General features: G+C 36.1%; 5 protein-coding genes and 1 pseudogene across 15 annotated transcripts; 2 read left to right on the top strand and 4 right to left on the bottom strand.

Annotated features, from left to right (window-relative positions):
* Positions 1-13737: 13737 nt before the first annotated feature.
* LOC107827358 (U-box domain-containing protein 4) lies at positions 13738-23923 on the bottom strand. Of its 10 annotated transcripts, XM_016654470.2 has the most exons (8): positions 23667-23870; positions 23416-23508; positions 20923-21141; positions 20309-20383; positions 16520-16800; positions 16199-16333; positions 14038-16050; positions 13738-13958 (listed from the first exon to the last, which is right to left on the bottom strand). In XM_016654470.2, exons 5-8 carry the CDS (start codon positions 16793-16795, stop codon positions 13899-13901), a joined length of 2484 nt encoding a protein of 827 aa, XP_016509956.2. In that variant the 5' UTR covers positions 16796-16800; positions 20309-20383; positions 20923-21141; positions 23416-23508; positions 23667-23870; the 3' UTR covers positions 13738-13898. The 10 variants fall into 10 exon arrangements, with proteins under 10 accessions (XP_016509956.2, XP_075097248.1, XP_016509955.2 ...); XM_075241147.1 differs by lacking the exon at positions 20309-20383 and having other exon boundaries at positions 20923-21177; XM_016654469.2 differs by lacking the exon at positions 20309-20383 and having other exon boundaries at positions 20919-21141.
* Positions 23924-31898: 7975 nt separating this feature from the next.
* Positions 31899-37662, top strand: LOC107827357 (uncharacterized; annotated as a pseudogene).
* A 1727-nt stretch (positions 37663-39389) lies between these two features.
* On the top strand, positions 39390-42662 carry LOC107827355 (calmodulin-7). Its single transcript, XM_016654465.2, has 2 exons — positions 39390-39561; positions 41954-42662. The coding sequence occupies exons 1-2, from the start codon at positions 39486-39488 to the stop codon at positions 42325-42327; spliced, it is 450 nt and encodes a 149-aa protein (XP_016509951.1). The 5' UTR covers positions 39390-39485; the 3' UTR covers positions 42328-42662.
* Positions 42663-47657: 4995 nt separating this feature from the next.
* On the bottom strand, positions 47658-53380 carry LOC107762020 (SNF1-related protein kinase regulatory subunit beta-1-like). Its single transcript, XM_075241150.1, has 4 exons — positions 53079-53380; positions 49299-49477; positions 49021-49183; positions 47658-48140 (listed from the first exon to the last, which is right to left on the bottom strand). The coding sequence occupies exons 1-4, from the start codon at positions 53292-53294 to the stop codon at positions 47820-47822; spliced, it is 879 nt and encodes a 292-aa protein (XP_075097251.1). The 5' UTR covers positions 53295-53380; the 3' UTR covers positions 47658-47819.
* A 1573-nt stretch (positions 53381-54953) lies between these two features.
* LOC107827353 (uncharacterized) lies at positions 54954-55943 on the bottom strand. Its single transcript, XM_075240481.1, has 3 exons — positions 55474-55943; positions 55105-55125; positions 54954-55014 (listed from the first exon to the last, which is right to left on the bottom strand). The coding sequence occupies exons 1-3, from the start codon at positions 55941-55943 to the stop codon at positions 54954-54956; spliced, it is 552 nt and encodes a 183-aa protein (XP_075096582.1).
* A 4944-nt stretch (positions 55944-60887) lies between these two features.
* Positions 60888-67921, bottom strand: LOC107827352 (GCN5-related N-acetyltransferase 6, chloroplastic-like). 2 transcript variants are annotated; one of them, XM_016654458.2, is made up of 9 exons: positions 67664-67921; positions 65989-66211; positions 65822-65874; positions 65666-65702; positions 64670-64741; positions 63496-63600; positions 62998-63154; positions 62798-62874; positions 60888-61319 (listed from the first exon to the last, which is right to left on the bottom strand). In XM_016654458.2, the coding sequence occupies exons 1-9, from the start codon at positions 67777-67779 to the stop codon at positions 61254-61256; spliced, it is 906 nt and encodes a 301-aa protein (XP_016509944.1). In that variant the 5' UTR covers positions 67780-67921; the 3' UTR covers positions 60888-61253. The 2 variants fall into 2 exon arrangements, with proteins under 2 accessions (XP_016509944.1, XP_016509945.1); XM_016654459.2 differs by lacking the exon at positions 60888-61319 and adding an exon at positions 62004-62212.
* Between the last annotated feature and the right edge of the window lie 3607 nt (positions 67922-71528).

Here is a 71528-nt window from a genome sequence, read left to right as displayed (position 1 = left end):
ATGGATCAAATCTCGGGAGTAGCACCGGTATTAAAGGGGTTGTATTCAAAAACTATATGCAGTAGCCGTGCAAACCACGTGCGGCCCTGGAATTAATCCCGAAGATATTCAAGATGCCCAATATTTCAAAGTATGATGGAACTTCGAACTACAAGAGCATTTAACATCTTACACTATGACTATTAAGGGGAATGATTTAGCACCGCATCAGATCAAATCTGTCCTGCTAAAGAAATTCAGTGAAACCCTAACGAAGGGTACTCTAATACGGTACTCACTTTTACCTAAGCAGTCAATTGATTCTTTTAAAATGCTTGTAGATTACTTTATTAAAGCTCATGATGAGATGAGGAAAGTCCAAGCTAGGAAAGTTCACATATTTAGAATCGCTCAAGGAATCTGAACTGTTGCAAGAATTCATCATCCATTTTCAAAAGGAGAGGATATTGCTACCGAAAGTACCAGATGAGTAGGCAGTTGAAGCGTACACCAAAGGTCCTAATCCTTTATGTTTTGATGCCTCTAGGAAATTGGAAAGTTTATTAGAGTTTCAGGCAACTACATGGGCAGACGTCCATAATCGTTATGAATAAAAAATTAGAATCGAAGATGATCAATTGAGTTCCTCGGTTTCTTCCAAAGGGCACAATCATGATCGAAATCAGGAAAAATTGAAAACTTATGTAGATGCATATCGGAGGTCTTCCAAGAGTTGTTTTCCACCTTACAAAAGGACTGATGGGCATGAAAATAAAACAATTCAGTCATCAGACAGGTTTGTATCGGATACAAGAGCGAATTATGGTTAGACTAGAAGAGCACTACAAGAGAAGGAATTGTCCGGGTCCCGGGATTTAGTATACCCCCCGTTATTCGATTATAACCTAAATATCACCTTGGTAAATTTGGTTTCGGCTATGAGAAACATCAAAGAGGCAAGATTTCTGAAACCAATTCGGTCATATTCTAGTCAATGGGATCCTAATCTATGATGTGAATTCCACGGAACGCATGGACACATGATTAGGGACTGCCAGCATCTTCGTGAAGAGGTTGTACCACTGTTAAAGAATGGTCATCTTAGAGAATTTTTGAGTGATTGGGCACAAGTCAATTATGGGAGGAATCGAGATGTTGTGGAACCAAACAATTTGGCTGCAAGGTCGTTGTGACGACCCAAAGGGGTCATCACCTGTTTTCTTATCCATTCTGTGCTTCCGAGGACTTAAAAACCTCATTTAGAGTCATCTAGATTTGCGTGAGCAGTCCGGGCGCGTAGCCGAAAAGCTTAAATATGAAAATCTGTGAAAAAATGATGAGTTTTGAGTATAATATGAGTAAATTTGACTTCGGTCAACATTTCGAGTAAACGGACCCAGACCCGTGATTCGACGGTCTTGGAGGGTCCGTAGGAAAATATGGGACTTGGGCGTATGCCCGGAATCGAATTCCGAGGTCCCAAGCACGAGAAATGAATTTTTAAGTAAAAATCATTTTCTCAAATTGTTTAAAGAAATTCGAAATAAAATCTGATTAGAACCTGATGGTATCGGGCCCGTATTTTGGTTCCGGTGCCCGGTACAGGTCTTATATATTATTTAAGTCATTTCTGTAAAATTTGGTAAAAAACGGACGTCGTTTGACGTGATTCGGACCTAAATTGCTAAAGTTGATGTCTTATGAAGTTTGAGAAAAATCCTTTGATTTTGAGGTTTAATTCGTTAATTATGATGTTATTTTGGCGATTTGATCGCACGGATAAGTTCGCATGATGTTGTTCAGTTAGTACGTGTGTTTGGTTAGGAGCCCGAGGGCTCGGGAGTGTTTCGGATGTGTTTCGAAATGGTTTTTGGCTTTAGAAGTGTTGCAGATTTTCTGTTGTTGTGCCCAGGGATTTTGTTTTTCGCGTTCGCATGGTCTCACTCGTGAACGCGTAACGCAAAGATCCTAGGTGCACAGTTTCTTCTTCGCGAACGCGGAGGTTGAGACGCGAACGCGAAGCCCAGGAGGGAGACCCTTCGCGAATGCGTCCTTCCACTCGCGAACGTGTATGGTTCAGGGGAGGGGCCACCAGTTTGTTCAACGCAAACGCGGCTCATGTCACGCGAATGCGAGGGCTCGAGGTGCTAAAGCATTGCGAACGCGAGACTAGTGTCGCGAACGCGAAGGTCTTTAGACCTGACTCATCGCGCACGCGAAGGGCAATTTTGCCCAGTTATTTTAAAATTCCAAAACAGAACCCATTACGGGATTTCATAAAATTTCATAAACCCTTTCTTCTCCAAAGCTCCTAGGCGATTTTTGAAGCACTTCTTCACCAAAGTTTCTTGGGTAAGTAATATTTAACTTGTTTCCTTCATTTTCTATTAACACCCACTAGAATTCTAGGCCTAAATCATGTCATTAAAGGTAGAAATTAGGGAATTTGGTAGAGTTAGAGCTTTTTGATTTTTTCTTGATTTAGACCTCGTTTTGGGGTCAAATTTGAAAACAAATTATGTATTCGGGCTCGTGGGTGAATGGGTGGTTTGATTTTGGTCCGAACCTCGTGTTTTGACCAAGCGGGACCGGGGTCGATTTTTGGGATTTTGGGAAGAATGCTTGGAAAGCTATAATTAGACATTGGGTTCGCATTGTTTAGCATTTATTGATGTATTGAAGTCATTATTGTATAGATATAATCAATTTAGAGCCAAATTCGAGAGGAAAAGCGGTAATTGAGGATTGATTTGGCCGTGGAAGTTTGAGGTAAGTGTTTGGTCTAACCTTAGCTTGAGGGATTAGGAGTTGAGTCATATTTGCTACTTGCTTCTTGTTGAGTACGACATATAGGCATGGTGACGAGTATCTATATGTTGGTGTCGAGTATGACCGTGAGTCTTAGATTGACAGTTGTTGTATCCTTAAATGACATTTCGAATGTTTTAATTAATGATCTTCAATATTGAGCAGAGATTTGTCTTATCCTCGTAGAACTTATTAATGATTGAGCATGGCCATTAATTGAGCTAAGTACTAGCTAAGTTAAGATTGATTATAGCTGCTTCCCCCTTGCCGGGATGATTGTTTCGATATTTTGTTCTCTTGCCAGGAAATTATTATACGGCCTTTGTTCCCTGGCCGGGAAGTCATTCTATTACTTATGTTCCCTTGCCGGGATTTCTTGTAATTTGTGATGAACTGTAAAAGGGAGCGGGTGGTACGCTTACCACAAGATAAAAAGTGAAATGAGAGCGGGTGATACGCCTACCACGAGATATGAGAAATGGGATCGGGTTGCACGTCTGCAACAAGATGAAACTGAAAAATTTAAAGTTGACTTTATTTCTTTATTTTGTGTTAGAAGTTAAATTGTAGTTTTCCCCTATTATTCCTGATTTTCTGTTTTTATCTGCTACCCCCGAAGCATGTTCCCTCCCCCAGCTTTAATTGTTTATTCCTGCTATTTTTTTCCGTCGTATTTGCATATATATATCTGCACAGGTTTATCTGGAGTCTGGTCCTAGCCTCGTCACTACCTCGCCGGGGTTAGGCCAGACACTTGCCAACACATGGGGACGGTTGTGCTGATGATACACTCTGTGCTTTTTTGCACAGATCCAGGTACCGGACAGCAGCAGTAGCTCGGGAGCCAGCCTTCAGTCCATCGAGACACAGAGGTAGTCTTGCAGGCGTCCGCAGGCCCGGCGTCTCCTCTATCCTATATTTCTTTCTGTTATCTCATATATTCGAGACAAACAGTGTTATATTTCTTTCAAACGGTTGTATTTAGTACTCTTAGTAGTTCGTGAGTGAGGTGACACCGGGTGCTGGGTAGAGACTTATATTGGTTTTCTAGACGTTGTTTTTATATTTAGTTCAGACTTCCGCTAAATTTCATTTTCCGTTGTCTTTTAATTGCTTATCCATTAATAATTTAAATGTTTAATCCTGTATAAAAATGAGATGGGTTAATAATTGCAAGGGTTCTTGGCTTGCCTAGCTTCTACGAGTAGGCACCATCACGACTCCCGAGGGTGGGAATTTCGGGTCGTGACAGTCGTCTTGCCTATCAATAAACATGATCTTTGATGGTGTTGAAGTAAATGAGGTGACATTTTCAATAGCAAAGAAGTCAAAGATCTCGATAACTCATGGTAAGAAGATCTGAGAAGCATAAAAACGACCTTATGAACAATAGTCACCGCCTCGCCATGACCGTTACTCTTTTTTTGGCGTTTTAGGGCAATAAAACTGGAATTCCGTTTGATTCCTAGATTTTCGTGTGATATAGCCCACGCTTCTGCATGGGCTCGGGTGCCCGGACCCGTGTCGCCTAAAATTTTACGGGACCATAAAAAATGACCTAAGGAACAATAGTCACTGCCTCGCCATGATCGTTACTAGTGTTTTGGTGTTTTAGGACAATAAAACTAGAATTTTGCCGAATTTCTGGATTTTCATGTGCTAAAGTCCATGCCTTATACATGGACCCAGGCGCCCAGACCCGGATAGTCTAAAATTTTATTGTACCATAAAAAATGACCTAAGGAACAATAGTCACTGCCTCGCCATGACCATTACTCATTTTTTGGCATTTTGGGACCATAAAACTCGAATTCCACCAGATTTCCAGATTTTGGTGTACTATAACCCGCACCTTCTACATGGGTCCGGGTGCCCAAACTCGAATAGCCTAAAATTTTGTTAGACCATCAAAAATGACCTAAGGAACAATCATCACCGCCTCGTAATGACCATTACTCATGTTTTGACGTTTTAGGGCCATAAAATTGAAATTCCATCCGATTCCAAGATTTTCGTGTGTTATAGCCCACCCCTTCCACATGGGTCTAGGCGCCCCGACACGGATTGCCTAAAACTTTGTCAAACCATAAAAATATTTTACCATTACTCGTTTTTTGGCGTTTTAGGGTCGTAAAAGAGGAACCGCCTGATTCCTAGATTTTCATGTGCTATATAGCCCACGCCTTTTGCATGGGCCAGGGCGCGCAGACCCGAATTGCCTAAAGTTTTATCGGACTATCAAAAACGACCTAAGGAACAATAGTCACTGCCTCGACATGACCATTACTTATTTTTTGGCGTTTTAGGACCATAAAACTAGAAATTCCGCCCGATTCCTTGATTTTTGTGTGCTATAGCCCACGCCTTCTGCATGGGCCCGAGTGCCCGCACCCGGATCACCTAAAAAAATTTTGGGCCATGAAATCGAACAAAGGATCAATAATCATCGCCTCTTAATGAACGTTCCTCGATTTTAGGCGTTTTAGGGCCATAAAACTGAATTTCGCCTGATTTCCATATTTTGGTGTACTATAGCCCACGCCTTTTGCATGGGCCGGAAGTCCGTACCCGAATCGCCTAAGGTTTTGCTGGACCCTCAAAAATAACCTAAGGAACAATAGTCACCGCCTCACCATGACCGTTACTCATTTTTTGGCGTTTTAGGGCCACAAAACTAGAATTCCGTCCCATATTCTTAAATTTTTGTGTGCTACAGACCACGCCTTCTGGGGGTCGTACCCGTAACGCCTAAAATTTGGCCGTACATCAAAAACGATCTAAGGAACAATAGTCACTGTCTCGCCATGTCTGTTACTCAATGTTTGGCATTTTAGGGTGATATAAATATAATTTCACCCGATTCCTAGATTTTTGAGCGCTATAGCCAATGCCTTCTGCATTCGTGCAGGCGCACGGACTCGGATTATCTAAACAAAATTCAGACCATCAAAGACGGCCTAAGGAACAATAGTCACCGCGTCGCCATGATCGTTACTCGTTTTTTGAAATATTAGGGCCATAAATTTAGAATTCCGCCTTATTCCCAGATTTTTGTAAGCTATAGCCTATGCCTTCTGCATAGGCCTGGGCGCCCGAACCTGGATCACCTAAAATTTTACCGGACCATCAAAAATGAGCTAAGGAACAATAGTCGCCGCCTCTCTAAGACTGTTATTCCGGTTTAGGCATTTTTGGGCCATAAAACTAGAATTCTGCTTGATTGCTAAATTTTTGTGCGCGCCCATGCCTTCTACATGGGCCCGGACGCTCGGAATCGGATCACCTAAAATTTTGCTAGACCATCAAACAAGACCAATGGAATAATAGTCACCGCCTCGCCCTGATTGTTACTCGTCTTTGTCTTTTTAGAGCCATAAAACTGGAATTTCGCTCATTTTGTTCATCGTTTCTCCATAATCGTTCCTCGAGTTTTGGTATTTTAGGACCATAAAACAGGAATTCAGGACGATTCCCAGATTTTCTTATGCTATAGTCCACGCCATCTGCATGATTTTGGACGACCGGCCCCGAATCTCCTAAAATTTTATGTGACTATCAAAAACGACCTAATGAAGAATAGTCAATGTTTTGCCGCGGCGATTCTTCTTTTTTGGCATTTTAGGGCCATAAAACAGGAATTCATGACGATTCACAGATTTTCGTGTGCAGTAGTCCACGCCATCTGCGTGAATTCAGGTGACGGCCCCAAATCATCTATAATTGTATGGTCCCATGTAAAATGACTTAATGAACAATAATCATCACTTTGCCATAACCGTTCTTCATTTTTTGACATTTTAGGGCCATAAAAGAGAAATTTAGGAAGATTCAAAGATTTTTATGTGTAATAGTCTACGCCATCTGCATGAATTCGGGTAACCGGCCCCGAATCTCCTAAACTTTTATGGGCCCATGTAAAATGACTTATTGAACAATAGTCATCTCTTTACCATGACCTTTCCTCATTTTTGGGGTTTTAGGGCAATAAAACAAGAATTCAAGGCGCTTCGCAAATTTTCGTGTGCTATACTCTACGCCATTTGCATGAATTTAGCCGACTAGCCCAGAATCTCCTAAATATTGTAGGCCCATCAAAAACAACCTAATGAATAATAGTCACGCTTCTCAGTGACCATTACTCTTAATTGGCATTTTAAGGCTATAAAATAAGAATTCGGGACGATTCCTAGATTTTCAGGTGCTATTTCCAAACTATTTGCATAAATTCGAGCGACCGACGCCGAATCTCCTAAAATTTTATGGGCCAAACATAAACGACCTAATGAAAATAGTCAACACTTCACCATGATCGTTCCTCATTTTTTTGGTGTTTTAGGGCCATAAAATAGGAAGTCATGACGATTCCCAGATTCCATGCCAACTGCATGAATTCGGGTGATCGGCCTCGAATCTCATAAAATTTTGCGAGCCCGTCAAAAACGACCTAAATAACAATACGCTTCGCATGACTGTTCCTCGTTTTAAAGCTTTTTAGTTCTATAAAATAGAAATTTAGGACAATTCCGAGATTTTTTGTGTGTTATAGTCCACGTCATCTGCATTAATTTAGGCGACCAGCCACGAATCTCGTTAAATTATGCTGGCCCATAAAAACGACCTAATGAACAATAAACATCGCTTCGCCATGAACTTTCCATTTTTTTGGCGTATTAGGCCATAAAATAGGAATTCAGGACCATTCCCAAATAGAAAGTCCACGTCATATGCATGAATTCGGGCGACCGACTCCGTATCTCTAAAATTTTGTGGGCCCATTAAACACGGCCTAATGAACAGTATGCATCGCTTCGCCGTGACCGTCCCTCATTTTTTAGAATTTTAGGGCAATAAAATAGGAATTCATGTTGATTCCCAAATTTCGTGTGCTATAATCCACATCATTTGCATGAATTTGGATGACTAGCCCAGAATCCCTTAAAATTTTGCCGGCCCAACATAAACGACCTAATGAATAATAGTCATCGCTTCGCCATAATTATTTTTTGTTTTTTGACGTTTTAGGGCGATAAAACAGGAATTCAGGACGATTTCTAGATTTCTGTGTGCTATACAATGCCATCTTAATGAATTCAGGGAACCGAACCCGAATCTTCTAAAATTTTGCTGGCCCGTCAAAAACGACCTAATGAACAATATTCATTATTCTGCCATGAACGTGCTTTATCCTTTTGGCGTTTTAGGACCATAAAACAGGAATTCAGGACGATTCCAAGATTTTTGTGTGCTATAGTCAATGTCATCTTAATGAATTCAGGAAATCAAACCTGAATCTCCTAAAATTTTGGCGTCCTATCAAAAATGACCTAATGAATAATAGTCATCGCTTTGTCATGACTGTTCTTCAATTTTTGGAGTTTTAGGGCCATAAAACAGGAATTTAGAACAATTCCTAGATTTTTGTGTGCTATAGTCAATGCCATCCTCATGAATTTGTGCAACCGGTCCCGAATCTCCTAAAATTTTGCGAGCCCGATAAAATACGACCTAATGAACAATATTCATCGTTTCACCATGTTCGTTCATCATTTGCTGGCATTTTAAGGCCATAAAATAAGAATTCATGACAATTCCAAAATTCGAGTGCTACAGTACACGTCATCTTCATGAATTTTTAGCCCGGACCCAAATCTCCTAAAGTTTTGCAAGCCCATCAAAAATGACTTAATGAACAATAGTCATTGTTTCTCCATAGTCGTTCCTCATTTTTTGGCATTTTAGGATCATAAAATAGGAATTTGGATGATTCCTAGATTTTTGTGAGCTATAGTCCACGCTATCTGCATGAATTAGCGCGACCAACGGCAAATCTACTAGATTTTACAGGCCCGCCATGACCGTTCCTCTTTTTTTTGCGTTTTAGGGCCATAAAATAGGAATTCCTAACGATTCCCAAATTTACGTGTAGTCCACGCCATCTATAAGAATTCAGGCGACCGATCCCAAAACTCCTAAAATTTTGTGAGCCTATCAAAAATGGCTGAGTGAACAATAAACATCGCTTCGCCATGACTGTTCCTCATTTTTAGGGTTATAGGGCCATAATATAGGAATTTAGAGACGATTCCTAAATTTTTGTATAGTATAGTCCACATCATTTGCATAAGTTCGGCAACCTGTTCGAATCTCCTAAAATTTTGCGGGCCTATCAAAAAGGATATAATGAACAATAGTCATCGCTTCGCATTGACCATTTCTCATTTTTTTGCGTTTTAGGGTGATAAAACAAAAAATAAGATGATTCCCAGATTTTCTTGTACTAATCTACGCCATCTAACAAAAATTCGGACGACCAGCCCCAAATCTTCTAAAATTTTGCAGGCCTATCAAAAATGACCTAATGAAAAATATTCATCGCTTCGCCATGATCGTTACACATTTTTGGCGTTTTAGGGCCACAAAACTTGAATTTGGGACGATTTCCAGATTTTTGTATGTGTCCACGCCCTCTACATGAATTTACGTGACCAACCCCAACAACAACAACAACGGCCCAGTATAATCCCATAAGTGGGGTCTGGGGAGGGTAATATGTAAGCTGACCTTACCCCTACCCCGAGGGGCAGAGAGGCTATTTCCAGGAGACCCTCGGCTCAATAAAGCAACAAGAGATGATATATTAGTACTCATAATAAAATAACATAAAATAACATAACATAACATAAAATAACAAAATAACAGCAATATAAGAAATATAGAAAATACGAAAAAGATGGAAGGTATAATAATATCCAGCAGATAAAGCCCTGCATCAGTAGCTGACCAGTAGTATCCTAAGACTAACTCCTAACTGGCTAGTCTCACTCTAGTGCGCTGTAGAAATATTCACAACTTCCCCTAACCTACAACCTTAATGCTCGACCTCCACAATTCCCTGTCAAGGGCCATGTCCTCAGTAATCCTAAGTCGCGTCATGTCCTGCCTGATCACCTCTCCTCAATACTTCTCAGGTCTCCCTCTACCTCTCCTCGTGCCCACCACAGTCAGTCGCTCACACCTCCTCACCGGTGCATCAGTGCTCCTCCTCTAAATGTGCCCGAACCATCTGAGTCTTGCTTCCCGCATCTTGTCCCCCATGGGGGCCACGCCCACCTTCTCTCGAATATCTTCATTCCTTATCTTATCCATCCTTGTATGCCCGCACATCCACCTCAACATCCTCATCTCAGCAACTTTCATCTTCTGGATGTGTGAGTTCTTAACCGGCCAACACTCGGTCTCATACAACATGGCAGGTCTAACCACTACTCTATAAAACTTACCTTTTAGTAACAGTGGCACTTTCTTGTCACACAGGACTCCCGACGCTAACCTCCACTTCATCCACCCCACCCATATAATTTACGCGAGCAACCCTGAATCTCATAAATTATTGCGGGGCTATCAAAAACGATCTAATGAACAATAGACATCGTTTTGCCATGATCGTTACTCGTTTTTAGCATTTTAGGGCCATAAAATAGGAATTCATGACGATTCCCTGATTTTCGTATGCTATAGTGCACGCCATCTGCATAACTTTGGGCGATTGATTCCGAATCTCCTAAAATTTTGCGAGCCCATCATAAACGACCTAATGTAAATAGTCATCATTTCGCCATGATTGTTCCTCATTTCTGACATTTTAGGGCCATAAACAGAAATTCAAGATGATTCCCAGATTTTCGGGTGTTATAGTCCATGTCATCTGCATGAATTTGAGTGACCGGCCGCGAATCTCTTAAAAATGATCGTTCCTCATTTTTTGGCGTTTTAGGGCAATAAAATAGGAATTCAGAGCAATTCCCAAAATTTCATGTGCTATAATCCACGTCATCTACATGAATTCAGACGACCAACCCCGAATCTCATAAAAATGCCGTTCAAAAACGACCTAATGGACAATAATCATCGTTTCACCATGACTGCTCCTCATTTTTTGGCTTTTTAGGGCACTAAAATAGGAATTCAGGACGATTTCCAAATTTTAATGTACTATAATCCACGCCATCTACATGAATTCGGACGACCGGCCCTGAATCTCCTAAAATTTATGGGGCCCATAAAAATGACCTAATGAACAATAGTCATTGCTTCGCCATGACCGTTCCTCTTTTTTGGTGTTTTAGGGTAATAAAACAGAAATTTAAGATGATTCTTATAGTCCACGCCATCTACATAAATGCGACCAGCCCGAATCTCATAAACTTTTGCGAGCCCATAAAAATGACCTAATGAACAATAGTCATCATTTCGCCATGACCATTCCTCGTTTTTTAAATGACCTAATGAATAATAGTCATCGCATCACCACGATCTTTCCTCTTTTTTTAACGTTTTAGGACCATAAAACAGGAACAAGATGATTTCTAATTTTTCGCGTGCTAATGTCCACGTCATCTTTATGAATTCAGCCGACCGACTCCGAGTCGACTAAAATTTTGCGGGCCTATTAAAAACGACCCAAAGAACAATAATCATTGGTTCGCCATGAACGTTCCTTGTTTTTTGGTATTTAAGTGTCATAAAATAGGAATTCAGGATGATTCAAATTTGTGTGCTAATATCCATGTCATCTTCATGAATTCGGACAACTAGGTCTGATTCGTCTATAATTTTGGGGGCCCATAAAAAATGACCTAATGAACAATAGTCATCGTTTCGCCATGAACATTCATCGTTTTTTGGCCTTTTAGTATTATAGAACGGAAATTCAGGACGATTTTTAATTTTTATGTGTGCTATTTAAAAAAAGACAATCAAAGTGAAGAAATTAGGAAAAGACTGATTCCTTCACATCAATCAATTTCAAGTTTAGAAGATGGTGCCATTCTCAAGTCAATGCACAAGTCTTGCCAGGGAAATGTCAGTTGGGTCTATTTTCGAAGTCCTTGCATAGTCTTGCTATAGAAACATTACTTGAATGTGTTCTTTACTTTAATTGCCAAAGAACAATAAAGTGGGTAAAAATCACCCAAGATCGTTGACATAAATCCCATTAGAGACAAAAGTGATTTCTTTTCATCTACTTAAGCTTTGGTGGCCAGATTTACTTGATACATGTGCTTAGTAAGAGGTAATTAGTATCAATGAAATAAGGAAATTTTACCTCCTATAACAAAGCTTTATACCTTATCTATTATAAATAAATATCCTTTTAAAATATTATTTTCTATAGCTACCTTTTAGATTTTATAGCAGAATATGTATTTATGATCACTTCCTACTGTTTAGCCATTAAATACGTTGGGTAATATTTTTCTCTCTCCTACTTTCCGTATACAACTTAACCACAATCTCCCCCCCCCCCCCCTCTCTCAACGTCAGTCTCTTCTCCATGAATACAACCACGATTCTCCATTGATTCATCTCCATTGTCTCGCGAAATTTTCTAATTTTTTTGCTCCAAAAGGTTGTGGTAAGTGTTAAAGTTGATAGATTTTCGCTGGTATCGGAATTGAATGGAATAGACAAGACAAAACGAATCAGAAAAAGATAAAGGAGAAACAAAAATCAGGAGAAATACAAGTGCAGATCTCAAAATTTTCAAAGCAGAAATGAGAGATTCACTAACTGGACGACCCAAAGGGCGCCGGTACCGGCGGCGACGCCCCACATGGCGTCGGCTTAGATATCGGTGGATTGGGGACGGAGTTTGGGGCTGAGGAACTTGAAGAGTCCGTTACCTTTATTTTCATTGTATTCAATGTATCTCGTTGTATTCTATGTATTTCATTGTATTCACTGTCTTTAGTTTTTTTTTATTTTTTCAATATATTCACTATATTTAAATGTATTCAATGTATTGTATATATGTATTCAAATGTATCTATAGTATGTATTCATATGTTTTTACACTATAGATGACCTGCTATACTTCATGTATTCATTATATTTTTATGTATTTAACTGTGTTCAATGTAATTATATAATTCTATTTGTAAAGATACCACTAAAAAATATTTTAGTAAAGATACCACTAAAAAAGAAAGGATGGATTGAATCTCTGGAGATTGCTATATTTTTGGGGTGTTTTTCGGCTGAGAATCTTTTTTATAACTGGAAATACAAATTTTGCGCATTATAATTGAGTTTGTTGAGTTATATTATGAGTCTATCGCATTAATTGATTCACTTACCGTTTTTAAACAACTGAAGACCTTTTTTTCGCAGATTTATGTTAATGTATTCACGAATACAGCTCGTGAATACATATGAATATAATCTATGTTTAGCTAGACTTCCTTATTTTCCGCAGAGTTTTGCTACTGTATTCATGAATACAGTAGCTTGAATACATCGAATATACTCTATAACAAGTGAAAACATAGCTATCAGAAGTAATAAAGTAAATGGTAGCTATAGCAAGTTATTAGCCACTAAACAATATTCATTTCTGAAAATTCCTCATGAAATAATTGAGTTGCACACAAGCTAGCCCAAACACCATCATTGTAAACAAAATACAGTCAAAGCAGAGAAACTAGCGAAAGAATTATCTCCATATGCATCTTTATTTTAGGGACATGGATTTGAATTTTCTTCTATGAAATAAATTAGTACAAACTTTATTCTCAATTATTTGGGAATCTGTATGAGGTAATCTGTATAATCAAATGGACTATACAGATTACCAAGCCAACACTCCCCCAAAAACACTATATCTCTAATATCTGGAACATAATCTCAAAAGAACTGCAGAAACAACTTACTCGAATAGGTGAAAGAGACAACCAACTCATCACACGTACGTATATTTAGAAAAAGTTATGGTCTTTAGAATTGTTCCATTATTTTTCAAGGAAAGCCAATTTAATCTGCAAAATATATCGCAACCAACTACTTGCATTTCCAAATAAAAAAGGAACAGTTCATTATCGATCTCGCCAATGTAACATTATAACTGATGCAATCTGAAACTTTTTACAAGTATAAAGTAAGTTCTTAATGGGATGGACTCATAAGAACCTCCATATATCATTTTTCTTTCTCATATCACAAATTTTAGCAATAAGCAGAATCTCTACATGAATAACTTTCAATATAAAATTTACACACATCATTTAATCAGTTAATTAATTACCTCAAGAAAAGTATTATGTTCAATGTATAAATCAGCCCCTCCCTGCATTACCATGCCGTTGGTTTCTGAAGTAGCTAAGAAGTGCCTGAGCCTGCATATATCGGCATGTACATCTTAGAATACTTGATAAAGGATAGAAAAGGAAGTGTGCGGTTTCTGTAAAATTGTACCTTTTCTCTGGCTCTAGGAGTTCCAGACTGTGACAATGCCACTAATGGAGGTACAGCTCCTTCCTGGAGAACCATGTTGCAGAATCTGCTACTGTTAGTGCATAATTGCAACAGAGCTGCTGCTGCATTCTCCTTACCTCTTGCGGAACCCAACTCAACAACCTCAACCAGAACAGCAATCCCTCCTTCCTGACCAATTGCTGCTCTTCCCTCGTGAATGGTTGCAAGATTTGACAAAACAGCAACAGCCTTGTCGACCATCCCAGCAGCGGGGTCCATCAACTCTACGAGAAACTTTACAGCACCAGCCTGCACAATGCGAGCCTTGTTTTCATGAAGTATTGACAAGTTAAACAAAGCTGTTGCTGCATCCTTCTTTCCCCTAGGAGTTCCATTACCCAACAAATCCACAAGAGGTTTTATAGCCCCAGACCTCCCAATCTTCATCTTGTTATCCTCAATCACAGAAAGGCTAAAAAGTGTAGCAGCGGAGTTTTCTTTAGCCTCAGCAGTCCCTGTTTGAAGGACATGAATCAGAGGTTCAATTGCATCGGCATTTGCAATCAAACACTTGTTGTTGTCATTAATTGATAAGTTGAGAAGTGCAGTAACAGCATTTTCCTGTACATTCATGTCTTCCGAATGAAGTAAGTTGACCAACAAGTTGATAGCACCACAGCTTGCAATTACAATACGATTATCCATATTGTGCTTGGCAAGTAATCGGAGTTCAGCTGTGGCATCTCTTTGCACATCAATGGAATCGCTATTCAAGTCCTGAACTAGCTTCCTCACTTGCTCCTCAACTTCCAAAAGATCAGCCCTTCTTTCGACCGTAGCAGAAGAAACTATTCTAGGAAACCTCTCAGAAGGTCTACGCCAGATGGATTGATTTCGAGCTCTTGTCTCCAACATGGATGGGAATTCCGGCTCCCTTCGTAGGACAGACAATGGAGCAGCAGGACGGGATTCTGACACATCCCCTGAAGCATCAGTCGCAGCCGCTGCTGACCTTGAAGACACTTCATTTCCATCACCAGAAATTGCAGGTGAAAAGTTTGAATTAGATAGTGTGCTGGGTGCCGAGGTAGTTCGATTATGACCTACAAGGGAGTGTTCATCGGCTGCTAACATACTATTACCAGTTGATTTTATCTCTCCAGAGTGGGCCATACGTTCTTCAGAACTCTTAATAGATATCCTTTCAACATCCAGAGCAAGCATATTACTAGCAACTCCAGGTAAAGAATCATCTGAAGAGGAATGGGGATGGGATGGAGATGATCCTTCTCTTTGGTTTATACTTGATGAAATCAAACTCTTCCTAGGAGAACTTAAAGAGCGAGCAGAATCTGGTGACGAAGAGTGATTGCCCCTCGGAAGGGGAAAACCCTGGGTATCCCTGGGCACACCAGAATCTGCATGTGCTAGAAGTGAACACGGCTGATTCAAGCTCAGAGATTTCATCGGATCAGGCAGCTTTACATTGTTTGATTCACACCAATTTGCAATAAGTGCCTTAACAGTGTAATTAGGAATGAGATTTGTGTGCCCCAGCATTTGCCTTGTCTTAGGACAAACAGTAAGACCGAGATCAATCCATTTCCTTATAAAAGCTCGCTCATAAGTTTGTCCGGAAGCAACAATTACAGGGTCAGTCATCAACTCAAGTGAGAGGGGGCAACAAAAATCAGGAGGTATCGGCACAGGCGTGCAGGTCTGAGACTGCTTCATTGTGACAAAGCGGTCATGCATATTGGAAACAAGCGCTATAATTTGCTCAATATATTCAACTTCCTCACTCTTTTCAGCTTGTTCAGCGTTCTCCTTCAATTGTTCAAGGGCCACAAGCTCAATCAAAAGCTCTTTGTTTGAGTTCAATCTAAGGCAATCGGCAATTTTTGCAAAGCTGTCTGAGCTTGCTCCCAACCCTTCCATTTGAGCCTTAATAGCCTTTGTGATAGTCATGGACATCAGTTCATAATCCACATACTTAATTTTTAGTATAGAGTGCTGCAATCCAAATACAAGACATCCCCTCAGGAAGTTAAATCACCATAAGTAAGGATGAAAAATTCTATCGGACAAAAAGAGCAGAGAGGAACATTACAGCTGGCGTAGGAATACGGCAAATAGAAAGGAGAAGAAGATCAGGAATGACCTGTTTTTGGCTCCCTACCTCAAGAGATGTCAAAGTTGTATCAGCAGGAAGGCATTGATGATAAGTTTTAAGTAGCTCGAGAATTTCAAGACTACATGTTCGGATTTTTACAATCAGTGATTCAGCTTGCAGAACCTATAGATCATCAACACATCAACAATATAAATATATTTGCTCAAAGTATTAAAATGCCTTAAACGTAAACCATAAATTCATTAATTGCACTACATCCCATTCTCATTCAGTATGCTGATTATGAATAAGAACAAATGGATCATCTGTCTTATTCAATAAATAAAGAGCATAAATATTGGACCATACAAAATAAACTTTACTGCCCAATGGTTGCCAGGTTTCATACAGCTCCCTCAGTCCATCAATAAATTGAGCTACTCTGCCAAATGCTTTCTGAAGCAGCTCATTGGAAGCTGCTTCAACATCAACAATGGCCTCAAGAATCGGCTTTAAAATATTCAGCAGATCCTCATTCTTGCAATAATACCTCTGAACCAGTACATCACTTATGCTTTCACTTGATGATAAATGGAAAAATTGGGAGATGTTGTTGAGAAGAACTTTCAACAATGACATCTCCATTGCACCTGGTCAACCAAAAGTAGTAATCCTCAGTTACCTGAACCGAGCACAAAACCCGTCCTATAAGACACATAAATGACAAAAGATAATCACATAAAATATATGGTCAATTTATTGCAGTGATAATAATGCTGAAACTTCAGAGAAATAACGTCAGCAACATGTGTTTGTGTATGCGCGCACGCACGCACGCACACACACATGTGACGTGACTGCAGCTAAACATAAGAGCAGTTTAATATTTGAAGCCCCTCTTAGTTTCTATCACCTCAGCTTAGTATTGTCAATCAACATCATATAGGACATAACCACACAGTTTTCAAGGGATCTATGATCATGGCATCACATCTAAACTTCCACTGCTGAATTGCTCTTTGTTATCTGTAATACATTTACAGTAACAGAAACAAGAACGGAGTCATTATGCCTTAAAACTCATTCAGATGTTGATCCCCAGTCTCATAGAACGGACTTGCTTGAAGCTTGTCGACCATGTTTCTTTCAAGGATGTCAATATTTGTTTCTTTATGAACTCAACAGACTCCAAATACTTCGGAAGATGCCTAGATGTCAGGAAAATAACTGAGCAAGAATTTCTAATATCTTATACTTCCATCTTTCTACTTATGCCAATCTCAGATAATATTCTATTAAACACCTAATTTTAGAACAATGTTCTACTAGCCATACAACAACAACAAACTACTAATTACCACGGTCAATCCATGGCTAGTTGGGATCAGTTATATGAATCCTAACAGCTTGTTTGGATGGTTGTTATGTACTTCCTCAGTTCCAATTTATGTGAACTTGTTTGACTGGGCACGGAGTTTAAGAAAAAAAGAATACTTTTGGAATTTGTGGTCCTAAACAAGTCAAAAAGGAGTCTAGAATATTTGTGTGGTTATAAAAGCTTCTTATTAAGTGTAGCATTGGAAATTTAAGCTAAAATATGTCCAAATTTAAAAAGGGGTCATTCTTTTTGGAACGGACCAAAAAGAAAATAGATTCACATAAACTGGAATAGAGGAAGTATCGTTTAATAACATATCGTATAGTATTGTATTGTATTCTACTGTATCGTTTTGGTGTATACAATGTTTGGCTATATTGTATTATTTGTCGTCGTTTCATGATATCATGCACCAACAATATGAAGAATAAACTTGCAATATTATTTTAACAAAGTAGGATACGAGATAGAATTATTATAAAAATAGGCAGGGCAAAGGATAAAACAGAATTAATTGATAATAAGGAAGGGCAAGATGAGAGGGGGAAAAAAAGGTAAAGACGCGACCATACCAAATCGGTTGTTCCATAAAGTGATACTTTTCATCGTTACGTAACGACGGATTTAACGATACGATACAATAAAATTTAAGTAACAATCAAAACAAACATTGTATTAAAGTAACAATACGATACAATACAACAGGTAACAACCATCCAAACAAGCTGTAAGTAAACATGTCGCTCCATTTAGACATGCATCTATCAAATATTTAAGCATTTGCATTATCTAGTACTAGAAGTTCTACGTTTTCTACTGGCTTACAAATCTCTAGAAAGGCTAAAAGACTCTTACCAGACATAGCATAATGTAAATATACCAACATGACTAAACATTGATCCCAAAAAATTGATATCGTCAATATGGATCTTTTTCTTTCATTCTGCCTTGTTTTGCAATAAGTTTACATGGATTCCAAGAGATTGCTAGTCCTTCGAGACAACTTCCTTACATGACATTTTAGGTTTACATTGTCCTTTTTAAAACTTTCAATCACCAGATTTCAAATCTACCAACCGATGCATCTGGATATCGACGTACGCAACATGATCAAACAATGTGGTTATTTCTAACCTTGTATGCCTCCATATCCACAAAAACATAAATTCACATAGTTAGGTTACACTGCTTGTAATGTACTCTTATATTTAAAAGAAAACCTACAGGCATTTTTCACTTCGTTATCTTCCGCACACCAAAACAGTAAACATCACAAGATGACGTATTAAATTTATGGACCAAAAGAGAATGGTTGTCAAACCATCAGAAACAAAAAGAAAGTATGTCTCTATGGATGTTACTTGATTTTCAAATCAACCCGATTTTCATGACCCAACCAAGAAAACCTTGAGTCATCAACAAGAAGAACCTGAGTCAAGTGATCAGCCGTGTTTTATAATCCCTATGTCATCTGCCCATAGAGAAAACAATGCTACTACTCCTCCAGGGGAAGATGCGGTCAAGACCAATTAGTGGAAGACATACTGACCTGACGAGGTAAGAGAGGACTAGTTGTCCCTTATGTTCCTCTTGTTAACAGCGAGGATCTTTCCCTTGAATTGGGAAATGTTAATATGCCTCAAGATGAAGAGAGTGAAACTAACCCTGAAACTTCTGATCTTGATCTTACGATTGCAGTCAGGAAAGGGGTGGGGGACCCCTCTACCGCCTGTGTCTATCTCCTGTCAAGTATGCTCCCCAGACATAGACTACGTACAGGGTAGTACTCTTGGAAAGATAGAATATCACCGCGTGAACATAACATTACATTAAGTTACGAATGTAACTCCCGAAGGATCGACCACTATTCTAAATATAGTAAGGCGGAGAACTGTTGTTCAGTGGAGCGCCGGAGTGCGGAGGTTGTTCCCATCATTGAAGTCAGGGTGTGGGACTGAGATGTACCTTGTGGGGGGGGCGGCGGTCCCCTGGACATAGTCCTTTCAGGCAGTGGCCGTTTAGTCCATGGTCCATTGGATGGTCGGTGCAAGGCCAGAAATTGGAACACATTGATTCCGCTCGTTCCCGTCCTTCGCTTCAGGGCCTGTCCCTCGGTGTGGTCAGTACTCCATACTGTCGGGCAGCGAAGCTTACACTTGTTCACTAATTATGACGGTTCACCAGGGCCTCTTTTATATCCCCAGCTACTACCAATTCCAGCTTGCTTTTGTTCCTGCTTACACTCCTAAGCCAATACTCCGAAACCTCTTATTCTGGCTTTCCCAAAGTGGCGAGGGGGATGAGCAGAAAAAGAATTCTGCTCTTTTGCTTAGCCTTCGGTATACTATTCCCTGACCAGTATCATCATCTTTCACAGAGCTGAAAGCATAAGTACTTATCTACCTATCATAGGAAGCGAAACTACTCCTGATGATGCTTGCCTCATGGCAACTTATGGAAAGGAGAGTACGAGACAACAAGAGGGTCTGTCAGAGAGCAAAAAGATCGGGAGTCTTCCTTGGAAGATCTCAAAAGGATGCTTGCTGCTTTAAATGAAGAGGGGTTGGCAATAAAGTTCTTTTATTTTTGTTGGTAAGTGACGATGGGCAAGTAAAGAAATTGTGAATAAAAGGAAGAAAGAATTCAAAGAAATAGATGATATAGCTCAACGTATTATGATTTATAGGTTTGATTGTGCACAATAAGGAATAGAGAAGTTAGATCTCACGTCATCTGGAACACATGGAAGAAATGGCTACAATGAATAAGAAAGTACAAACCTTATTAGCAAAAGCTTCAGCTACAATAAGCTGTATAACTTTCTCATATTGTGTATCCAAATAAATCAAGTTAACCTACATCCAAGAGAAATATTCTTAAATCATTATTAATAATATAAAAGTTGTCCAAGGTACCGAGGGAGAACATCCCCTAGTACCTTTAGCAATTCATATTTTCTATTAGTACATAACATGTAACTAAGACAGGTCAACATACGTTTCTGTGATATGGAATAATTTCCCTTAAACATCCACTGCAATGGCCATCATTGTAAAAATATTAAAGAAAGAGTCACTAAGATAGTAAACTGATACACTTAAACATTGCACCACAAGAATGATGAAAAGTTTTGTATATTGCTGACTCTGGTATTACATAGTTGTTAATAAGCACATAATATCACGTTTATGTTCTTCCACTCAAAATTAAGATGAACAGTGTTAACAGAAAAAAAGTACAAAATAGTTCACAAACTTACAAGCAAAATAGCCTGGAAGGTGAGGTCCTATCCAGGTAAGTCTAGAAAAATAAGAATTGAAAGATCTACTACAAGCTTATTCAAATATAGCTATGCCTTATTTAAACATACGATTTCTTAATTTCACATACTTACAACAGCCCAGCTTCCTAATTAGATGAGCCCTCTATCTTGCCCATTGGAACTGTTCATGCCGATTAAAAACTTTAGAGGTGCCTTGAATATCTCTTTCTCTGATTCCTTTCTATGAAAGTAATGAGCTTATAATTTCCCTCTCTCATTCTCTTCGCCTGTTACCGGAAGCAGGATGATTTTAAGTGCAAATATTTCCATGGTACTTGATCTAAATACACTCTGCCAGTTAAGCATTTTTTTAAACAGTTAATACACCTACCAAATCAGCATTAAAAGTTATAATTAAAAACAAATAGTATTTGTGTTAAACATGAGTCAGAACATTCAATTTACAGCATTCCTAACAGCTTCGTGAAATCTGCACCAGATTTGAAATTCTGGCAGTAGTAGCATCACAAGATTCACAATTTCACAGAGTCATTTTTTTTTCTTGAAACGTGTTTGTCAACTCAATAATTACATCGCAGACCAAGATCGAAGATGTAACCAAGCTCAAGCACCTTCATTCATTCAGTTACAAAAGAAGAAACTTGAAGTATTAAAGGATCGGAACTAATTCACAGCATATAAAAACATAATCCTTCTTGATATACAGCATTTGAATATTCCTCCTAGAGTAAGTACTGGTTCAATGATAGAAAACGAATTCAGAGACAAATTATTCAAGTCCCATCCATCAAAGAAGTTATACGGGCAAGACCAAATGGCCAACGCCTAGTGAGCCTCTTAGCACTAAATCTGACGCAAGGGCTTTGGCTCTCAACGAATTGAGCATTAAAGTCATTATTTTTGGTACAGCATAATCAAGGAAGAAGGATATATGACTTCCTTTTAATCTAATACTCCATCCATCCCAGTTTATGTGGCACTGTTTGACCGGCACGGTTTTAAGGGGGGGAAAAAAAGACTTTTGAAATTTGTGTTCTAACACATGCCTTAGATATTTGTTTGGCTGTAAATCATCTCACTATCGGTAAAGGGAAATTTTAAAATTAAATTGTTTCTAATTAGAAAGGTGACATTCTTTTTCGGATAGACTAAGAAGGAAAATGTGCCACATAAATTGGGATGGAGGGAGTAATTAAGACTTAAGTTCGACATTATTAAAGAAAACCCTATGCGGTAACAAGAAGTAACCATTCCTATTTTGTCCTGTAGTAATAACTTCCTCTTGAGCAAATTTGTATTAGTATATTACTAGTTAATCATGGTATTTAGTAAATTAGAACAAATAATTATATAGCAAATTGAATCCTGGCCACATAGGTGAGAGTTACCTAATAAATTTTTTTCTCGAAAAGAATTTATTTAGCAAATCTCCTTGCCACTGACCAACTTACCATAAGTATCAATCAACATTTGAATTCATTTACTTTAGCCACTAAAAGCATTCATATTAAGTTAGTATCTTTCTACTCTAACCGTATTTCCAGGATCTTTCTGGATGAAATTTTCCATTACTTTATCTTCCACAATTATAGTTGAACTGCTGCTTCAATGTGTCAGAAGATTACTTGAACCTCAAAAACATAAAGTCAAAGCTGGAGTTAATGAGATTTAAAAATTGGAAAGCAAACAGGGCAAGGCGACTTTAATAGCTGATATGCCTATTAATACATAGTAAACTCTATTATTACGTATGAATTTTTCCTCTATATTCCCTTTTCTTAAATGCACTGATGCATCTTTTTCCAGCTAGAGTTTCATCGATATTCAGCTACTATCAGCTCCAACATCATCTGTAGCCCCTACGTCTTATTTCCCCAACACGAGGACGGAGCTCGCTCCTCAACAATTTCAACCGCACTCATCCAAAATATTCATTGTTGTATACTTGTATATATCAATCAATTGTGCCTCAATTCCAACTATTATATGTATACCTTCCACGCCATTCAAACCCATTTCTTTAGTATTGAGAGGATTGATCATAGTTAAACTATTTTTACACTAGTTTTCAACCTACCACAACCCTCTTCCTTTTCTCGTCTCAGGATTCGGTATGCCTTGCAAAACTCATATATGCTCCAAACTAAAAAGGAAATAATCAAGCAGCATATGCATTGACCAAAAATGTGTGACGAAAACAAATGACACAAAACTTTGCATACAGAGATCACACAAATACAAAACGGCATCAACATGGTAAGAATCACAACAACCATCAATCCAGTTACAGATAAATCCAATGACCTATTTCTTACTAAGCTAAAAATGAGAACTGCAACAAAATTACACATAACTATCATACACCAATCAATCAACTAGTTGTAGTCTTGAGTATATGAATCCTTTTTATCCATTTATCGATCTTATTTCATTCCAATACTGGTAAATAATTTGTTTTCTAAATAATACAGGTATCCAATGGAATTGTCGAGATGCCCACAAACTGGCTAGAACACCACTGTCGTAAAAAATAATTTATTATTTAACAGTTTTAAAATTAAAAATAATAATAACAGTCACAATAAGCAAAAAGTAAAAACTCACCTATTAAGACATTGAAAAGACGATCTTTTTTAATATCTTCCTTTTTCGACAAACCGCAATGAGGCACTATTTCACCCTCATGTGGCCTTAGGGCTACAAAAAAAATGAACAAAACCCACAAACCTAATAAGATAATAATAAACTATAGCAATAAAATTCACCTCACATACCCCAAAAAAATCAAAGTATTGAGAAAAAATTCAAGATTTTATAAAACCAGCTTGAGGTTTTGTATTTTGACTACTTTGTACCTTGAATTTTCCACAATTTGTATGAATCAGATCCAGCCAAAATTGCACGAGAAATGTTGAGAGCTGGGGATGGGATTGCGGTGGGGGTGGAGGGTGGGGATTTAGGTTCCTCTGATCATAGTTGCAGGAGTTTTGAAAATGGTGACAGACATGCCGAAGGAGTAGTACTAAAATGAATTTTTGGCTTTTTTGCTAATAAAATAATGAGATTAAAGTTTGATTTTATATGTGTGTTTAATAGTGGTTATTTTCGTTTTTGCTCGGTGTATAATTTAATTAAGAATAAGAAATATTTATATGTGTGACCAAAAAGAATGATGCTTTCGTTTATATGAGGCATCAAATAATTGTTAGTAACATTAAAACTTAAAAGGTAAGTACTATATAGCGGTGGTTAGATGGACTATGTAGTATGAGATACAGTGTTGGTTAGCGAAGAAGTCTCATGTTCATAAGATGAAGGTAGCTGAAATGAGTATGTTGAGATGGATGTGCGGGCATACCAGATTAGATAAAACGGAAAAGGCCTAAAAATGTACTCAACTTTCAGAAATGGTCTATCCATGCCATCCGTTAAAAAAAAACTCATTTCATGTCACTACCGTTATACATTTGGTCTATCCATGCCATTATTGACTAACGGCTCAGTTTTTATTTGGATCATCCATGCCACTGTCGTTAGTCAATAATAGCAAGGATGGGCCAAATGTATAACGGCAGTGACATGAAATGAGCATTTTTTTAACAAATGGCATGGATAGACCATTTCTAAAAGTTGAGTGGTATTTTTAGGCATTTTCCGTAAATAGAATCAGAAATGGATGACCCTTGGTTAAAATCTGGCATGACAATTCGTTCTTTGGTAACCAACTTAACAAAATCGCCCACCCCTCCATCTAACTTCTCTTGGATATGGATACTTCTCATACAACTTAAGATAAAAGCGTTTGTTTGGCTTCTATGTCATAATAAGCTACACACTAAAGCTTACCTTAAAAATATTAATTTAATACAAAATGCTTCTTGTATTTACTGCCACTATGAGGATGAAAATATTAAACACATCTTTCTTATATGTGATAATGTTGTTACATACCGGAAAGAATTAGGCCTTAATAATCTTATTACTAATCTAAGAGGCATACAAGGCACAAAAAACTGGTTGCAATCACTAATCAACTCTAATGGACTAACTTTTCCATATAATATAAACCCTAAAACATACTCACCTATAAGCTTGTGGAATATTTGGCTAACTCGTAGTAAAAATAACTTTAATCCATCTAAGGAAAAGATTAATGTAAAACTCACAACCTACCAAGCAACTGAATTTTGCTTACCTAAATGCTTACCATCATAAACCTAAGAAAAAACATGCAACTAATCTTCGATGGAATCCTCCTAAACAAAATCACTACAAGTCAAATACGGATGGGGCTAATGCTACAACAGCAAATGGTATTGGAGGAACAATTCGAAACTCAAAGGGTGAATGGATCCTAGGATATGCAAGAGCTATCCAAAAAGGATCGTCATTGTCGGCAGAATTACATGCTCTAATTACATGACTTAAATTGGTAGTACAATACAATTTGCAACCACTAGAAGTCGAGGTGGATGCAAAAGAAATTGTTACAATGTTACAAACTAATAATATTTCATTTGCCAATGTGTTGAATGACTGCAGGTACCTCCTCGACCAGCTTAACAATTCACTCGTCCAACATGCGTACAGAGAACAAAACCGTGTAGCAGATCAGCTAGCAAAGGCAGACAAATGTTTTGCAACATCTTCTGAGCCATGTGTTTACACGGGTGCACCAGTTTTTGTGAAGGAAGTTTTTGAAGATGATAAAAAGCACCTTTTGGAATTAGATCTAAGGCAGGCAACGATTGAATGTAATAGTAATTACAATGCAAACAATCTTATGTATGTTAATAGTAGTAGCACTAGTACTATATCTTCCTCGAGTCATAGCTTACTACCGTATGATACTAGTATCACTTGTAATGGAAGGCTACTAAAGCCACTCTCTGTACGCAGTATTATATATATATATACACACACTAAAAAAAAGTTATAGGGGACAAGATGGGCGTGGCCCCTGTGGAGGACAAGATGCGGGCTGCGAGACTGCGTTGCTCGATCATGGATAGGAAGGTATTATTGAGGACATGATCATGGATAGGAAGGTATGAAGATTTGCTCCAGCTTATTGAGGACATGATCATTGATAGGAAGGGTATGGAGATTTAGAATAAAGGTAAAGGGTTAGGATAGGTAGCCGAGTTGAGTTTTTTTTTTTTTTTTTTTTCCCACCCGGTGTCCGGTACCCACATTTGGGGCCGACCAAATCCTGATTCGCGCCGGAAAGTCCCACATTGGGGGTAAAGCGCTCCCTAACAAAAGGGACTCCATATCCAGGGGTTCAAACTCGAGACCTTTGGTTATGGATGAAGGAGTACTTACAATTTCATCACAACCCTTGTTTGTATATTGGGTTGTTATTATCATTGTTGTTGTTGTAATGTTACTAGATTATTTCAACGTAATAATTATAAAATTTGTTAGTATTTATTGTATTACTCTTTACGCAATTCTTAAAAAGTAAATTTTGCTTATAAAAAACTAAAATCTAAGTTCATACCAATATGTAATGTGTTGCTTTTATTCAAATATAAACAGATTTTAGCAGCTCTTTATTATCTTTCACGTTTCAAACTTATAGTAACTAGAAAGAATATGTGGTGAGATTGTTGAAATATTATTTTTCTAATATAATTGTTTCTAAATGAAGTTTCAGTAAGTAATTGTTATATTGGAAATGAAATTGTTGAGGTTCTCGAGTTTTTTTTTTAAAAAAAAAAAAAAAAAACTAATAGCATATTTACACTTACCTTCCCCTAGTTTGGTTGATTTACATATTTAAGTTGTGCAAAATTTCAAGTAGAAGTTTTCAAGTATCTAATCTATTTAAGCTTATTACTATGTGATTTTATTTGCTGGAAATGATCAGTAACTTTTTTAGAAAAACCAATTGACTAAAACATTCCATATAATTAATAGCACTTAAGACAGAACCGATGATATAAAATAAACATTTTTCAGGAAAAATAAAAAGAAAATTATCGCGCTATTTTTATAGTACATTAAAGTAATATATGTACTTATTATATACGCTTTTAGCGCCAATCAGTATTAGTTATTGAGTATTTTCACCTTGATCTATTACTTAACTATTTGGCAAGGCTTCTAAACTACTTGTTTTGATAAACACTTTTGTCCAAATAGCTTTTAAGAGGAATTTTTTTTTTTTTTTGAGAGAAGCGATTTGCGTTTGGTCAATCACTTAAAAAGTGTTTTTATTTGATAAACAGCCTGTATTTGGCCAATTTTTATAAAAATTAATTTGAGTGTCAAATGAAAAAAGGCAGTAATAAGTTTTATTTTACAATTAATATTATTAAAATAACGAATATTTTTACATACTTTTATGAATGCTTTGATTAATTTTTATTTATTTATTTATATTATAAAAGTAATATAAAAATATATATTATGACTTTTATAAATATAAATATAGTTAACACAAACATGAGGAGAAGCGGGTCGAAACATTTTTCTGCTTTTGCTTATTGGACTAAGTAGAAATTTATAGCTTCTCCCAAACAGTAGGAAATAAATTTCTTCTTGTTTGTTAAACATCTCAATTCTCTCCAAACAAAAATAAAAATTTGTAAAAGTGCTTTTGGCCTTTCAAAGCTTACCAAATAGGCTAATAATCATAGTAAGTCAATGTGATTTGATGTCAACGTTATATTCCCTCCTCTATTACTCTTTTGACGATTCTTGTGGGTCTGTATTGTGTTTGAGACTTGGGCGTATGCCCGGAATTAAATTTGGAAGTACCTAGCTTGAATTATCGCCATTGACAGAAACTAGAAATTTAAAGATTTGAAGAATTCCTAAATTTGGCCATAATTGGATATTTTGTTGATACCGGGTCCCGATTTGGATTCCGAGAGCTCGATCAGCTTCGTAACAATATTTATGACTTATGTACAAAATTTGAAGTTATTCCGAGATGCGTAGGCACGTTTTCCATTAGTTTTTTTATATAAGAAAAAGGTTTGATTTTATAAAGCTTGAATTTCTAAAGTTTGACCGGAGATTTGACTTTTGAGCAAACGACTCCGGAATGTAATTTTGATGATTCCAATAGCTTTGTATGGTGAATTCGGACTTTGGCGCATGTCCGAATTTGAATTTGGAAGTCCATAGGACAATTCGACACATTTTAGTGAAAGTTGGAAAATAGAAGATTTTTGGAAAGTTTGACCAGGAGTTGACTTTATTGATATCCGGGTCGGAATCCAGTTCTGGAAAGTTTGATAGGTCTGTTATGTCATGTATGACTTGTGCGCAAAATTTGAGATCAATCGGACTTGATTTGATAGGTTTCGGCATCGAATGTAGATTTTGGAATTCGTTAGGTTTTATTAAGCTTGAATTGGGGTGCGATTCATATTTTAATATTGTTTAATGTAATTTGAGGCATCGACTAAGTTCGTGTCATATTATGGGACCTATTAGTATACTTGGTTGGGGTCCCATGGAGCTTGAATGAGTTTTGAAAAAGTTTTTGGAAGAGTTTGGTGTTTTGAGTATAAGTATATAATGATCCAAAGGAACATTTTTAGTTCTAGAGATTGAAATTCATTTTCAAGACTTCCGGGAGTTTGATAAAGAATTATAGGAATGATCTGGAATGTTTGGTCTAATTTCATCAAGTCGCGATTGGGTTTTTAGCGCGAAACATGAGTTAATTATTTAATGAGAAAAATTGGTATCGCATTGAGCAAATGAGCTCCAAATTGAATTTCGATTGAACGATTAGGTTTGTATTATTATTTGTGACTCATAGGAACAAAAATCGTCGAATTCCGAGTTCGTATGATGGAGTTAGAGCCTATTTAGTGAAATAATAAATTTGTGGTGCAAGCAGGTTCTCGTGCGGACCTTTAGTGATGGGAAATGGACTTTTAGTGACGAAAAATGAACTTTTAGCGACTAGATTAGTGTTTTTATTGGGCAGTCTTTTTATAAGATCATTTCAACATTTTTGGAGCTAGGGAACTCGGATTTGGGCGATTTTTTAGAGGATTTTCACCAAATGGATTGTGGTAAGTGTTTCCTACTCAGTTTTCATTATATTTCAAGATTCCATGATTATTTTCATCTTTTATTAGTGAATCAATTGGAAGAAAATGGGATTTTTGCAAAAACTTTCAGAAACAAAAATTTAAGATTTGAAGGTCGATTCGTTGCCGGAATTTGATAAAATTGGTGTGGTTGAACTCGTATCAGAATGGGTGTTCGAATTTCGTGATTTTGCATCGGGTTCCAATATACGGGCCCCGAGGTTAACTTTTGGATGACTTTTAGAATAAAATTGAAAATCGACATATTATTATCCGGAATTATTTTCTATGAATTGTAATTATCTTATGTGATTAATTTGACTAGATTTGATCTGCCCGGAGGTCATTTCACAAGAGAATGCCATTTTGGAATATCGACCTAACTCCGTTAAGGTAAGTGTCTTGTCTAACTTTGTGGGGGGAAACCACCCCTTAGGATTTGAGATGATTGTGTCATTCGTATTATGTGAAGGTCGTGTACGCGAAGTGACGAGTGGATACACGATCTATATGTGGTAGTTGACCGGTTTGGACTGTTAGGCTTTCTTCATGTAATTAATTGCAACTATCGTTTCATGACTACATCTTTGTTGTTAGAATTGTTTGTACGTGCCTTACTTGAAATTGTTAGCACATGTTCCATCTTTGTTGTCAAGATCACATTTTATGCCAATTATTGATCGTAACCACTCGTTGAGTTCATGCTTTACCTGCTACATGCCTTAATTGTTAATTGATGCTCATAAATTGTGCCTTGGCTTATGGATTGTCATTTCCTTGGTATTTGATTTCGTGAGGTATCGTGTAGCCTTTTTCATTAGTTGTGACTTCTTTGTGTAGCCTCGTTATTTCTTTTGATTTTGTAGTATATCATAGTTGTAGATGTGGCCACGCCAACCCTTTCGTTCTTATCGCTCCAGATTCCGATCTATATGACCTCTGGGCGGTACAAAGTAAACCTCTTCCATAGAAGCAGGTATAATTGGTTGTAAATTGGTTGACTAATATTGTGAGGGATCGAGTTGCACGCCACAACAAATATGATTTAATATTGAAAGGGATCATGTTGTCGCCGCAACATATATAATTTATTATTGTGAGGGATCGGGTTGCACGCCGCAAACAGATATGATTATAAATAAATCATTCAACAATATAAAAGCATTCATCACAAAAGTCATCATATATTATAAAGATATCATAAAAATAAAAAGAAATATTTATACATTAGGAGTGATCAATAATATAATCTCTAATTCTAAGTATTAGATTTAAAATAAGTAAGTTATTTTGATATATACTGATGATAGGCTATAATTACGCATTTTAGTTGATTATTACACTCTAATTTACTGCACTTTAGTTGAGTTTGCGCTTTAATCGCTAGTGTTTTGCAATAATTATGTATTTTATGCCTTGTAGGTGTGATTCCGAGCTATATAGATGTTATGGAATGAATTTAAGTGATTTAAAGCTTTGAAGTCTGAGTAAAAGCTCAAGGAATTAATCCAGGATCGTGTTCGGGGGTCAAATTTGATAGTTGAGGACAAACGAAGACTTGATGAGGCATATTGCGCAATGTCTAATAAAATACACATAACTTTTTACTCAGAACTCCATTCTGGCTCCATAATATATTGTTGGAAATATAACTCAAAGGGCTACAACTTTCATGTTTTGCATTTTTCCAAATTCCAAACGGAACAGGATGAAACACCGCGGCAGAACCGCGGTAGAGTGCAGACGCAGACAATTGAAGAATCAGAGGCCATGTTTGGCCGCGGTTTGACCGCGATCGCGGTAGAACCGCGGCAGGAGGCAGAAATTTCAGGGACTAAAGTGCAAAACACAGGATTTTTAGCCCAAAACCCTATTTTAAACACTAGACTTCGCCCAAGAGAGGCATGTATTGTTTTGGAGAGTATTTTGGCAAGAAGAACAAGTGTGAGAGATCACCCAAAACATCTTGGTTTCTTTTTCTCTTTATTTTTCTTGCAAGTTTTATGATGAATATTGTTTTAGTTTATTTACCCATAGTTATGAGTAGCTAAATCTTTTGTCTAAGGTTTTGATGGAACCTATTTGGGGATGAACTTCTTGTTTATGCGAATACAAATTGCTAGTTTCAATCTTTATTTATTCAACTATGTTCTTGTTGTAGTTAATTGAAAGGATCCTCAATTAGTTGTGCCTATTTAGTGTGAATAACCCGGAAGAGAGTGCATATTTAGGTTATTGTTGAGCAACACCACTCCCAAAGTATAAGAGAGATCTATAACTGCTGGTTTATAGGCGGGATTAGGGATAACGAAGCCTTGGGTGCAATCTTAAGTGAACTGTGTTAATTAAAGCTAGCTAGTGTATCTCGGGAGAGTGCAATAGTATATTACTGTGATTACTCGGGAGAGATTTACGGTAAGAAAAGTGTTCATGATTGATAGAGGTGTGTTGGTCAATTTGTATGAAGCATAAACAGAAGGGATTCCATCAATAGGGGAAGTCATTACCTTAGCGTTTTCTCATTATTGTTTACAACCTTAGCATCCTTAGTTTACAGCTGTTTATTTAATTGCAATTTTAGTTATTGAAGACACCTTCAATTGTGATTCAAAAGTTTGGAAAATTGGTTCTCAATAGTCTAGTGGGTCTAAAGATTGTGATTGATATGTTAACTCTCAGTGGATTCGACCCTGGGCGTAATACTCGGGTTATATTTGCAACGTCCGCATTGTCCTTTTTATAAGACATAGTTGGGCGTGATCATATACCATATTTTGATAAGTGTATTTTTGGTAAGAAGAAAAATCAAAACAGCCTCTGCTTCTACGAAGAAACTACTTTTTTGTGCTTCTCTAAAACTGCTTCCCAAAAGTAAAACTGCCTCTGCTTCTGGGAAGAAGCTTTTATTTTTGTGCTTCTCTAAAATTACTTCCCAGAAATATATTTTTTTTCCAAAAAAGCTTGGCCAAATAACTAAAGTTGAGAAAAAGAGTGCTTTTTGAGAGAAAAAAAAAGTGGGGTTCCTGTCACACCCTTGTTAATTCCAATATTCAATTTCTCCATTTTCAGCAGCAAAAAAAAAAAAAAAAAAGCCTCTCAAATTCCAATGGCTCCGAAGCCTAAAGACAAACCCAAGGGTTCGCCGGCGACAGTTGGCGCTGTTGGCCTCGAAGATCTCTTCACATCGGTCAATCGCCACATTCAACGATCCGAGTATGAACAATCCGTCAAAGTGTCTGATCAAAGTCAGTTCAATTTTTACTCGCATTTCGTGAATTCAATGAATTTAGCAAATTTATGACATTTCCTTAACTTCTTTTAATGAAATTTAATTAATTTTGCAATTTTTACTTGCATTACACATTTTCACTTATTTATTCTGCTATTTTCTCATGCATCTGTGTTGGATTGTGTATACCGTCTTAAATTTAATAAACTTATGACATTTCCTAAAGTTCGTTTAGTGAAATTTGATGAATTTTGCCCTCAAAGTTTTATCAAAATTAACTCAATTTTACTGCGTTACACATTTTCACTTATTTATTCTGCTATTTCTCTCGTGCATCCGTACTTGATCGTGTATACAGTCGTAAATTTTGTAAGTTTATGATATTTCATGAAGTTAGTATAATGAAATTTAGTGAATTTTGCAATTTTTCTTGCATTACACATTTTCATTTTTTGATTCTACTATTTTTCTCATGCTTCTGTATCTGATCGTGTATACAGTCGTAAATTAAATAAATTTATGACCGTTACTCTGAAATTTCGTTTAGTGAAATTTAATGAAATTTTGCCGTCAAAGTTTCCTATCTAAATCAGTTCAATTGCACATGCATCACACACGTGCATTTCCAAAATTCTGTTTTTTCCCTTCATCTATGTGTGTTTGATTGTGTATAACGATGAATTGGGGACATTTTCTGACGTTGAAGTTTTTTGTATGAGCAAGCCGTTGAAGTTTCAAACCAATGTCAGTGCAATTTCACTTGTATTCACATGTTCATTTTGAAATGGTGTTATTTTGTCATGTCTGTGTACTTTATTGTGTATACAGTATTGAATTTGATGAACTTGTGGAAATTTTAAAGTTCCTTTGATGAAATTTTATGAATTTTGTTTTATGTGAATAAGTGGTCAAATCTCACTTGCATTCCACATTTTCATTCCGAATTCTGCTATCTGTTGATATATGTAGGTTTTAAGTGTGTGTAAGTATTTAATTCGGTGAAATCATGACACTCTCTGAGTTTATGTGATGAAATATGATGAATTTTGTTTATATGAACAAGCAGTCTAAGTCTTTGATTATAACTAGTTCAATTTCTTATACCTAACATGTTCATTTCCGAGTTGTGTCATTTGTTTGCTTGATTGTGCATACCATCTTGAACAAAAAGAATTTGTGAACTTCGTTTGATGAAAATTTATGAATTTGTTTTGAAGTTCTAGCTGTTGCGCCTGGCGATGAGGACGCGATTCGCTGTAAGTGGTGGCATTAATCAAAGCTGATAGTATTGGAGAAGCGCTAGTTGTTATTCAAGAGTCCAAAAAAGCTGCTATTGATGTTAGTTTTCAAGGTAATTTATACTTTATAAGAAACTTTCGAGATAAGTATTTGAACATTGAACTCTGCCTAACATAGCTGGTGCCGAGTTCGGATAAATGAGAAGGGTTGTTGCAGGTTGAAAGGCTAGACTAAAAATAGTCTAACTATCACGGATCCTAATTTTACGGGCCTGGATAGAGGGGAATGGATACATAGATTTTTAATAGAAAAACCTAATTCGTGATTGAAGTGTTGTTGTAACTTCAGTTCAGAGAGCAATTACTCGAGTTCCCTAACTTGGAAATTTCACCTGAAAGGGAACTTTAATATTTGGATTATCTGAGCTACTTTTGTGATCCTAGTCACACTTTTTTTCTGCTGTGACATAAGATATCTGCTAATATCAGTTCTAAAACATTTCGTTTTACATGAATATGGCGTAGCCATGTAGGTAGATGGCAACTCTCTTTGTACTGTAAAGCTTTAGAAGCTGATCAGAAATGAAAATAATTGAGTGAGAAAGGCTTAAAATGGTTAATGGGCAGATCAGGTGATAACTGACAACCAAGAAAAGGATTCTATTACATGTCTGGTAAGAGCTTTATAATTTGACATTGCTCTCTTTCATATAAGGCCAAACTAATTAAAAGTAAAAGTATTGGAATGATGTTTCTATATTAGACAAAGACATACCATACATATAGAAGAGTGCTCTGGTATATTCATATACTACTACATTCTCCATAACTGGTAACAATCAGACGCTCTATTGAGTGGCTTTTAGTTGAGGTGCCTTTGTGCAGTGGACTCCCTAGTTAATTTAAATGTTGGAACAATGAAGAGACCTTAATAAACCTTTGGAATTTTGCAGTTTGATTGCTTAATTGGACATTTCAAATGGATTTTAGAAGGCAGGAGAAGCTTCTGCTATTGAAGAGATATTTGTAGTTGTTGAGCCTTTTTGTGAGCAGTTTTCTCTGGAAAGTGTTAAGGAATAACGAGGAAACCAAGGCATGTCAATGCTTATGGATTTCCATTTGCCTTACACCCTCACAGTTTTTGTTTCTATTAATATGTTTAGAACTTGAGCGATGAAGTTACTTTCGAAAATCCTTATAAAAATTACTTTCTGAAATATTTGGTTTCTCAGTCAAGACTTCGCTATGAATTTAATTGTAAGGAGATTTAGCAATATGATTTCTTTGTTCACCTTATTGCAAACCCCTATGCTTACCAGGAAAAGAGTTCATTTTTCTTCAGCAATGGAAGTTATCTCTCATTAACATGTTCCTTTTCATTGTGATGTTGCTCTTTCGAAGGCTTATTGCTTATATAGGCAAAATAAACTGGATCAAGCGTTGGAGTCCTTAACGGGGCAAGAAGGAAGTACTGCATCAATGCTGTTGGAATCTCAGATTTTATATCGTTTGGGAAAGATGGAAGCTTCTGTGGATATATATCAAAAGCTCCAAAAGCCCCAGATAGACTCCTTAGAAATTAATCTTGTTGCTGGTTTGGTTTCTGCTGGAAGAGCTTCTGATGTGCAGGGAACTCTGGATTCCATCAGAGTTAAAGCAACTAGCAGTTTTGAATTGGCATATAACACCGCCTGCTCTTTAATTGAGAGGCAGAAGTACAAGGATGCTGAGCAACTGTTATTGTCAGCTCGAAGGTAGGAGATTTTTGAAGCTTATAGTTTACAAGTTCATACATATCACTGGCATGGTTTCTAAGGATTAGTGAATTTGTTAAGTCTTGTATTTAGTATGAGATTCTTAATTAATTTCTCTTTGATGAACTCCATGTGACAAACTTGATTTGGAACAGTTAAGAGTAATTCAACATCAAGAAGTGGTGTGGAATCAGCGGAGAACATGTTCTTTTAAGCTGATTAATATAACCCAAGCTACACATTGTGCTGCTGAAGGGAAATTACCTTCACTGTATCAAGGATCTACACTGTATGCCTAGTACCACAAGTCTGAAACAAATATTAATAACCGTTATAAGAGATTGCCTATTCTTTTTCCATGTGGTGCTTGTCTGTGCTGTATTGACTGTAGGGTTTGGAACTTCCAGTTCTTAATATGTGCTTGGACACAAATGAGATAACTTGCTAATTTTGCTGGTGAAATAACAGAATTGGTCAGGAAACACTAATGGAGGAGAATTTAGCTGATGATGATGTTGAAGTCGAATTGGCACCCATTGCTGTTCAACTTGCATATGTTCAACAGGTAAAATTATTTTATAACACGAGTTCGACTTTTCTGTTTGCCTTGATGTGTTGCAAATACATGAATATCTATGTGTTATTGCAGATTCTAGGAAACACACAAGAAGCTGTTGCATCTTATACCAACCTCGTGAAAAGAAATTTGGCAGATGAGTCGTCACTTGCTGTGGCAGTAAATAACCTCATCGCTTTGAAAGGTCCTAAAGATGTATCTGATGGCCTAAGGAAACTTGATAAGCTAGTAGAGAAAAGTGATGGACCACAAAAGTTCCAGCTTGGTCGTGGACTGGACTTGAAGCTTTCTCAAAAGCAAAGGGAAGCTATATACACCAATAGGATGCTACTGCTACTTCATTCTAATAAGATGGATCAGGTAATTAATCTGAAACCTAACATTTCATTTTGTTTCTTTTTTCTTTTTTCAAGGTTAAATGGAAATACATAAGAAGCAAAAAAGAAGACCCCGAGCTACGGCTGGTTATTGCGTGTTCTTCTTTAGATGCTTAATTTTAGTTCATGGATTATTACAGGCTCGAGAACTTGTTGCAGTTTTACCGGATTTATTTCCTGGTAGCTTGATGCCAGTACTTCTTCAAGCTGCTGTGCATGTGCGAGAGAATAAAGCTGGTAAAGCTGAAGAAATACTAGGACATTTTGCAGATAAGTTTCCTGACAAGTGCAAAGTCATCCTGCTTGCAAGGGCACAGGTTGCTGCTGCTGCTGGCCATCCTCAGATTGCAGCTGAGTCTCTGGCAAAAATTCCTGACATTCAACACAAACCTGCAACTGTTGCGACCCTCGTTTCTCTCAAGGAAAGGGCAGGAGATATTGATGGTGCCGATGCTGTGTTTGATTCTGCCATCAGATGGTGGTCAAATGCAATGACAGAAAACAATAAGCTCAGTAGCATCATGCAGGAGGCTGCTGCTTTTAAGTTGAGGCATGGAAGAAAGGAGGAGGCGGCGCGCCTATATGAGGAGCTTGTGAAAAGCCATGGAAGTATTGAGGCTTTGGTTGGGTTGATCCAGACTGCTGCCCATGGAAATGTAGAGAAAGCAGAAGCTTATGAGAAGCAACTAAAACCACTACCCGGCTTGAAATCTATTGATGTCGATAGTTTGGAGAAAACTTCTGGTGCAAAGCATGTTGAGACTGTTCCTATTGTCGGTGTTACTGAAGCCAAGGGTAAGGATAAGGCAAAGAAAAAGAGGAAGAGAAAACCGAAATACCCAAAGGGCTTCGATCCAGCCAACCCAGGGCCTCCACCTGATCCAGAGAGGTGGCTTCCGAAGAGGGAAAGGTCTAGTTATAGACCAAAGAGAAAGGACAAGAGAGCAGCTCAAATTAGAGGTTCTCAGGGAGCAGTTGCGAAAGAGGCAGCGATTAGTAACGATACAAAATCAAACCAGCCAGCCAATTCCAAATTAGCCTCTCAGAATGCAAGCACCGAGCAATCCAAGCCTTCATCGAAATCAAGAAAGAAATCTAGGAAGTGATCAAAGAAGTTTCATCAGTTCTTGGTCGTGGTTTTCGGGCTTGTAAGGCATATTTTTATGGTGCCTTCAGAGTCTAACCTGAGTCTCTTTCACAACTCTATCTGATCCAAGGAGTTTGTCACTTTATTTTCACATAAAGTCCTCAGACAGAGAATTCTGCTTGGTCTGAACTATAAGGTATGGATAATCAAAGGCATGGATGAGTCCTTTGTAACCTTTTTGCTCTTAACATGTAAAAGCCTGTCTTATAAGCAGTGGCGGAGCCAGGTTTTAACAAGGGAATTCGGAATATTAAAAAGTTAACAGACGAACATGCGAAGGGGATTTTAACATCTATTATTTATGCATAAAAAATAATGTTGTTCTTTCAAATAACCCCCTTCCGCCACCCTAGCTCCGCCCTTGCATATAAGTTGAGAAGGTTAGAATAGCATGTTCACTATTAATCGAGTTGTGAGTCGTGCTGTGATTGCTCCCGAATTTTTTCAGTTATAAAATTAAACAGTTACAACATGGGTTTCAACTCTTTTCAGGATATGATATTCTCAAGTCAAGCCATAGGGGTGATGAATAATCGAAAAAATTCTCTCCAATTTCAATTCAAGGACATGACAGATGAATTACTTCCTCTGTTCCAGTTTATGTGAACCTATTTTCTTTTTGGTCCGTTCCAAAAAGAATGAACCTTTTCTAAATTTGGTAACAATTTAGCTTAAAGTTACAATTCTACCCATAATGAAAAGCTTTTATAACCACACAAATACTCTAGACCCCATTTGGACTTGTTTAGGACCACAAATTCCAAAAGTCTTCATTTTTTTCTTAAACTACGTGCCCAATCAAATAGGTTCACATAAATTGGAACCGAGAGAGTACTACTTTTGTTAATACTGAGTACTTTTTGTGACGTACATCCATCATTAGAATAGACAACCATATGTCATTCAAAATGAGAGGCTAGTTTTGTCGAGTGATTTGTAATCTTTCCTAATTTAGTGGGTTCATTTGGATTTCTTTTGTCCTCTGATAGATAGAAGTAGTAATCTCCCAGCTTTCTGAGAAGGAAAAAAAGGTAAGAGAATGTAAAGAAGTGGCAGAGTTTTCTCTTGCTTCACTCTTCATAGGAATTCTTTTCTTTAGTTTATACTCTTTTTGGCCTAATTTGTTTGATATTATTCAATCGGATATAAAGTTTAAAAAAGAAAAAAAAATTATACAAAAGCTAAGTATGAAAATATTGCAAAGAATGCCATAGTGAGAACTAAGAAACAACTTGTTTTTTTTTATCAAATGGACACAAGTCGTCATATCATTGAGAAAGTGAGGATAAAATAGCAGACTAATCTCTAATTATAAGAAAGTGCTATAGTGCCAAGTAATTTGAGATGGCAATAGCAATAATAAGAAAGAAAAGTGTAATATTTTGACTAAACAAATTTCCATAAACTCATAAACAACTATAAAAGCAAATTTTTGTTCCCTTCTATGATAAGTTAAGAATAAACGACAATATTATATAAGAAAGGAAAAAAGTTTCAAGCTTGATTGGTAGAGTTGTCTATTAATGCAAGGTATGCCATAATTGAGGTGCGAAACTATCTATATTCCATTATTATTATTATTATTATTATTATTATTATTATTATTATTATTATTATTATTATTATTATTATTATTATTATTATTATTATTATTATTCTTATTATTATTATTAGTAGTAGTAGTAGTAGTAGTATTAGTATTATTGTTATCTATCTTTTTTTGTTACTACTGTAACTATTGTTACACGGCCCTTGATAGGAAGGTGTGGAGGTCGCGCATTAGGGATGCAAGTTAGGAGGTGGTTGAGGCTAGTCTGATAGGGTTGTGTCTCCGACTGCTAGTGGTTAATGTTGTGTTCACACTATTCTCCGTTTTCATTGTAATGGGCTTTATTTACTAGTTATTGTTATTGCTTTTTATTCTTGATTTTTCTGTTGATGATACTAATATAGTGTTTCTTTTCGTCGTCTTGAGCCGAGGGTATTTTGGAAACAACCTCCCTATCTCCTCGGGTCGAAGTAAGATCTACGTACACACTACCCTTCCCAGACCCAATTATAATATTTTACTGGATTGTTGTTATTGTTGTTGTATAATTATTAAAAAAAAGAAAAAGGAAAAGCATAAGATGCCCAACCCCACAACCCCTCCAAATATTTGGACCACCACTGCTGCTGCTTCACCTCAACACACACACACGCACTTATTCATTTTTCTTCTCAATCATCTTTGTCCCATTTTTCTCTCATTTTCCACTTTGCAAACTTCCCTTTGAAATCCTAAAAGAAGAAGAAATGGCAGATCAGCTCACAGATGATCAGATCTCTGAATTCAAAGAAGCTTTCAGCCTTTTCGATAAGGATGGAGATGGTCAGCTCTTTACTATTCCTAACATTTTTCTTCATAATATACCATTTGTTTGAATAAAAATTGTATCTTTAATCACTTTCGATAATACCCAGATGCCAAAATTATTAAATTTGTTGTTTTTTCTCCTATTTATGTGTTTACTTTTTCTGGGTCTGGCCTATAATTGATCCTAGATTTAGAGTCGATGGCTCAGAACCCTTACTTTCTATTTATGTATATATGTGTGTGTATCTATTAAATTGTTTGTATGTATGTATATATATATGGTTTGAGCTAAAAGCAGTGTGATTTGAAGGGCTAGATCCACATGTTGTGTTGCCTTTTCTTGACCAATTTGTGATCTATGAGTGACTTGATGTTGAGTGAGGATGAGTGGATCCGAGGTAGTAGGTACCCGGTGGATTATTCTAGGTGCAAGCGAGATGACCCGGACACCAGAATAGTCAAGGTGCAAGTGAGATGACCCGGACACCAGAATAGTCAAGGTGCAAGCGAGATGACCCGGACACCAGAATAGTCAAGGTGCAAGCGAGATGACCCGGACACCAGAATAGTCAAGGTGCAAGCGAGATGACCCGGACACCAGAATAGTCAAGGTGCAAGCGAGATGACCCGGACACCAGAATAGTCAAGGTGCAAGCGAGATGACCCGGACACCAGAATAGTCAAGGTGCAAGCGAGATGACCCGGACACCAGAATAGTCAAGGTGCAAGCGAGATGACCCGGACACCAGAATAGTCAAGGTGCAAGCGAGATGACCCGGACACCAGAATAGTCAAGGTGCAAGCGAGATGACCCGGACACCACAGTAAAAAAGGTGGATCCAACTTTTGAAGTGAATGAGTGTGGAATACCATTGAAATCAATTACCCTTTGTGAAAATGAGTGCAAACTTATTTTAAATTCATAAATATTAGGAAAGATTATTCCATTCAATATATAGTTTGAATGGAGACAACAACAACATACCCAGTGTAGTCCCGTAGATGGGTCTAGGGAGGGTAGTGTGTATGCTGACCTCACCCCTACCTTGTGAAGGTAGAAAGACTGTTTTCAATAGACCCTCGTAGTGGAATGGAGACCATTGATACAAATGCACCCACTGCCAAAACCTAGCATCTTTTCACGGTGAGTATGGTAGTCAATTTGTATCACTACGTGGAAAACTTACACTTCAAAATAACCTTGGGGATGCTCTTTCTTTGTTTTTATTTGGAATATGTTTGATAAAGATTTGATTTTGAACCTGGGTTTTGCTTCAACTTGTAGTCGAAATGGATGTGAGTTTGATCTATGTGAAGTTGGTGGATTTTCAGTGTTGGTCAACAGCTGTCCTTGTTGGTATTGTTAACTTGTTTGATTGATTGTGGGAACTTGAGGATTGTTTGGTTTTGACAAATGGGCAATTTGGGGATTGCATCAGAATGGTGCTGTTGAAATTGTATTTGGCTGAAATCAGTTAACATCTCTTAAAATGGTTGAACCTCTTAAGCGTTTCCTAACTAGCAGTCCTTCTGTTGATTCATGATATTTTTGGTTTAATGATGAATATAATCCATTTTGTTCGGTATGATGACTTGTTGGTAGTGGGATTGTGTAAGTTTTCATAAAATGCTTTAACTTGTGAGAAAGTTTATGCTTGTCTTTTGGGAAGGATGTTCACTCAAATGGTTAAATGAAATGTTCTGACTTCAATCCGCGTTAGACATTTTGGCCAGTGTGACTGTTCCCTAGACATTACTGATGTTCCCTATCTCTATTTTTAAATATGCAGCAGTTAGTTATATCATTTGAGAAAATAGATGAATAGATAGGGCGAAGCCAGCCGAAGGAAGGGAAGGTATAGTAAGCTATGAATGACCCCGTACCGAATATTGGTAGAATGGTAGTAAGGTTGCGTACACACTATCCTGCCCAAACCCCACTTGTGGGACTATACTGGGTTTGTTGTATACAGCAGTTAGTTCATTATTCTGGTGCAGACTGACGTTTTCCAGTATATTGAGTTATATACTTATGTTTGCTTTTCTTACCCGCTAGCTGATAAATATTCCCCCAGGAAGTTTCAGATTTAGCAGTGTTACATAAGCTAATTTTTTGTAACACCTAAAACAGAATAGCTGCTTTAATTTCTCTTCCTTATATTTTATAAATTGAAGTCGTGGAGGTGGTTAATGGTGTGTTAGTTTTATCGTACATCTTTCATCTCTTTGATGAAATCTGTATTCGGCTATTCCCGTTGTTTTGTACTTGTCTTGAATTTTCTAGTTTGATCCGGATCACTGTTTTGCTGGTAGAATGAATAACATGAGTAAAAAGCCTTTTTAAGTATTGTATGATTCTAACATAATGTCTATACGTATTTAGTAATTATTGCGAAATATGCTACAGGTTGCATCACCACTAAGGAGCTTGGGACAGTGATGCGGTCGTTGGGACAAAATCCAACTGAGGCTGAGCTTCAAGACATGATCAATGAAGTAGATGCTGATGGAAATGGAACCATTGATTTCCCGGAGTTCCTTAACCTGATGGCTCGCAAGATGAAAGACACTGATTCTGAGGAGGAGCTCAAGGAAGCTTTCAGAGTGTTCGACAAGGATCAGAACGGATTTATTTCTGCAGCCGAGCTGCGCCATGTCATGACAAACCTAGGCGAGAAGCTTACTGATGAAGAAGTTGATGAGATGATTCGTGAAGCTGATGTGGATGGTGATGGCCAGATCAACTATGAGGAGTTCGTCAAAGTCATGATGGCCAAGTGAGAACTCTGATCAACTCGACTTAATTCTTAGAAGTAAAAAATTACAAAAAAAAGCTGGAAACGGAGCAGATAAATTGGATGAGATTTCTATATTTGGTTAGGATACGTTCTTTGACGTTGTTAGATTTGTTTGGGTGCTTGCCTGTTTTCGTACTCGCATTGTTTTGTAGTGCTACTCTTCAGTATATGCTTGTCTGCTCTGTTTGTCAGCAAGTCTTAGTTTTTTCTTCTTAAATTCCAGCATTTTGAACTTATGACAATTGGAGATTTTATGTGTTTCATTCTGAGTGGCTAATTTTGTTGATATTCCAGATTCTTGGGTATGTTTGCTCTTTATTTCTGACTTCTAATTCGTGTCGATTTGCCTTTCAATTTTATGTTAGAATGTTCAATTTTCTTTTTAAGCAAGCAAGATTCATCTTGTGGAAATACAGTTGGATTTTGTCTCGTGTAAACACTTTTGGCTTCCATGCTCCCAGGGGTCCTCTTGGTCATTGTGGTAGAATAGCTCTCATTGTGGTAGAATAGCTCGCTAGTCAAAATAATACAAATAAACTAGAGTGGCTAGGAAGTTGCTAGTGAAGATATCTGGGACGACGATGTCGCCACCATAACAAGTGTCACAAGCGTGTTTTATGTCACACTAAAACAACAGCCCGCGCGGCAGCCAAGTCTCGACTTGACTTTAGCCTGCTCCAACACTTGGCCAAAATTTCAGTAACTTTAGACTTAGATTAATTTAGGCAACTTTTCAACGTAGTAAGCTTAGACTGATTTTAGGCAACGAAAAATAAATAAAGGGACAGAAAATTAAAGTGAACAAAAGGCACAATATACAGGAAACTCTTTTCCCAACTTTGTATTTAACTCGAGCATACAAAGAAACTGAAACTCAAAAGTACGTCCGCGTATAGAATGAAGATCACTCTTGACCCTCACAAGACTACTCTTTAGGACTTCTTCCTAACTCACTCTTACACGTTTTTCACTCTCCTCTCCAAAGGGAAAGGGTGCTGTCCATTTATAATGTATGAACCAACCCTATTTATACAATAGTTGCCTATTTTTAGGCTTAGGCACTTGCCCACTCAGCCCACTACTTTAGCTTAGTGTAGTTGACACCCTCAACTACTAGGATAATGTAAATCATGCTAAAGGATAGTGTGATCATGGCCCAAAAATGTTGCTAACTCCTGCCAGCATTTTAGCAAAGCCCAACTGCTGTCCATGTGCACAGCATGTGCCGTAACCGCCATTGACTTCGTCAATCCAAGACTTGCTGCCCAATTTCGTGCCTTGGCTTGGACCGGGCGCCAATGCCATTGTATCCAGCTGCATTGTGCCACAATTTGCCTTTGCCATTGCCTACAAACTTGGCCCGTTTGCCGCAACTCAATGTCATGACAAGTCTGCCCGCGCACTGCCTTCCCGTTGTACATTAGCCTGCCTTTGCCTCATCGTTTCTGCCTTGGTATGGCATCAATGCCTCATGCCTTGATGCCTTTGTCATGATCAAGTGCCACCCTCAGCCCGCAACTCATTGTCAAGCCCATGCCAAGTTGCCTCGCCTCCGTCAAAGCCTTGGCCATCACTTGCCTGTTTCCCATTTTTGCCTTGGTGCTGCTCCTGCACCTTAGCTTAGCAACACTCTTGCTGCCTCATGACAACACTCTTGTTGTCAAGTCGAGCTCAATTGGCGGAGGTTTAACAATAAGCGACCCACTAGTTGTCGCGAATAGGTAATTTTGCGACTAAAATAGCAACTGAAGATATAATACTAGTAGTATTTAGCGACACGGTCGCCACTAAGACAAGCAACCTACCATGCAAATAGGTTGCCCAAAATTCATGTACAAATATATTTTTAATTTCAAATCAAATTTCACCCATATCAGCTTTTTTTAAAAATATTTGGAAATCTATGTCTAAACAGGTCCTAAGTCAATGTTGTGGAACGCTTCTTTGGTAGTGTATTTGTTGCTTTTTAGTGACGAGTTTAGTTGCCGCTAATAGGTACTTTTGGAGCTATTGTAGCGACGAAGGCTGACAGTAAAGGTATAACAAAGTTGACTTAAAGCGTATTTGTGGCGACAAAGAAGAAAGATGTCAAAAGTTTGATTTTATTCAATCAGCTTAAATTCTACGCCAAACAAGTGGACATGAACAAAATACTACTTGGGATATTTCGCTGAATGTGGAATAAAAATATTTGAATTTTGGGGTGGGTTATCAGGCGTGTGAAGAGGAGAGACATAGATGTTCCGGTCAGGAGATGTGAGAGATTGTCCATGGCAGGTGTGAGGAAGGGAAGGGGCAGGCCTAAGAAGTATTGGGGAGAGGTAATTAGACATGACATGTCATTGCTTCAGCTTACCGAGGATATGACCCAAGGTAGGAAGGTGTAGAGATCGAGAATTAGGGTTGTAGGTTGACAGCTAGTAGTGTGTTCCTCCTATGCTGACCAGTAGTACTAGAACTATTTCTGTAATTTCCCATTTATGGTTCTTTATTATTACATGTTGTGGCTTCCACACCTATTACCATGTTACGTTGTTGCTACTATATATTCTTTGCTACTTGGTTGCTTTATCTTCACTGTTCCTTGAGCCGAGGGTCTATCGGAAACAGTCTCTCTATCTCTATGAGGTAGGGGTAAGGACTGCGTACACACTACCCTCCCCAGACCCCATTTATGGGATCAAACTGGGTTTGTTGTTGTACTAGCTGAATTGAGTCCATCTGAAAATATACTTTAAGCAAAGTAAAACTTGAAATGGTCTGTGTCTAGGCATCTATTAGGCTTGTCTTCTAGTCTTTACCAAGTTGATATGAGATAAATGTAAGAGTTTGATGAGAATCCAACCTTCCATCTCGATCGAAAGGTACGATGCCCACATTAAATAATTTTTATTTCTCTAGGACAGTGAAGGTACCATCAAAATAATATGGAGATATCTAAAGTTTCCACGATATCTCATTTAGACACCACAAGTCGGCCTTGTTTCAATTGAATACCTGTTGTAGGCCCAAAGGTGTACAAGTTCCACACGTTCTGCTGACATGATTGATAGCGTGAGTCGCACTGTATTTGAGCGCATGAAAATGCAAAATAAAAGATTGATGCGACTTATAAGAGGTGTCAATTCTGGTCAAGAGCTAATAGAAGCTCACCTTGGAACAAACTTCAGATGCAAAGCCCCTAGAATGAGAATATATGAATTGATAACAGAAGCTTTCCTCGTAGGGATGGCAATTGAGGCGGGACGGGGGGCGGAGGGGGTTAACAAAAGCTTTCCTCGTAGGGATGGCAATTGGGGCGGGGCGGGCGGGGCAGGGAAAACTCTTAATAGGGCAAGGCAGTGCAAAATCTAAATAGGGCGGAGCAGGACAGGGGAAAATTTTATTTTTAAAAAATTTTAATAGGGCAGGGCAGGGGCAAATTCCAAGTTAATAACTGGGTTAGGTTATTTTTGTTCTTTTTTCCCAATTCCTACTGTGAATATACGCATTATAATGCGTTTTATGTATAAGCTCAGGTGTTGTAGAGTTCACCTTTCCAATTGTTTTCTACTAATTATTAAAAAAATATTTCCTTTCTAATTATCTCCCAAAAAGAAGTTCAATGACTGATGTTTATAATTAAAACTTGTTACAGATAAAATGATTAGGATGAACTCTTGAAATGCCAAAATCGTTGATGTCCTCCAAACTGAAAGGAAATTTGTCATTATTTGATTGTCTTTGAATACAAATTATTTAATTAATTTGATTTGTAATCTCCAATATATATTTCATCAATATGTGCATATTGTTTTATTCACGAATGTTTTAATTTTTCCATTCTCACCTTATTTCAAATATATCATAAAGATATGAGAAAATCTTCTTTTGGTTTCCTTTTGCTCTAATAATCCCACATTTTTTGTAAAATCATATGTTTTAAAAAAATTAAATAGAATATTACAAAATAAAAAAATGAAGAAGAGTCTAAACGGGGCGGGGCAAGACAAATTCTGAAAAAATGCTAAATAGGGCAGGGCGGGTTAAAAACTTAGTAGGCCAAAGCTTGTCCTGCCCTGCCCTACCCCAATTGCCATCCCTATAATTCCTCGTGATTTTAAATATTAAAAACCCTTTACTTTAATTGATCAAATTGCCTCGAATAATTTTCTAGTATCCATTACAAGGACGAGTAACTTTTAATTGGAAAATTAAAAATAAGCTACGAGACAAGTGAAAGCATTAAACCTTTTGGGGCTTATTACTAACATGTCCTTTCCCTTTCATCATTTTCCATCTTTGCTATAAAAGATGCAAATTGAACTTTCCTTTCATCTTGTTTACAAGACAAAGATTTGGCTTCATTTGGATCGAAATCACAAGGCAAAAGATTTGAACTCTCAAGATGAACTGGTTATACAATGAACAAATTTCATCTTGTACACACAGAAGACGCCAAAGGAGGATAAAACTAACACAAAAAACAACTTCAACTCGAACAGGAATGGAAGGAAGTTCATGAGAGATGCACAATCCTGTAACTTCTACAGCATATTCAGACTAGACATGATAGCTACTAGTGTTCGAATAAGATCCTCTCCCATGACCAGCAGTAGAAAAGACAATTTCACATCCGTCACAATAGTAAAAATCATCTATTCATTTATGCTAATCTGAGAACCTGTTACCTAATTCTTTCTTAGCATTAGATACTAATTTTTCAGCTTAATCGCACGCAGGGGCGGATTTAGGGAAAAATTACACTGTATATATAAGGCAAAATCTGTTTTTTACCTCTATATATTAAGTTTTGAACCCCCTTAACACAATCCAAAAGTGTAGTTTAGTGGTCAAGGGGGTTCAAAATCTACATAAGGTCATGGGTGCAATTCCCACTCGCTACAAAAAATTTTTTTGAACCCCCTTCGTGGAGATTCTGCCTCCGCCACTGATCGCACGGATGACCTTCAAAGTTGTTCTCAATATGAAGAATGTAAACGCTAAAGAATGCACAGAACAGGGACTTGCACAAAAGAACATGCATTGTAATGAAATGGGATAATTGCATAGTTGTTATTACAAGCCTATGTCATAGGGAAATGGCAGAAAAGAAACAACCAGCTTAGGTTCGAGTTAACATCCCAATTTTTTCTCTCAGAAATCATGGGGATTTAACATGCGATGCAATATTAGCTAACTATATATTCTTTTCTCATTTTGCACATTAATCCTTCTAAGTGTTGTAATAAAAAACTTTATGAACATAAAATCACCAAAAAAGGAGGTGAGAAAAGAATTTGAGTGCAGTAGCGCTTAAAATGCCTAAAGATGTTTACTTGCAAAGAGAATGAATATGCATTGCTGATAAACTTGGAACTATTGTACAACAGCAGAGGTTAAAGAAAGTTGAACCTTGAGCAGGTCTATTAACAGTGGAATCTTAAAGCAACCACACTCGGAAAGCTCCAAAAAGATTAGAACGTAAACACGGGGTCACCTCTTCAGTGGCTTGTAGAGGACGACAGTAACATATTTGGACTGGAACCTTTGCGTCAGACCAAGAGCAACAACGGATTGAGAAGCCCATCCTTTCTCTATAAAGAGGTGATTAAGCACTACATGCTGGGGCTTCGGAGAAGAAGGTGTTTCTTCTGAGTTTTCAGAACCAAGAACAGTTAAATGAAGTTGGGGTGGAACTGCCACTGGATCCTTTGCAAAATCCTCATCTCCCAGCAAACCTTGCCCATAGCTAGAGTCAGGTGATGGTGGGGCCTCAAACTCTGCAACACTTTCGAGGTTCTCTGGCACATTATCCTGTAGGAAGGATGCAAATTGTATTATCCATGTGTATGAGCCGATATCCTTAAGAAACAGCAGGCATAGCAAAATATTCTTTTTAGCCTCCGACCAAAATATACCAGCCGTAGCATTTGCGCATGTCACACATGAAAATACATGGTGAATGGTCCTTCTAAGTAACGCTGCAAGCTTCCCAGTCACATGTTTATGCATTAATCCGCCATCAACTAATTTTTTCCATGAGATTCATTTTCCTTTTAGACAAGTTTTCCCCTTACCTTTCTGAATGATATATCAGACTGCATATATGTATAGAGTGAATTACCTTGTTCTTAAGTAGCTTTTCACTTTTTAAACTTTTGATTCCCCTATCTCAGTGGTTTTATTACCTTGTTCAGTAGCTTTTCACTTTTAAAAACTCTTGATTCCCCTATCTCTACCAACCAAACCCGTTTAGCTGCATATAAATTTAAGGAAGCTATATGTGAATAATCCCTTGAGATAAATTTCTCTCTTTTGTGATCATACTGAAAAATAACCCATTTATGCATAAAATATTAATTAGGATAGTTTCATACCACCGGTACCACCTAAGGTCTGAAGAGATATTTTCACCTTTATTCCTAAATACAAGAGAAGCACATTTCCTCTTTGATTAGAACAAGGCAAAACAAAATGAAATAAAATGGCAATGCCAAGCTGCAACATTGCAAACTCTGCCTACCCTTCCGCTACAAAGTTATTTGTCAGTATTTCACTAATTACATTAATGAAGACTGCTAAATGTGCTAAAGTTATCAAGATGCCACTACTGCGATAATGCAATTAGCAATTCACTAGCCAAAGGTAAATCAGCTTCCCAACCAACTAATCAGGAGGCGGAAAACTCACTTACATTAACATCAAGAAGATTAAAGACAACGCCTGTCTCATCTGCTACACATGGAAGATCAGGGATATATCTGACTTCTCCATCCACAATGAATTTGTAATGATATATCCCCATCGGAAGGACCAACAGAATGGTGTGGTCCTTGCCTGATCTTTGCAGAATCTTCCTGCAAGCAAATATCATTGGTGGAAACATTCAGAAACTCCATTAATAGGAATTGTCGCAGCAGCTAGTACTTGGTTGAATCTGGATCAACTCCTGAACAAGAGGCCAGAGTTTACCTTGATCTCCAGTTGTCCCAAGATCCTTGGACAGCAACATTATTACCACCATAACTCCATGTTATCAAAATAGGTATGCCACTCTCTGGAGAATGATCAGAGGCATCCTGAGATTCATCGCCCCACATTTGGTCGGTAGCAGGATGGCCATCCCCTGCTTGTAAAGGAACTACTGGGACCTGAAAAGGAGGATAAAAAGAGAGGATTTGAGTCTCGAAATCAGACAATCCTAAGTATTTATGGGATATATTGGGGTGCCCGAGAAGCAACTAACTTCTCCTGCTCTATCTCCAAGGTAACTACAAAAAAGAGGCGCTTGCTTTTGGTTATTGGTCAACCTCATAGGGACATGTTTCCCTTCTTGGCCGTTTAGAAAAGCTATAGTTTGAGCGATAATGTTGATTATAACAACAACAACAACATCCCAGTATAATCCCACATAGTGGGGTCTGGGGAGGGTACGCAAACCTTACCCCTATCTTTGTGGAGGTAGATTGATTATAACAGCATAAATGTTAATAATACCACATAAGCAAACAAGAAATGAAACTCATCAGCCACAAAACCATTTTTGAGATGGAAAGCCAGAAAATATGTTAACTTCGCTGTGGAGTCCTGCTATCAATATTTAATGGCAGGGTATCGAAGAAAATCCCCATTAAACATAAGAGGTTTTTTCTGTTTGGAACTCCAGATGGCTGTGTCACCCAATCAAGCCTCCAGAAGAGACTATCGCTTATGTGCACAAGGTGTTATATGTCCATCGGAATATACAGATCGCCTATTCAAATTGAGCTTCAGAGTTATTTTCTCTAACTTATCCAATGTAAAGTGGCGAATGCCACATAATTCGAGGGTAGCATTCTGGAACTAGATGTGAAGAAAACTACCAAAAATCACATAGAGCCTTTTCGATTACAGGCCCTGCCTGCATATTATGGCTCATTTTGAGAGAAAGAAACAGTAGGTGTTTTGAGAAGAAGGAAGCTGCATCACGTGCCTTAACATATCAGTATATATTAATATTTTTGGACAAAAATTGAAAGATGAATACAACTTGGAAACACTTTTGAGTTACTAAATACTTTATAGGAACTCTAGGAAGAACTTGTATATCCACTATGCTGAAAACTTGTATACAGATGCACTTTCTTGGTGCTTCTACAGTAATGAAACAAAAGACATGAAGCTCATCAGCAGTGTCATACAAGTAATCAAATGAAACGGGAAAAGCATTACTGCAAGTTCCTGAATGGACCTAGAACAATTCTTCGAACTATGTTCCCACAGCCCCTTCCTCCCCCCCCCCCCCCCCAAGATAATAAAAAAAAAAACCAATTCCCAAAAAGAAAACCTTAAAAAGTTATAATAGGAACCCCCAAAACTGAAAAGCTTTCCTGAAGAATGGAAGAGCACAGATTAGGGGAGACAAGGGAGGAAAAAGGTAAAAAGTACTGTCACAACCAAGGTCCACATACTTACGCAATGCGTGCAGCCATACCCACAAATGCACTACCTTTTACCCCGTCAATGAGATATTCAATTGGAGGGAAAAGGTATGCGAGGGATAGTGGCCACGTATTCAGATGCGACAGATGATTTCTTTTTTTGATGAAGGTATTTCATTAAAAGGCATCAAGGAGATGTAAAATCACAAAAGAACAAAAGTACAAGATTCTTACCCCCTTTACAATGTGTCAATCTAAAACAAGGGAGCTAGCAAAGTCCAAAAATGGTCAGTGCTAATTACGGGGGTTAACCTAGTCCAACAAAAAAGATCAATCAAACATCTAGCTTTGAGAGAGTGATTTGGAGTTGAGGTTCCATCAAACCATCTTCGATTCCTTTCAGTCCATAGGCACCAAAAGTAACTGCAGGGATCATCACCCAGATACATCAGATGATATTATGACAAGTCTAAAATGAAGGACATATGATCTAAGGCTTCACTTAGGCTAAGAGATCTGAAATGCACAATAATGAATCTGATTCAAATGTTTGTGAAAAACCCAATTCCCTGTACTTATGGGTATCGGATTCTATCAAATTCCTAGCCAAATACATAAGTAGATTTCAAGAGGCAGCCAAAGAGGTGTCAATTAGCCAATGATCCATGTAACTCATAGCAAACCCCACCATCCCCTCTTCCATCTATCACATCTGTCCATCTCAGTTTTTTATCAATCTTTCCCAATGTATTCTAAAGTCTCCACTGTTTTCTGCAAAACTCTATTATTTTCTATCTTGCAGCACCATCTCCATCGCCACCTGAATAGGATATTAAACCCAATGACTTGCATAAGTGAACAATTAGCAATCAGTAGCTTATTGGTTTCCAAGAAGCCAATAACATGTAACCCAACTAGGGAAGATCTGATTCTACATGGCAATGATTACCACATATTAAAGCAATATGAACTATGTTAATGGACTCAATTACGTATGTAGCTGATAAAGGTGTAAGTAACAGGAACTTTTTGCAAATTTCTATTGTATTCCTAAGTTTCCACACGGAACATATGAATACCATCACTGCTGCTCGACATGGGTACACACAGGCAAATAAAATGAACATAGTTCTGAACTAGTAACTAGGGATATCCATAAAACACCTCTCATCTAGCTCCATCCCCAGCTATTTTTATTTCTTTTTTGACATCCAGACATAGTAAGTGATTCCATAAGGGATTTCTGAAGTAAGTTATTTATCTCATCTAGTTCACTATCCCTAAATCTACCCTACTCATTAAGCAACGGATGTATAAGCATAATTTGACGACTGTATTATTCACCATTTGAATTTTTATCGTTCATGATTTATTATTCTAAATTTGTTAAAATCAGAATCTTCTTATCCATTACTACCATTTTATCCATTTAGCTTATTTAACTCGACTTCCTATCTCCAAACAAAAATACATGAGCACAAAATTTAAATCTTTATGCCTTTGTTTAGACAGATGAACAGAATTTCAAATCTGTTAGTGAAGATAGCTAAGACGAAAGAGTTAGAACATTTACATCTTTCCAGGGTCTTGTATGAGCCTCACCTAGAAGAATTTAAACTAATTTTTGATGAAGAGAATTTAAACTAATTTCATCAACAAGTATAAGTTTGTAAAATAAAAACTCAACTATTGTGAATAAAAATTGCCTTAATCAGAGCAAAGCTCGCACAAACTCCAAATTCAATTGACTAAGAATTCACTAAAGGATTTCAATAATCCTACTATTTTTATTCTTTTTTGATAAGTAATTTCAATAATCCTACCATGATTGAAGCATAAACTTTTTTTCAACCGCCTCTTTCTCGGGGATGCATTAGGCATCATTAGTACAGAAAATTCATTGGGAGACATTGTAGCTTTTGCGTCTACCCTAAACTTTATGGGATGCTCTTCCCTTTTTAGTCTTCCCCAAAAAATAATACCTTTCTATAAAAGAATTTAACTTTAAACTTCTTAATGACATGATTTATAGCCACAAAATTATCTGTATATGGTTTTAAACAACAAGTTTCAAGAGTCTTCCTTCCTATTATTTTTTAAAAGTCGTGCCCAATCAACTATTTAACATAGGGTCTAAACTCTAATGCTTCGAGGCCAGCACTCAAACACACACTATTCCTATAATGCAAGTATATTTTTATGCTTAAATTCAAATAATTTGTACTACACAACTACTTCAAATCCTAAATCCGCCTCTAATCCTACCACCACACACACAAAAAGAGACACACACATACACGCATAACAGAGAAAGTAACAGAAAAATGGAAACCTGAGGTCCGAACAAGAGAGGTGAAGCAGAGCGATGTGGGCTTTGCGGAGGAGAATTGACCATTAAGTCAGCTGAAGCCACGCGCGTTGTCCGAGCGTGATCTTCACCAATATTTGCAGATTGAATATTACTGGATCTTCTTTCCGACACCTCATCACCACCGCCACCGCCTCCGCCAGCGACGGCGCCGTCTTCTCTGGCGTTCGCATTCCCCATGTCTTCACCAATAATGCTACTGATTATACATGTGTGTGTAAATATATAGAGAGAGAAAGTAACAGAAGTCACGTTCTCTGGGTTTATATAGTATTCTGTCAGACTTATTAATAAAGAAGGTGAGATTGGAGGTCGCTTAAAAAAATAAGGCATACTATTTGAGTTATTTACGATCATTGCCCTCAATTAAACCAAGTATATATATATATATATATATTCGTTTATTATTTTTACGGCGGTTATACAGTATCATTTTTCCTACTAGTTTTGATGTGAAAACTCATGAATTTATAATTTTAAAAGTATAGTATATTTATGAAAAATCTTAAAGTCGAATTTATTAAGTTAAAATGTTGAATTTCTTTCTATCTAAATTAATCTGCGATCATCATATTCAACCTACAAACACAAGTGTAAATATTGAGTAGGAGTATATTTTTTTAAAAAATAATTAAATAAATAATAAGAAGCTGGAAGGGCAGAGCTGGAAAGTGAGATGAAAGAGAAAAACCGAAAAATGGAAAATTTAGAGGATAAATATGGATGACGTGGAAAGATCAGAGACGTTGACAAAGGATAACTACAAAATGGAAAGTAGAGATTCGCTGGAATTTAGTGTATGTACAAAACAGTCAAATCAAAGGTACTTTTCGGCGTGCTTACACGGCAAGTTTTATTTTGTGTCTCGTACAACTTACGCTAGTTGAATGAGGTTCATTTTTGTCTCATAAATTTGTGGACCCCAATCTTATACTTCTGGGTCCATAGAAATCTGGGTCCACAAAATTGTGAGACAAAAAAATTATCTCATATAATTAGTGTCAGTTGTATAAGACACAAAATAAAATTTTCATGCTTATATTACCCCCTTTAACTGTGTGCCTACGTTGGTTTTAGAGGAATGGTGGTGACATCCCCAAATATATATAAGTAATTAATAATGTGGAAAATACGACAAAATTATCCTCGAAAGGGAGTAATCCGTCTATTTCAATTTATATGAACATATTTGGCTGGATACGGAGTTTAAGAAAAAATAAATTTTTTTTTGAATTTGTGACCCTAAACAAGTCAAAAAAAGATCTAGAGTATTTGTGTGGTTATAAAAGCTTCTCATTAAGGATAGAATTGAAAGTTTAAGCTAAAATCTTTCCAAATTTAGAACGGGGTCATTCTTTTTTGAACGAACCAAAAAGGAAATAGGTTCACATAAACTGAAACAGAGGGAGTACCTTTTTTGAAGGTTATCCTGAATTTAAAGTTTATGAATACGAGTCCGAAATTCTATCATAACTCATATGATTTATTGGGTTCAAAATTAATTATTGTACTTATTTACTGAATTCATAATATGTATAAGTCCAAACAAAATTATTGAGTTCGAATGAACCGATAACTTATACATCCGCCCTGTCTCCATCCATCAAATATCTTTGCAAGAATGTGTCTCTTCTTGCTTCCAAATTACTAGTTTACAAAGGCAGTGGCAAACCTATCTGAACATTTTCAACACAATGGACGCAAAGGAAAGTTTGGTATACTAAGCTCCCGATATGCGCGGGATCCGAAAAAGAGCCAGAACAAGGGTCTATTATATGCAGTCTTATCCTGCATTTCTGCAAGAGGTTGTTTTCACGGCTCAAACCCGTGAACTCTTGGTCACATGGCAATAACTTTACCAATTACGTCAAGGCTTCCCTTTTCAACACAATGGACATTTCTGCACAAAAAAAAAAACAACTAGCAATATGCCCTTTGCCAAGTAAAACAAGTGATAGATGCAGAGACCTACAAACTCCAGCAACAATACCTTGACTGATACTCCAGTAGCCTGACAATAGAATAAGAATGGAACTAGTAGTTGGCATTAACAGCCAAAAATGTGATACATGCTAAGATTCATGGCACTAGGTTGCACAACATTCAACAACAACAAAATCTCACAAGTGGGGTATGGGGAGGGCAGTGTATACGTAGACATTGCCTCTACCTTGTGAAGGTAGAGAAGGTAAAGAGGCTGTTTCTGACAGAACCTCAACTCAATAAAGGTTTCACAATATTCGTAATGAAGAAAGGCCCCTACAGAACAATATTCTAGTTTTCGGCAATCAAAATTCCTACTTCAAAAGTAGATGTACCCTGACTAGAAGCAAACATGCTAAACAACAAGATTTATGACCTATGACTGGTTGAGTTTGTAGCACTTCTAACAGTATTCCAAATTTGGACAACCGAACTTGCAACACGAGGGAGCACTTGAAGAAGGCCACCAGAGGCCAATCCAATGGCAAGCGTTTGAGGGTAGCCTGGCTTGGAGTCAACTTTCATATCAAGGCTGAGCAGTCGAGCGTTTATGACATCCAACTTTCTGGAGGTTTCAGATGACATGTTCCTATTATTGCGATTCTTGTCATTTCGAGAAGAGCTGACCATCCTGAAGAGAGCACCCTGGAGGTCGTCAATGACCTTAAAGGAAGCTTCTTGGGAGTCCATACCTTGCGATTCATAGTGTGATACAAGCTCTTTCGGGCTTGGCAACTTTCTTGTCGCCTTCTTTTTGCTGCTCTCGTTATTGTTGCTGGCATTCGCAGTATCAATCTCTTTCATCTCCCCCTTCCCATTTTGAGGTGGTTGGGAAGGTTTTGCCATTATCTATTTATATTTCTCCTCGTGCTCTCCCTGATTTCAAACAGTTTCAGATTAAGCCTCTACAACTGGCAGCAAGAAAATCAATAGAAAGAGGCTAGCGCTGCAATTATAAAACTCAAGCAAATTAGCAAATTGAAGCATAACAAGGAAATAAGTACACCAGCCAAAACAAATGTCTGAAAACAACTCTCTGTAGGCAACAAATCATATTCCAGGAAAGAATGTATAATACAAAATATGTATAATCCAACAAATCTTAGTATATTTTTAATAATTAACAAATGACTAACTACTTAAATAAATAGATAGGTGAAAGTTCTCACTGACATAACAGTGAGCAAAACTGCAGACATAAGTGAGGCCACGGATAAAAAGAACAGGAAAGAGCGCAGAAAAAGATAAGATACTGTAAAACCCACTCACAAAGTAAGAGCACAAGCCAAGAGACTACAAAAATCAAATTCTCCTTTTTCTTTTTCTCTGAACACGATATGAACTATGCCTACGAATCAAAGCAGATTATGTAAATACAATCGGCCCAGCTCCTTTGATTTAAAAAGATAATGCAGGACAAATAACAAGCCCAACTAGTCTGGTATTGAGGTCGATTGATATTTTGAATCCCCAAAAAGCCATTTTTCACCAGCAACCAGTATGGCAGTTGATCAGAGCCCTTTATCCCCCTCAAACAACTCATATGTTTCACCTTCTAATGAGCAGACATGAAATAATTGTTGCATAAAATATTTCATACGAGTGCTATTTCCACTGAACCAGTCAATAAAGTGATGAGATCACAAGATAACCCGTTTCAAAGCTAACTTCCACTTGACTCATGAAAAAAAAAGGCCACACACAGAGGGGAACAGCAGTGAAATTGAATTTGATCAATTATAAATGCTAAAAGAAATTCATCTTAGTGTTATTTGCTTGCAGGCACAGCATGAAAAATATCGCCAAATGTTATTTCCTATTTTTGAAACCAAATCTATAGACAAACGGATTAACACCGGCTTTCAGCTTCCTTTGGATATGACTACAAAATTGATATAATTAGGTGAACAAGCATTTAAAAATACTGCATTTCTAAGATTACTATTCTACTCAATACTTCCTTTAGATCATTTCCTCCACTAGGGACATAGAACTACCAGAGCCACAAAACATGCCATTTTTTTCAAAATAAAATTGGTACCGGGTTGTACAAGTAGAGACAGAGGCGGATGCAACATATTAGTACCGGGTTCAACTGAACCCAATACTTTTGACTTGGAGCATAAATTTATATGTAAAAATCTAATAAAATTGCAATAAATAGTAGCTCTGAACCCGTAACGTTAATAATACAATGAGTTCAATGCTAAAAACCTTGAAGGTTGAACCCGTAAAGTTTAAATTCTAGATCAACCATTGGGCAAAGAAGTTGTTTCATATAGACCGTCGGCTCAGGCAAGCATGTTTAGAAAAAGAAAAATAGTAATAAAGAAGCATACATATATTTTAAGTGGCATATATTATCTACTACTACAACAACAACAACAACATTCCCAGTAAAATCCCATTAGTAGGGTTTAGGGAGAGTATAGTGTACCTTACCCTGCCCCGAAAGGGTAGAGAGGCTGTTGGCATATATTATCTATACTACAAAATAAAAGGATACATAGAGATATGATTTCATTGCTTGAATTGAAACAAGAATAATTAGACCTCAAAAGACATGAGCTTTCGACTGTATAATTTCCAAATAATTACGTATATTTATAGAAATTCAAAAGAATCAAAACCCTTTTTGCTTCAGATATAAAATACCATACCTGTGACGAAAATTGCCGGAGAAAACAGTGGGGGGAATTATAAAGAACTGTTGAAGCTGTAGCTAGGGGATAAGGGAAGGGGTTTTACGAGAGGGAAATGGAAATATTTGGGGCAAATTACACTATAGTTCTTTCTTATATTAGATTGAAATATTTAAGCCCTTATAGTTTAAGTATATGTGTATTGGTCCCTTGATTGAGAGTTGACTTGAAATATTGGTCCAATTGATTGTCAATTAGATTTATTTTTCAGAGGAAATTAGATAATTAGAATATATTTTTTGGAAGCTTAAGAATTTATATAAAGTTGCTTTTTATAAATATATGGAAAACACTTGTCAAATTATGAAGGTTAAGTGGGTGTTTGGACATAAGAATTGTAAAATTTCGGAAAAAAGTGAAAAAATTTTTTAACTAAAAATAGTATTTAAAAATTAGAGTTGTGTTTGGACATAAATATAATTTTGGGTTGTTTTTTAATTTTTGTGAGGGACCTGAGTAAAAATTTTGAAAAAAAACTTTTTGGAATTTTTCAAATTTTTAAAAAATTTCAAAATTCATCTTAAAAAAAAAAAAAAGTGAATTTTTTTTGAAGAAAAGTGAAAAGAATTTTATGGCCAAACGGGCTCTAAGTCTTCAAAATCGAATATGAGAGATTCAATTTGAAATGAAAAGTCGCAAAGCTCTTTTTGGCGTTTTTGGAACTTCCAGATTTTCTTAGTTGCTTTCTTTTATGTCTGCTTTGCTTATTATAAGTTTATAATTTGAAAATAATGAGTTGACTATACAGAAATATGGATTGGGGAAGAGGCATTGAAACATAATAGGAAATGAAAGTTGTGGAGGATTTATAAATTAAACAAACATAAAATGAAAAGCGACTCACTAATCAGTAACAATTTGAATGTCCCTTTTTTTCCACCTCAAGCCAACAGTCTCCATGTCTCCAACTCCGCACAAACAGCCCACCACATCTTCAAATGAATTATAGGAAGTTTCATGAAGAAAGTTGATGAAATCGGTGGTGAAAGTATGGCCAAAGGGCATCACCGGTTAAACACTTTTGTTTTTCAACTACATGAATAATTCAGTAATTTAATAACCAATGAAATTGGACGATTAAGGTCCAATTCCTTTGAGTCCTCATTCAATTCATGCTTCCACATTTTGTGTAAATAGATAATTGTCGTTTTATTTTAAATAAGATCATATAAGTAACCGAAAGAACGGTTGCTATAACATACTTCTTTTAGGAGAGCTAATTGTTTGGGCAAGAGTAAAAGTATTTTCTACGCAAAAATAGAAATTTCATTGATACTTTAAATATTATCTTCGTTTTACTAGGAAAAAGTTCTTTGTTTTCTTCAATACCCTTGCGACCAAAGAGTTTGTTTTCATTAAGATAAGTTTCAATTGTGTTCTATATTTACCTCTAGGTTTCATTGTAAGTTTAAATTTGAACTATTTAAATCTATGTTTTAAAAGGCAGAACTGAGACTCGCCTGGGACTCGCTTCGGGGCGGAGCACTCGTAAAACGCCCCTGGACTTATATGTGGGGCTTAGTTCCGTGAGACTTACGCCTCGGCTATTGGGGCTTACGTCCCAGACATGTCCAACGTCCGGCGTACTGGGCTCGCCTAATAGAACTTTATGCAATTGTATGTAACTAACCTTGTAAATCTTCAAATTTTCTTAATAAATTATTGGCTACTCAAAATTACTTTTTTCCTAAGTATAAATTATTAAGTTAGGAGTATTGTCATAATTAAAATAAAAATTATTGCATGTTATCCACTAAGATTGCTAGTTAATTTTAAATAACTCTTTCATTTAAAAAGTATTTATTTATTAACTGTTGTTATGTCTTTACTATATAATAGTCCATAATTTTTTTTCTAATTTTTTTTCACGTTTACGAGATACAATACTTATTAATTGAATAGCTCAGTATTAGCTAGTAACTATGTACAAATAATTAGTTATCATGGTATTGTATGGTGAATTATGTGTCACTTTATTAACTTGTTAAAATTTAAAAATGAATGATGCTTGAGAATCATATTTAAATTATGAATTATGTTTTATATAAATTTTCTTTCAAATAGAAAGCATATTAAATAAAAGGAGTATTTTAAGAAAAATATCAAATTATAATGTCGAAATTCTTTCAGGATTCATTACTCCTTAAGAGATACATATAAGATTTCGTATCAAATACATTACTTTTGATGTTTGAGTTGTAACGACATTGTAATTATTTACATATTATGATATATATGTCATACTTTTCGTATTATTTATAGTTGAATTATAATTTATTAATATTTTAAATATATTATTTGTTATAATTTTGTGATTTTAATGTAATTTTTATAATTATTGTTTATTTTATACTATCTTAAAATTCTTGAAATTAGTAAAATTTAAAGATCCGTGGGACTTACGGCCTATGTCTCAGGGCTTACGCTTCGCCTCATCAGAGGTAAAACGTGTCGCCTCACGCCCCCGCTTTTTAAAACATTGATTTAAATTTATACAATCTATTTTTAAATGTTTATATTAGTAATTTGACTTTGTTTATTTAAATACAAGGTATGTACTATCCAAGAACAAGATAATTATGTTGACCGAGCAAGAGGCTTTTCTCAAATGCCTTTTTGTTGTTACAATATTTTTTCCTATTTTACCTATATATATATATTCATCTTTTAATATACGAATAATTATAAATTTTAAATATGTTTATATATTCTTAATATTAGAACTTTTCTTAATAACATAAACTTAAATTCATTGATGTCATATACGAGACTTTTTGTTGCTGATAAAAAATTTTGTAAGAAAAATTATAATTGAAATATGTTTATTTCGTAATTAGTAGTCTTAAGATAAAATTTATCTAATTTTAATTTTTGCTTGAGCTTTTTATATTCTTAAAAAAATTTCTTAATTAGATAAAAATTAAATTTAGCAATATCATATACCACCGCGCATCGCACGGGCAAATTTACTAGTTTTTCATAATTGGTGTTGTGTTTAAATCTCTCATATCAATCTTCATCCTTCTCAGCATTGTAAGAAAAATAAACAACAAATATCCTTTTTAATAAGAAAAAATAACAATATCTCTCAGCTTAATGTTACATGAATTCTTCATTTGTCTATAACGTATTCATGTCGAAATGTCTGATACGAGTACAAAATACAGTCTAAATTCTTTAAAATACGCCAAAAATTTAACTGGACGCGCTTGTATTGGATACTTAAATAACGCGTATCCAATACGTACCCGTTCCCTAATCCATATAACACAGCTTTCACTCACTACTAATTGAGCAAACAAATAATACAACTTTCTACACATATATTACATTCTCTTGTAACCAACTAATTTTCTACCCAAAGATACATATATCAACCTACAATAGGCTTCAGACCATGTAAATATACAAACTAACACATCCCCTTAGTCAGAAAGTGAAGTAGCAATGGAACTTATAATTCCAAGGACATAAGTAATCTCTGTTCTTTTGATAGAGACGACGAAGTTTCTTCCACAATCTGCATAGAATGACAGAGCAAGTCAAAAGACTCGCCTCTTTTATACATCAAAGAATTGATTTGTAACACCCCAGACTTTAGACGGAGTCCCACATCGGCAAAAACACAAGAGGGATGCTGGATATATAAGTTAACAAGTCTTAGACCCTAGTGACGCGCTTTCAACCCGTGAAGGCCTAGGCCCAAAGCGAACAATATCACTAGCGGGCTGGACTGTTGCACTAACCGACCTAACCACTTGCAATAATAATAAGAGACTCTAACTTTGTGTTATTTACAAATTGATCCCTAATACTACCTCGTGTTTTAGGTCAACTTAACCAGTAAAAATCTGTATACTATTAGTGCACATAACTTAAACTCTTGGGTTTCGTAATGTAGCAGAATCAGAAGTGTAAGGGCTCGTTTCATAAAGTTTACATTTAACAATTTTTGCTCCTAGAATGAATGCCACCATTAAACGCTCGTTTTATATATATTACCTTAAAATCATTTTGCTCTTTGAATGAATAACATTGTTAACCGAAGTGATATGACCAGAATACACTTCCAAATGAATTTATCTAAAGCATAGATCATGACTTATGAAGCGCGATATAAACAAGGCTTCAAACATTATGAACTCGTTCACAAAGAACAAAGCTCAAAATAAGTGTAACCATAATCTATTTGTTTGAAGTGATGCGAAAGAAATCATAAAATAGAACTCCGCGAACAGTTACTTTATGCTATACGCGAAATTTATACTTTTTGAGCATGATGTGTTGCCAAGTGACAAGATATAATAGCTCCTACAAACCAGGAAACTTGGGTTTCTCTAAGCTCGTGCGGCTTTATTTCCATAAGTTTTTTCGGCATTCCATCTGGCGTCCTTCATATTCCAACTTATTTCTCTAAAAATGTGGAAAGAAAGAGTTTAATTTGATAAACCTTCATTTTCTGGTCCCTCACAACTGAAATTGGATAAGGTTAACAGTCTATTAACAATGTTTTACGGTCACCAATAGCACTGACTTCAACTCTTGGGATGATTATGAGGGATATAATGTAGACATTAAGATATCTGAAAACAAAAAACACACTAACGAAAACAATTGTTCACTTATCATAAAAAGGAAAAAAAGGCTAATAAAAGATAATCATTCACATACACAGATATACTGCACTACACAATCAGTGGCGGAGGCAAGATCTCCACGAAGGGGGTTCAAAAATTTTTTTTTGTAGCTAGTGGGAATTGAACCCATGACCTTATGTAGATTTTGAACCCCCTTGACCACTAAACTACACTTTTGGATTGTGTTAAGGGGGTTCAAAACTTAATATATAAAGGTAAAAAACAGATTTTGCCTCATATATACAGTGTAATTTTTCGGCGAACGGGGTTCGGGTGAACCCCCTTGCGCCCCCCTAAATCCGCCCCTGTACACAATAGCAATAAGATGCTCAGTATATGGAAAAACGGATTGAAAGCTAACCTTAAAGCCAGTTTTTTTGTAGAGTTCCTGGCCAGGTATGTTGTCTGCATTTACATGAACAAATAGTTGCTTGAAACCTGCTTGTACACGCAGAAAATAAGATTAGGAGTTTAGCGAAATTAATTAAGAGGGACGGCAATTCTGAACAGGTAAATTCGTATGAACAGCACTTTAAAAAGTTTAAAGCTGAAACAAGGCACCTTGTAAGGAAGCCGCATCAGCAGCCAAATGTATCATATTTGAAGCAATACCCTGACGTCGAGCAAACTTTGCAACACAAACATTTGCAATGTAAGCATATTTATGTGAATCAAAGGGATCTTGGCATGCCAATACGGTAGATAACTTTTTGATTTCCTGGAGACAATGAGAGGAAAAGGAATTCAGCGGGTCCAGCACAAAATACAGCTCAAGCTTGTCTTCTTCCTTTTTTCCGATTGAAGATTTTATTTTTGGGGGGGTGGGGGGGGGGGGAGAACACAATGAAAAAGACAGAAATAGAATGACTTTGGCCAGAAAAAGAAACAAAAGCATGTAGGCATCCCCACTATTTGAACAGGACAACTGACAATATACACAAAGTTGCAATAGATTCAAATACCACTTGTCGAGTCAAACAGTTAACCCCAATCACAGCACAGAATAAAAGCAGATGCATTACAATTTAAGATTCAACTAAAAAAAATTTAAGTAGGTACCCCTGGGTATCTCTCCCTTTGTACAAATTGTCGGACTGTCAGGTCCAAAGTTCCCACCACGCTGTTAAGTACTGTTCTTCTAACATTTTTCTCTTCCTTTTTGACCTGAAACATTTGAAGGCTGAGAAATATCCAATATAACTATAAGCTTTCGAAAAGAATAAATATCACATAACAATCATCTTATGTACATAATAGACATTCTCAAGTATGCTTATTACACTTTGAACATATATTTTGCGTAAAGTAGAACTAGTTAAGAAGATGTCAGCACTTGGAAGAAGCATTAGGCCACTTGGCCCAAAATGGTGAAGTTTAATTGCTCAAAGGAGTAAGAATCTTCTCATCAAAATTCAAAATGTAGGAAAAAAATTTAACTTTTTTATCTCATAGGTGGTATATCTGGTTCAAGGTTTAAACAGGAAATTTCATTTTGTAGTTTTCGTGTTACTTCCTAGCTGGAATTCATTGGCAACATCCAGCACAATCTAACCGTATTCATTCTCAGTGAACGAAGGAATTGCTCAAAGGAGCAGACCTAAGCGCTTTTGCAGTTTTTTAATCGGAAAATAGGTGTTAAGTTTAGAAGCAGACAAGCAGTTAACTCTTGTCCAAGAAGGAAATTTGTGAACACGTACCAAATAGCGATAGCCTGAAAAATGTTTCCTTTGCTTCAGATAATGTACTATAAGACCACTTAGGTATTTGACAGCTTAATATGAATGAAGAGGTCTCATCTAACGCAAAGGCGGCAGGAAAAGCTCAGTTGTTAGCTTGGTTTGTCAGTCTTTCGTATGAGGTACTTAATTTCTTCAGCCTATGAACCAGCACCCAAGTTCCCAACTTCTTTTCAGCTATTTGCACATAATAAATCAGAACCGCGACTAGCACTGGCTACAGAGAAATTAGAGACAAGTCCCAAAATTAAGAATAAAAATCTCCATCACTACTTTATACCAATTAAAATTGAAGAAGCTTAGAATCTATGATATCGGCAACAGGCGAAAGATTGACAGGCTAGACGCAAATCAATACATTTGAAATCAATGCTAAAATGAAAGCCATTATGAAAGTTGGAATGCCATCTAAATCAACTATGACTAACCAGTAGCAACTTATACATAAGCAACACTAAGGAAGGATAAGGAAATTATCTAGAAGCCACTATACGTACCGCAACAAAACAAAAGCACTTCAAGCAATTTCCATCCTGACCAGAACATCTTCTCTTTAAAGCATAAAACTCCTGCACACAAATAGTGGAACAAAAGAAAAGCAAAGAAAATGAGGGTGCCAGGCAATACTAGCGGCAGAAAATAGAGCAACATGAGATGATCCATATTTATGCAAATGGAGAAGAACATACAGCAAAGGTGTTGCTATTTATATATATCAATATATGTCATTATCAAATGTTACATGTTTAATCAAATGCAAGGTCATAAACCACGTGAAACACCTTTTTACACATTAAAATTACCAACTTTTGTCCTAATAGCAATCCTAGAAAAAATATTTCATTTATTGGCATTGAAGCTCGATATCAAATGAGACCTGTCCCAAATGCTAAATATTATACTATTTGAATTTCGAAGTAGGCAAAGATCTGTTTTTCCTCTTTTCAAGTCTAAGTAAAATCACATAAACACTGAGCCAATACCGGAAACATGAATATGCAAGCTCACATGATCTTTACATGTGAATTTTGCCTAAAGCTTTTACAGAACCGGGCTTCTTCTAGCAGAGGATACAATTTCCATTTGCCGCCTAACAATTACTGAAACTTCAGCCTCACACAGCTGATACAAACCTCGAGTTGGCATGAGAAGAGTAGCTCTCAGAATAACAAACTGTTTATGATAAGGAGCTCTCACACTAAGAAATAGATATAATGCAGTGATCTATATATGTGTTTCATCGAGAAATATGTGAGGGCCCACTGAAATTATTACTAACTGGCCAACCTATAGATATTTATAAAGGTTATGATAGGACAGAGCATTGGAGCTACGCCATGAGACGGGGAAATTTTTTAAAACAACTAACTGTTAATGTTATTCTACTGAAGTCGCAGGAAAAAGGGGGAATTGTTTGATGGTAAAATTTAAACTTCAACCAAATAAAATTTTAACTGCTAACAAACAAAAAGTTTTATTTTACTGCAACTGACCTGTTCGGCATACTTTCTTTTATATGCGTCAACATGCCTAAAATTAGCAAAAATACAATTAATATTTACCATATAATAACTCAGGCTTACATCTACAAAACAATTTTAAACTAGTCCTAACTATATGAGGGACAGGTGATAAGAGCGAGCTCTAACCTCATATACGACACAGATTCCCAATGAGCTTCTGCACGTAACCAAGCTGCCGTCTACCATTGACAATAAGACAGAGAAACAAGAAAATACCAAATACTTTTAGGAAAAGTCACAAAGAAGAGCCATGACATTTTTATTTAGAAGATTATAGAAGCAGCGGAACAAACCCAATATTCTTCATCCAGCACGGCCTCACGAGCAATGAAACGACCAAAGTTCCGCTTTTGCAGTCCGCAGTACCCGTCATCAGTCTGCTGCAGCCGGTTAAAAGATAGCTCGGGTAACTTTGCATTGTCCTGCTTTGACAGGGGTGTCTGCCGGATACTTTGGTCATTATTGCAATGTACTTCAATATTTTTCCATCTATCATATGAAACGGGAAAAGCCTCCCTAGGAACAAATTGGATACCATCAGAGAAAAGAGAAAAGGCAGAAGTGAGATGATTTTTTAGATGCCGAAAAGAAATATAACTCAATAAATCTTTTGCCTTCCATTGGGTGAAGAACAAGATATCTTTAGAAGTTAAGCTTCTTTTCTTGGCATGTTCTTGACGACAACATTATCCCTAAAAACAAATCTAGAGATTTTCACATACATTACACAAATGTTCAATAACACGTCGAACTAGTATCAAGCTTTTTATACAAATGGTCCAGCGGCCAACCTTAATTATTCGGAAACATAAAAGCATTTAAAATAACTTCTTCGCTGCCACTCTGTTTGCAATCTGGTTAACCGGAAAAAAGGAACCAATTTTATTCACAACCAACCCTTTAAAAAATACCAAGTTTAAGAATACCATTAGCTTCACGTATATCCCACAAATTTGATTTGGGATTACATAAATCACAAACTAGTTTCCTTCGGCTATATATAAATTTTCTATGACTACACAACTCCATTGGACCCGTTTCATTCAGAATCACAAACAAAAGAACCAGCTTTATTTACAAGTTACCAATTAAAGAGATGCCAAATTTCAGAAAACCATTAGCTGCATATATATCCACCAATTAAATTTGGGTATTAAGTACAACAACAAACCCAGTGCAATCATACAAGTGGGGTCTGGACAGGGTAGCGTGTACGCAAACCTTACCTCTACCTTGAGAAGGTAGCAAGGTAGAGAGGTTATTTTCGGTAGACCATCGACACAGGAAAGACAAAAAGGAAGGAGCAACAATACCAGCAAACCAATTAGAAAACTGAAGTGAAAGAAACAACAAGTAATATCCGAAATCTAAGAATAAGAAAATACAAGACTGACACTAGTGCACTAAAACTACTGGTATGAACAAGGACAATGCTCACCTATTTGGGTATTGAGTAAATCACTAAATCTCGAACTAGTTGGAGTCAACTATATACATCTTCTATCTATTCCACTCCATGGCACCAACTTCATTTAGAATCACAACTAAAAATGCAACTTTATTTACATTCAAACCTTTTAAATAAATACCAAGTTTGAAAAAACCATCAACTTCATATACATCCACCAATTCAATTTGGTTATTAAGTAAATCCCTACATCTAATTCCATTCCACCCATTTCATTCAGAATCACAAAATTTTAAAAACAAGCTTTATTTAACACTCAACCTTTTAAAGAAATAACAAGTTCTAAAAAACTATCAGCTTCATATATATCCACCAATTCAATTCCTGATATTAAGCAAATCATAAACTAGTTCGGGTCAGCTATATGAATTCTCTATATCTATTCCACTCAATTCCACCAATTTCATTCAGAATCAAATAAAAAAAAATTTATTTAAGTAGATCACAAACTAATTTGGGCCCATTTTTATTTTTATTTTTAAAAAGGAAAATCATAGTACCTGCTAAAAATGTTGACAACAAAAAGGGGTTTATTTTTCCCTTGTTTAGAGAAAACCCAAGTGAATTGAGGCTGTTGAATCTTGAATTGAGGCAAGAATTTACTATTCAGCTCCATTTTTTTTGTTCTTTTCCTTTTTCTTGTCGAAAAAAAGGGAAAGATTCAAATTTTTTTCTTAAGATCCTAAGAAACAGGAGAAGAAAAAGAGTATAAAGGAAAAAAAGAGAGAGGGTCAACAGTACTATTCCAGCATTCCTTGTGTAGGTACTATCTATTTGTTCTCTCAAAAAAAGGGGGAAAAATTAGGGAAAGAGAGAGAAAAAATAATAAATAAATGGGATAAATATATATCCACTTTATCCACTTTCCTAATTTATGCAGGGTCTATGTAGGGCCCCACATAATGATATTTTAATGCAGCCAAAGTGGATTGATTTTTTGATACTCGGTGCGTTTCAATGTAGGCGAAGTAATTTGATTTGACACGGAATTTGAGAAAAAAAAATAATACTTTTAGAATATATGGTCTTAAAAGCTTAAGGGGTAAAAGTTTTATGAAATCATCATATTTGCTCATTAAGATTATTTTTAAATATAAAAATATGTCATTTATTTTGGAACAAACTAAAAAGGAAAGTATCTCACCTAATTTGAAACAGAGGAAGTGATAATTTTAGTGGGCGTTTGGACATAAGAATTGTAAAATTTCGAAAAAAGTGAATTTTTTTTTCAAGTGAAAATGGTATTTGAGAATTAGAGTAGTGTTTGAACATGAATATAATTTTGGGTTGTTTTTGAATTTTTATGAGTGATGAGTGAAAATTTTGAAAAATAATTTTTCGGAGTTTTTCAAATTTTAGAAAAATTTCAAAATTTATTTTCAAGTAAAAATTAAAAATTTTATGATCAAATACTGATTTTTAAAAAAATTAAAAGCCAAATGGGCTCTAAAGTTGTATTTACAATCGAAGCGGAAAAGTACAAAATAACGACGGAATCAGAAATTTAAATAATTGAGAAAAACATAAAATAATCACATTTAAGATAACTTGCATCTATACTATATTAAAAGCACAAAGCTCCTTAGCGAAATATCATTTGCTTTTTTTATCCTTTAAAAATAATTTTTCACATTGAATAAAATCGTAATTAAATTGCTATCCTAATATTTAGGAATTTGAAATCTATTAAAATTTTGATTATTAAATTATTTCCTTATTTGAAGTCATAATCATTTTCAAGTCTTTGCCTTTTTTATTTTGTTAGAAATGATTTAATCACTATTAGAGTTCAACTTAAACAAAATAAAACTCTAGTTTTGTCCAAATCCAAATTAAACGTAAATTTTACATCTTTTTAGTCCGATTCTACCAAATTTATTGGCTATTCTGGTAAGCAAAAACGTAAAGAAGTTTTAAACACATTAGGAATCTTAGAAAAGTTTTTATTTTCAAGCTTTTCCTTTTCTTTATTTTGTTATAAGCAATTTAATCATTATTTGACTCAAACTCAAATAACAGGTAAATTTTGCACTCCATTTAGTTCTTCCGAATTTTAAACAATTATATTTTCTAAATTTTTGTTTCTAATGGACAAATTGTAATTTAATATTTTTAATATTTAAAACTTTTAAAATTAACTAAAGTTTGGTTAATAAATTTTTCGTTATTTGAATTGTGTTGAAAGTCCCAATTCTGTATTTAGAAATTCAAAATCGAGTATAATAAACATGGTTGTATAAAGTTCGCATTCATATATGATTTAAAATGGTATATGCAGAATTTAGTCATGCAATTTTAAACTTGTATTTGATATTCAACGTTTTGATAATGAACTAAGACAAAATATCGGTAATATATCAATTTTCAATTTAAAACAAGGAGTTAACTCTTTAATTTCAAGAATATTTTTTTTGAGAACTTATGTTTTTCCCAATATCTAGGAGATCAAAATCTAATAAATTTTGTAACATTAAATTCTTCCTTGTTGAACTATATATAAAAAGTCCTATTATATTATATCTATTGCGCAAAATCTTTTCCTTATTTTATGTAACACAATAATTTTATAAAGACAAATAATATCAAAAAATAAAAATAAAAACCGTGGAAAGAAGTAAAGAGTAGCTATTACTTGGTGTAGGTTTGAATTATTTTTTTGTTATAAAAGTATAACCAATTAAATATATATTAGTAAAAATAACAAATAAAATAGAAAAGACTAAGTAGTAAACTATAGCTAATGTTGACACTTCTTCAATCTTTGGTTATTCTTAATTGTAGATTTTAATCGGTCATAGAGTTAGTACTCATAAATTTTATATAATTTAATTATCAGAGTAAAGTATAAAAGAAACGTACAGAAAGACTTTTTTGTGAAAGGTATAAGCATATATATTATCATTTATCTATGAATTGTATGTACCAAATGTAAATATATCTATTCTAATAAATACTATAATTAGATATAAAATAATCCAATAGTTACGATTATTAAACTCTTTAGTTCAACCGCAAATTGAAGGAATATTTTCGAAATAACACATAACAATTACATGTCAGAAAACATAAGTTGATAAACATTCATATGATTTTCATAAAATGTATATTGATTGATATGTGTACACGTGCAAAACACGTATGATTTTTTATTTTTATCCTTTAAAAATTAATTTCACACTAGATATAATAGTAATATTTTAATATTTAAAACTTTAAAATTAACCATAATTTTAATTATTAAATATTTTCTTATTTGAACTACATACGAATTAAGTCTTACTATTTAAAACTTCAAAATTATTAAAATTTTCCTATTCCAAATAAAACATGTCGAAATCAAATTTAAGACAAACCAATAGGCAACAATTTCAAACTATATACTATTGGTACGTTTTTCTTTTTCTATTGTTCCTCTCTCAAATTATGTTTATTGCTTTGTGCATTTTAATTCTCCTTCTATTATTTCTTCCGCATAAAATATGAACAAAACTAAAAATTATTTATCGAAAAGAAAAGAGGGTTCTAGAAACCAAACCTCCCAAATAATAAACTTTTATACAACCAAAGATGTATCTAAAAACTATTAAAAGTTGTTGTTTACGTTAATACTTGTATGTTGAGTATCTCTACTGATGATAGACACCTTATGTGACATATAAAGTCAAAATATATTATTTACAAGAACTTAAACATTAATTTTTAATTTATATATAACTCAAACTTAATTTTGAACATAATAGTTACGTGATCTTTTAAAATTTTGACTTTATAGAGATTGGATGCACGCGCAACGCACGTAGCAAGAGACTAGTAAATAGAAAAAGTTGTTTTATCCTTTGTAATTTTTAATAAAGGGATTTAATTTACCTAAAGGTAATATGCCCTTTGGGGAAGGAAATAGTAAATATTGGATGTATACGAGTGTTAAATAAAAAAATAATTCAAAAAGACGTAACTACTAGAGTGAATTTAGAAATAAAAGAATTTATTTACCTTTAAATTGATAACTTTTGACGTTTTCGTCTCTCCCTCTATATGTTTATTTTTTCTAAGGAAATTAACAATTATGTCCATTTATAAGTAGCTTATTATAAAAATTAGTCAATTCACAAAATATTGTTAATATTAGCCAAATGTTACCAATATTAGCCAATTAGCTATTTGTAACCAAAACAAATTTATTTATTTTGCGTGAGTTCTATTAGAATAAATTGGGTACATCTTAAGGAGCTTGAATCTCAATTTTGGGATGATTTGGTAGAGTTTTGAGGTGGTTTGAATTAAAAATTCGAAATAGAAAATGAACATTAAAATAATTATATGTGTAGCACACTATATAGCACATATGTATCATATTTGTATTAA

Source organism: Nicotiana tabacum, chromosome 20 (genome assembly GCF_000715075.1).
Source record: "Nicotiana tabacum cultivar K326 chromosome 20, ASM71507v2, whole genome shotgun sequence".
Lineage (NCBI taxonomy): Eukaryota > Viridiplantae > Streptophyta > Magnoliopsida > Solanales > Solanaceae > Nicotiana > Nicotiana tabacum.
The sequence above is the reverse complement of the archived record's forward strand: the minus strand, read 5'-3'. Positions and strand labels throughout refer to the sequence as shown.

Bases quoted from the DNA above. Each gene is read 5' to 3' on its own strand.
- LOC107827355 (XM_016654465.2), top strand. From the start codon at position 39,486: ATGGCAGATCAGCTCACAGATGATCAGATCTCTGAATTCAAAGAAGCT. The intron at 39,562-41,953 runs GTCAGCTCTTTA...AATATGCTACAG, and splicing joins TTTCGATAAGGATGGAGATG to GTTGCATCACCACTAAGGAG.
- LOC107827352 (XM_016654458.2), bottom strand. From the start codon at position 67,779: ATGGAGCTGAATAGTAAATTCTTGCCTCAATTCAAGATTCAACAGCCT. The intron at 65,703-65,821 runs GTTAGAGCTCGC...TGCTAATTTTAG, and splicing joins GAATCTGTGTCGTATATGAG to GCATGTTGACGCATATAAAA. The intron at 64,742-65,665 runs GTCAGTTGCAGT...ATTTGTGTGCAG, and splicing joins AAAGAAAGTATGCCGAACAG to GAGTTTTATGCTTTAAAGAG.
- LOC107827358 (XM_075241147.1), bottom strand. From the start codon at position 16,795: ATGGAGATGTCATTGTTGAAAGTTCTTCTCAACAACATCTCCCAATTT. The intron at 16,051-16,198 runs GTCATTCCTGAT...TTTGGATTGCAG, and splicing joins AGGTAGGGAGCCAAAAACAG to CACTCTATACTAAAAATTAA. The intron at 13,959-14,037 runs GTACAATTTTAC...CGATATATGCAG, and splicing joins CTCCTAGAGCCAGAGAAAAG to GCTCAGGCACTTCTTAGCTA.
- LOC107827353 (XM_075240481.1), bottom strand. From the start codon at position 55,943: ATGGCAAAACCTTCCCAACCACCTCAAAATGGGAAGGGGGAGATGAAA. The intron at 55,126-55,473 runs GTCATAAATCTT...TTCTATTGTCAG, and splicing joins ACAAACTCAACCAGTCATAG to GCTACTGGAGTATCAGTCAA. The intron at 55,015-55,104 runs GTATTGTTGCTG...TTTTTTGTGCAG, and splicing joins CTACTGGAGTATCAGTCAAG to AAATGTCCATTGTGTTGAAA.
- LOC107762020 (XM_075241150.1), bottom strand. From the start codon at position 53,294: ATGGGGAATGCGAACGCCAGAGAAGACGGCGCCGTCGCTGGCGGAGGC. The intron at 49,478-53,078 runs GTTTCCATTTTT...CCTCCTTTTCAG, and splicing joins CTCTCTTGTTCGGACCTCAG to GTCCCAGTAGTTCCTTTACA. The intron at 49,184-49,298 runs GTAAACTCTGGC...ATTTGCTTGCAG, and splicing joins TGGGACAACTGGAGATCAAG to GAAGATTCTGCAAAGATCAG.